The 66,564-nt window shown below is 36.8% G+C and overlaps 3 protein-coding genes across 9 annotated transcripts; 1 reads left to right on the plus strand and 2 right to left on the minus strand.

Moving 5' to 3' along the window:
• Positions 1-15,622: 15,622 nt before the first annotated feature.
• LOC110889274 (phosphatidylinositol glycan anchor biosynthesis class U protein) lies at positions 15,623-27,746 on the minus strand. 5 transcript variants are annotated; one of them, XM_022136779.2, is made up of 13 exons: positions 27,598-27,746; positions 27,072-27,292; positions 26,942-26,989; positions 26,803-26,863; positions 26,499-26,633; positions 26,330-26,406; positions 26,027-26,231; positions 25,864-25,920; positions 17,865-18,033; positions 17,721-17,778; positions 17,099-17,184; positions 16,963-17,019; positions 15,623-16,045 (listed from the first exon to the last, which is right to left on the minus strand). In XM_022136779.2, exons 5-13 carry the CDS (start codon positions 26,591-26,593, stop codon positions 15,953-15,955), a joined length of 897 nt encoding a protein of 298 aa, XP_021992471.1. In that variant the 5' UTR covers positions 26,594-26,633; positions 26,803-26,863; positions 26,942-26,989; positions 27,072-27,292; positions 27,598-27,746; the 3' UTR covers positions 15,623-15,952. The 5 variants fall into 5 exon arrangements, with proteins under 5 accessions (XP_021992471.1, XP_021992469.1, XP_021992472.1 ...); XM_022136777.2 differs by having other exon boundaries at positions 26,027-26,235; XM_022136780.2 differs by having other exon boundaries at positions 26,499-26,662.
• Positions 27,747-32,642: 4,896 nt separating this feature from the next.
• On the plus strand, positions 32,643-38,773 carry LOC110889273 (alpha-taxilin). Of its 3 annotated transcripts, none has more exons than XM_022136776.2 (12): positions 32,643-32,751; positions 34,472-34,894; positions 34,980-35,059; positions 35,779-35,887; positions 36,028-36,095; positions 36,230-36,307; positions 36,444-36,508; positions 37,251-37,317; positions 37,406-37,588; positions 38,119-38,175; positions 38,248-38,343; positions 38,425-38,773. In XM_022136776.2, the coding sequence occupies exons 2-12, from the start codon at positions 34,477-34,479 to the stop codon at positions 38,560-38,562; spliced, it is 1,359 nt and encodes a 452-aa protein (XP_021992468.1). In that variant the 5' UTR covers positions 32,643-32,751; positions 34,472-34,476; the 3' UTR covers positions 38,563-38,773. The 3 variants fall into 3 exon arrangements, with proteins under 3 accessions (XP_021992468.1, XP_035831081.1, XP_035831080.1); XM_035975188.1 differs by lacking the exon at positions 32,643-32,751 and adding an exon at positions 32,934-32,957; XM_035975187.1 differs by lacking the exon at positions 32,643-32,751 and adding an exon at positions 32,980-32,998.
• Positions 38,774-40,381: 1,608 nt separating this feature from the next.
• Positions 40,382-46,480, minus strand: LOC110889272. The gene is made up of 4 exons (XM_022136775.2): positions 46,027-46,480; positions 44,983-45,615; positions 43,394-44,173; positions 40,382-42,793 (listed from the first exon to the last, which is right to left on the minus strand). The coding sequence occupies exons 1-4, from the start codon at positions 46,196-46,198 to the stop codon at positions 40,668-40,670; spliced, it is 3,711 nt and encodes a 1,236-aa protein (XP_021992467.1). The 5' UTR covers positions 46,199-46,480; the 3' UTR covers positions 40,382-40,667.
• Between the last annotated feature and the right edge of the window lie 20,084 nt (positions 46,481-66,564).

Raw genomic sequence — 66,564 nt, forward strand, 5'->3', positions numbered from 1 at the left:
AATACAAAAGAGAAAATCAATTAAAGAATAAAAAATTAAAAGATTAATATGGAGAGAAACTCACGTTCACTTGTCTTGCCATGTAGAATCTGTACATCAACCGTAACACCAATAATTGCCTGTCAAATATTGAAATTTTTATTAGAGGTATTATAATATTAAATTCAACTATAATAAGTAATCACAAGTCCACATCCAAGCAAATGTATTAAGAATATATGTTGTTCTCACCTGAGTAAGTGAAGCTAATATTCAAAACCATTTTCTTGGACAACCATAGCAATTCAGTTACCTAACAACTATAGGTGTGAATATGTCATCAACACTTATTTGATCATCCGAAGTTCTTTTTTTTTTAGGCATAATTTAGCACAATATTTTTTAATATCACAATAGAATAGAAAAAAAATGTATGCATGTTCTCTTTGGCATAACATCAAACAGTTGGTATGCATAAACAACCACATAAATGCTCAACAAAGCCCCTGTATCCATAAAGCCCTCAACTTAAAACCCTTGAATTTTTTTTAAGACAGAACCAACAAAGAACACACATTTTCAAGAATAACATTTGTAAGAACAAAAGGAGGAAATAAGCTTATAACTTGTTAAAACACTCAACCATAAGTAACCTGAAGATTAACGGTGGAACCTAGCCGACTTCGTCTGAGCACCGATTCATGTCACTGAGGTTGTGGTTGTTCAAGATCACCTTCAAGTCTCTCATTCTATCTCTAGATTGTCCGATGAGAGTCATCGGCACACTCGTCGGAACCCTAGAACCCGGCAATCGTCACTGCCGCCTTTATCGACGACCGGTAACATTATCTCCGGCAAACTATGACTGTGGAAGGCGCATCAACCACTGCCTTCTACAATCGTCACCCATGTCAAAACCACCACAGCATCACCGCCAGCCTCGTCAACCACTGCCTTCTAGCATCAATTAACGCGTCTTAACCACCACAACCCACCACCGGTCTGACCGAAGGCCAGAGGGTGGCCGACGGGAGACGATGGCCGGTTCCTCCATCTTCACCACTCCTCTCTCTCTCTCTCTCTCTCTCTCTCTCTCTCTCCCTCCCTCCCTCCCTCCCTCTCTCTCTCTCTCTCTGCCGTGTTGTAGGTGCGCTCTCTCTCTCTATCTATCCATCTCTTTAATCTGGACTTTTTTGAAGTGGGAGCGGTGGAGGGCGAGGTGTCCAAGTACGTGTAAAGGGTCAAAGTGTAAAATCCCCATAATACCCTCAATAACTGTTCATTCACTTCTTCTATTATCATATAGTAATAATTATTTTATGGTATATGTTGGGGCTGGATTTTACTATAAATGATCCTTATACGTGATCCTGACCAGTGATCCTTGTTTCTTTGGCAGATAGTGATCCTCAGCCAGACTTCAGGATCAGGATCATGGGACGATATGGTGATCCTTACACTAACGGTCACTTCCACTTATTACAAAATTGTTTTGCAGGAACATCTAGCAGGATATGCCCTACACATCATGATCCAGGGACGCGTTTTCACAAATATGGCAAGAGCTAAATTGGAGATAGACGTTGTACCGGATATGGAAACTTAGCTTGATTAATGGGCAGCAATTTAGGCTAGATTATCTTTATTTCTAAAGGGGGTAATGAGCTGATATTTAGTCATTTTTACCTAAAATAGGTCACCCACACACGTATAAATACCCATCTTCCTCATTCGGAAGAAGACACACAACATACGACACAACTCTCAACACTTAGACACTCGGTGATCCTTGTACTCAGCTCATTATCATCCGAAGTTGTAACTACATTTTTATTATATTGAAGTTGGTGATCGGTAGTTGCCATCACCCGAGGTTTTTTATGCCGGAGATCATACATTGATCAAGGGCTTTTTCCTCGTATAAATCATTGTGTCTTTGCATATTCATCACAGAAGTGATCCTTTACTTTTATAATTAACCAAGCATCATACCCCGATTACATAAAGTTTGGTTACATTATCCTTGTGTGATTTTTGACCAAAACAGTTTGGCGCCCACCGTGGGGCAATTGGTGCTTCATTCATAAGAAATTCTTTTGTTCGAAATATTCTCAAAGAACTACATGGCTTCATCATTGAAGAACACCTCCACGGCGATGTCTGCAGTCACCTCAGCACAAACCACTCTACCTCCTCCACCGGCAGGATCCCAGAGAAATGCTGAGAAGAGACCAACCCCTTCCTTCTCTAAACCTCCATCTTCTTCTGCTATGAATTCTTCTATTCCCAGTACTAGTGATGTGTTTGCTTTAATTTTGCAGATGAAGGATCGTATGCAGCGGCAGGATGAAACTAATGACAGGATCCTCAGGGAGATTGGAGATCTCAAAAGACAAAAGAAAGCGGCAGAGGATCATTCCCCACTGATGCCAAAATCCTTGAGTTTTGAGACTCCAATGGTCACCTCTCAGCCATCAGGGATCCCAGACGTACAGATCACAGGGGAGTCAAGAGGATCACATCTCAACTCGGCAGCAATGACTCAGACATCAGATTCACATTTTCAGCCAATAGGATCCTATCCTCAGTACATGGGATCCTTCATGAATCCGGGAGCCTATCCGGGGGCACAGCAGTTTCAAGGATCCTACTTTATTCCAGGATCATTCCAGGGCCAAGGATCCTCCTTTGTTCCAGGATCATCCCAGGTTCAAGGATCCTCCTTCGTTCCAGGATCATCCCAGATACCAGGATCCTTACAGATGCCAGGATCCCTAAAAAGTTTGCAAACAGGGAGTCTAGATGTCCATCAAGGGGACTTCATTCCAATGCAGACCATTGCTTCCACTGGTCCCTCCGTTGTTCCAGAATCCCAGCAATATGGATTCCCTAACTTAAACCCAATGGGAGGTAACACTTTAAATAATTATCCTACCACTAACCATGGATTCATGCAGGATACAGGTACCAATCACGCTATGGCCAGAGAATTACAGAAACTAAAGGACATGATCTCAAGTGTTCCAGGGGTAGTCAAGCCTATCCCAGAGATTGCAGATGGAAGCCACAAGGTATCACGCTTTGCACCACCAATTTGTGATGCAGAGGTGCCCAAAAGGTTCCATATCCCTACCATGAAGCTGTATGATGGCACAACGGATCCAGAGGAGCATATAGCACAATACAGGGAAAGGATGGAAATCAATCCTATTCCAGAAAAGTTGAAGGAAGCATGCCTATGTAAAGGATTTGGATCCACTCTAACTGGATCAGCTCTTAAGTGGCTGCTAAGTCTTCCCCCTTACTCTATTACTTCATTTGCTAATTTAGTTAATTTATTCAATAACCAATTCTCTTGTAGTAGAAAATTTGAAAAATTAACTAGTGATTTGTACAGGATAACTCAAAATAATAATGAATCATTAAGGGATTATATAACTAAATTTAGTAAAGAATCCTTGGATATTCCCAACTTGGATATGGCTACGGCTGTTGAAGCCTTCAAAATGGGACTTCTTAAGGATTCATTATTCTATGATGATCTTGTTATGACACCTTGCAGGAATTTAGATGAAGTAAGAACTCGAGCACTCAGGTTTATCCGGCTAGAGGATGACAAGAGGATCCAGGAGAGACAAGTAGGATCCTCAAAACCGGAGAAGCAAGGATCCTCCTTCAAGAGCAACAAATTCAAATCCTACCATAGGAATGAGAACAAGAATGTGCATGCTGTAGACCAGGAAGAGGATGATGAAGATTATCCTCCAATCTCAGAATATTGTTTCTCCGTTGATAATCATGAACTGATCCTTGCAATGCAGAACCTAGGTGAAAAAGCTAGATGGCCCAGGAAGAATGATAAACCATCTGGGACCAAGGATAAGTCCAAATGGTGTGCATACCATGAGGATTTCGGGCATCTAACTGAAGATTGCATAGCCTTAAGAAAAGAAATTGGATACCTGCTAAGCAAGGGGCATCTAAAAGAATTATTGGGGAGAAAAAAGCAAAGGACCCAGGATCCTGAAAGGATCCCTGAAAAGGCTCCAGCACCTCCGGCAGACGCACAAGTGATTAACTTTATATCCGGAGGATCAGACATTTGTGGTACATCCTTTTCAGCGGCCAAAAGACATGCAAAAGAATCAAAAATGGATAATGGAGAAAGGCCTATTAGAACCTCAAGTGTCTCGGAAGGGAAGATGATAACATTTGATGAGGATGATCGCATTAACATTCAGGATCCTCACCATGATAGTTTAGTTATCACTCTCTTTATCTCTAACCATTTTGTCCGCAGGATCCTTATTGACGGAGGGAGCTCAGTGAACATAATCCAGCTTGATGTCTTGAAGAAGATGGGAATCCCAGAATCAGACATCACACCAAGATCCTCCGTGCTTGTAGGATTCAGTGGAGAAACGAAGAAAACTCTGGGGACATCAAACTCCCAATCTACGTGGAAGGATTACATAATTACCAAAAATTTTGTGTTATTGACTGTTTATCTTGTTGCAACGTTATCCTTGGCAGGCCTTGGATACATGACATGAAAGCAGTTCCATCTACCTACCACCAATGTGTGAAGCTCCCTAGCCCATGGGGGATAATCAAGATCGACAGTGATCAGCAAGAGGCTAAGGATTGCTATACCTCATCCATGAAGCCAACCTCGAAGCCAAGGGAGCAATAGCAATTACAGTATCCTCCGAGGAATGTCTTGGAGGCAAGGGAACAAGATGTAGATGAAATCCTCTTGGATCCTAGTGATCCCGAATCAAAAATCTATATCGGATCAGGGATCCTTGGCAAGATGAAAGAAGACATGATATCCTTCCTCAAAAGAAGGAAATCTACCTTTGCTTGGAAACATGAAGATATGACAGGTATATCTAAGGATATTATTACTCACAAACTTGGCATTAACAGGTCTATCAAGCCAATCCATCAAAAAAGGAGGAAGTTTGCACCAGAAAGGAATGCCATTATCCAAGAAGAAGTAGAGAGACTACTTCGAGCAGGTATGATCAGAGAGGTAAAGTATCCAAAATGGTTAGCCAATGTGGTTGTTGTCCAAAAGAAAAACGGAAAGTGGAGGGTATGTGTCGATTTCACTGATTTGAATAAGGCATGTCCCAAGGATCCTTTCCCATTACCCCACATTGACTCCATGGTGGATGCAACAGCGGGGCATGAACTGTTAACTTTTATGGATGCATCATCTGGATTCCAACAAATCCAGATGGAACCATCTGACCAAGAGGATACAGCCTTTATGACCCCAACCGGTTTATATTGTTATATTGCCATGCCTTTTGGACTAAGAAATGCAGGTGCAACATACCAAAGGCTGGTGAATATGATGTTCAAAGAACAAATTGGAAAAACTATGGAGGTATACATAGATGATATGGTGGTCAAATCAAAGAAAGCTGAGGATCACCTAAGGAACTTGGAAGAAGCGTTCGATATCCTTGATAAATACAACATGAAACTCAACCCTTCAAAATGCCATTTTGGTGTTAAGGCAGGAAAATTCTTAGGATATATGGTGACTCAGAGGGGAATTGAAGCAAGTCCGGAGCAAATCAAAGCATTAATAAATATCAAGTCACCAGCCAATGCAAAGGATGTCCAAAGACTGACAGGCAGGATAGCAGCATTGAACAGGTTCATATCGAAATCCTCAGAGAAATGTAAAGAATTCTACGATATCCTAAGGAAGAATAAGAAGTTTGAATGGACTGAGAAACATGAGAACGCTCTACAAGCCCTCAAAGAGTATATGTCCTCAGCACCAGCATTAGCAAAACCGGAGAAAGGAGATGTGTTATCCTTATATCTAGCGGTATCCTCAACCGCTGTAAGTGCTGTCCTTGTTAAGGATCACGAAGGTACACAATATCCTATCTACTATGTAAGTAAAAGTCTGCTTGATGCCGAATCCAGGTACTCACACCTCGAAAAACTTATCCTTGCATTAATCATGGCATCCACTAAGTTAAGGCATTATTTTGAAACCCATACTATTGTTGTTAAAACTAATTTTCCAATTAAGAATGTCCTCAGGAAACCGGATATGTCAGGGAGAATGGCTAAGTGGGCAGTGAAGCTTAGTGCCCATGATATAAGATACGAACCAAGAACAGCCATTAAATCTCAAGCACTAGCTGACTTTGTGGCTGATTTCAGTAGTGATCTACAAAAGGAAGCAGAATTGGAGGTCCAGCAGCTGGATGAGACCAAGGATCCTTGGATCCTACACACTGACGGATCCTCAAATATCAAAGGCACAGGGCTAGGGATCCTACTAAAATCGCCACAGGGGGACATAATACCCCACTCCATAGCCTGTGAATTCCAAGCAACTAACAATGAGGCTGAGTATGAAGCCTTAATTGCTGGCTTACAAATTGCTAAGGATATGGGGGTAAAGTATCTCAAAGTATATGTAGATTCATTATTGATCACTAATCACTTTAACGGATCCTATGCTGTTAAAGGTGAAAAACTAACAAAATATTTAGAGATAGTCAAAGAATTGGCACTCTCTTTTGTTTCTTTTAGCTTAACACAGGTACCAAGGGAGGATAACACGGAAGCTGATGCATTGGCCAACCTAGGATCATCCTTGAAGATTCCAGAAGATATAAGTATCCCTATCATCCATATCCTGGCTCCTGCTATTGAAAATCAGGTGGCCATGGAAATAGAAGAGGATACTGCAATGATCCCTAGTGAAGAAGCCCAATCTTATTCAGGATCATGGATCTCACCAATCATGAGATACTTGCAACATGGGGAGATTCCAACGGGAGAAAATCCTAGAGCTTTCAGGATTAAGGTATCTCAATTTGCAATCTTAAATAATGTGCTATATAAACGATCCCTTGCAGGACCATATTTAAGATGTATTGAAGATCCTGAAATTGAAGAAGTGTTGAGAGACTTCCACGAAGGAGATTGTGGAAACCACACTGGGGGCAGGGCATTATTCTCAAGGATCCTTAGAACAGGATACTACTGGCCAACCATGAAAAGGGATGCTATAGAGTATGCTAAGAAATGTGATCCTTGCCAAAGACATAGCAATATCCTTCACCAACCAGCTGAATTACTACACCCCATACCATCCTCTTGGCCATTCATGAGATGGGGAATGGATATAGTTGGCAAGCTTCCTAAAGCACCTGGTGGAAAAGTATTTATGCTTGCCATGACTGACTATTTTTCCAAGTGGATAGAAGCTGAAGCCTTTGCTCAAGTCAGAGAGAAGGAAGTTATATCCTTTATCAAAAGAAACATTATAACCAGATTTGGCATTCCCTCTGAAATTATATGTGATAATGGTTCTCAATTCATTGGAAGGAGAACCACTAACTTTTGTGACAGTTGGGGAATCAAGATGATAACATCAACACCAGTTCATCCACAAGCCAATGGTCAAGCAGAATCATCCAATAAGATCATCATCAACAATCTGAAGAAAAAGCTAGGATCCAAGAAAGGGAAATGGGCAGAAGAATTGCCTTATGTGCTATGGGCTGATAGGACAACTCCCAAGAATGCCACTGGCCAAACACCTTTCTCTTTAGTATTTGGGGCAGAAGCAGTGATCCCAACAGAGATGGTGATCCCAACTGCTAGAACAATTGCTCGTGATCCTGAAGAAAATGCTGCAATCCTAGCTCAGGATTTGGATACTATTGAGGAAAACAGGAATCTAGCTAGGGTAAGGATGGCAAGCTACCAACAAAGAATGGCTGGTGCCTACAACAAAAATGTCAGGATAAGGAAGTTCCAAGTTGGAGACATGGTATTAAGAAAAGCATTTCAAAATACTATTAATCCTGCTAACGGGAAGCTAGCACCAAAATGGGAAGGTCCCTACTTAATTGAAGCCGAAGCAGGAAAGGGGGCATACAGGCTGCTAACCATGGAAGGGAACTTATTGCCAAGAGCATGGAATGCTGTTCACTTAAAGAAATATTTCATGTGAACATGATCCTTCATGCATGTGATCCTTACATTGGAGTATCCTTGAAGGATCCCGGTGCCATTGATGATCCTCATTCTGGTAATATGCTTATCCTAAAACTATTGCATTTTCTTACTTTTTGCCTAAGGATAAGGATCATGTATCCTTCATCCTCTACTCACAAACCATTTGAGTTATGATAGTTCAGGTATCTTCAGCAAATCGTCAAAGATCTCCAAAAGCACCACAGATCCTTGGGTACAACCCCAGTTATCCTTGGGATTATCCCCAGTTTCCGCCAGCAGCGCACGATGATCCTGATATAGTTCATGTCTTTGGGATCAGTACCCATTTTCGGGGCTGGCGACCTCATCGTACTGGCTATACTTGGGATCCTACGTATAATGGTGGACGCACCATACATCCGTTCCTAAGGTTTCTAACGTTTTCACGTTAGCTAAGGTTTTGACATTTTCATGTCACTAAGTTTGGATAGTTGCCAGAAAGGGCCATACTCCAGTTTACATACGATCCTTTGGGCTTGTCCCCAGTTATCCTATGGGCTTGTCCCCAGTGATCTTCCGGGATCATTCTCAGTTATCCTATGGGCTTGTCCCCAGTGATCTTCCGGGATCATTCTCAGTTATCCTTTGGGCTTGTCCCTAGTTACTAACTTATCTTTTATATTGGCTTAGTCCCAAGTTATACTCCATTTTTCAGGTTTTCGAAGTTAAACAATTAAGGATCCTTAATCCTTATTATTTTTACTTATGGTTATCCTGATTAAAGGTTAGGATCCTAACTTGGATCCTCAGGTATGATCCTTAACTACTTTTAATTTCATTATTCATTTGAATCACCTTTAGACCTTGACAACTGAACCTATGATCCTTAAAATAAACTATCTTGAAAACTTTCGATTATAGGATATTTGATCCAGGATCATATCCTAAATTTCTTAAACATAATTTGCTCAACTTTTCAAACAAACATGTGTCAAAACAATTGAAAATCATAAAGGATAATAACACAAGATAAGCGACAAAAGTTTAAGATTTTATTTATTAAACAAAAGGATCTTTAACCCTTTCAAAAAAGTTGTCAAAATTACCTACCCAAAGCATCTACCAGCAATACGTGGCCCATCCGCTGGGGTAGGTAAAGGGTGTCCATGATAATAGGTTCAAAAGTATTGCAGGGAAATTAAAAGGCGGCAGGATCACAACGGCTTCATCCCCCAAACAGAGGATCCCTCCACCATGTGTAATCCTACCTATTGTTCAAAGGATCCAGGATCCTTAACCCTAAGAAACTATTGTTCAGAGATTACAGACCATAATTGTTTCAAACATCAACAACCACAAAAAACCACTACCAATCCTAAAAAATTGGGCTCCGGCCTAGTCTCGAAATATCCATCATCGCCCAATCATGCAGCTTACTTCTTCGCTGCTCCATCACCACCAGCTTCTCCACCCTGATCCTTGTCAGCATCACCTCCCTCCAACATTGGGATGTCCTCAGCATCATCATCATCTTCCAATTCTGCTAGCCTTGCCTTCCAACCCTCAACATCCCATGTGCTCCTGTCAAAGGAAGGATCCTGAGCCTCCGTAGCCATCTGCAGTTGTATCTTGTACATGGTTACCGCGGCAGAGACCTTAGCGTCTTGGGTAATGTCATGCTTCTCATAATCAAACTTGATCAACGCTTTAACAGCCTCATCTTTGACTGCCCGGATCTCCTTCTCAAGATCGGCAATCTTAAGATCCTTCAGCCCACACGTCTGTTGAAGGTCAGCAATTTGACGATCCTGATCCTCAACCTGATTGACGTAAGTCTCCATTTCGGAGAATTTCTAAAGAAGACAACAGGAAAGCAACATCAGACACATGTGATCCTCGGACTTGTCGAAGACAATTAACAGGGGCAGTGATCCTAACCTCATCAAAATAGTCAAGGAATTGCTGACGGAGAAGAGGGAATCCTTGGAGTTCATCAGAAGCTTTCCTCTTTTTTCCCTTGCCCCGAATGGACGCTTTAGGAGCTGAGACTGAAGGGCTGGCAGCGGGAGCTTTCTTCTTTGAAGAAGTGACGTTGGCAAGGTCACTGATCCCAAACTTGGAGGAAGACTTAACGGACCTGGCAGACTTTCCGGCACCTACACAATTCAAAAACAAGATAAGTTCCCTTGTTAAATTAAATACTTTCACATAAAACTTATTTTCTATGAGGATACTTACTTGACATTGTGGCAGATGCAGAGGATACCTCTTGAGAATCTTGGATAATGATTTGGAAGCTTCTGACTTCAGGATTGAGCTTCTTGAAGGCTAACACTCTTTCTTTGGCAGCAGGGGTCAACTCTAAGTGAGCAACAGAGATAGCTGCAAAAAAAAAGAAAAGACATCAGTGATCCTCATCATATGAGACAGAACTGATAGTGATCCTTCGAGGATCCTCTATCCTACCATGAGTGGCCCATTCCTTGGGCAGATCCTTCCCATCCGGGATGGAATCCCTCTTAACAAAGAAAAACCGACGTTTCCAGTTTGTATCATTCTTGGTAACTTTGAAGATAGGGTGATCCTCTCCAGCTTTCCGCTTCAGCAGATAACGATGTGATCCAAACGTAGTAAGATCATAGAGCTCGGCCAGCTCTGCCATCCCCAGATCAATCCCTTCTTGCTCGATGATCCTTTCGAAGGTATATAGAACCCTCCAGATCATCGGCATAGCTTGGATATATGAGATGCCGGTAAGAGAAAAGAAAGATTGGGTGAACATCGGAAAAGGATATGAATACCCAATGAGGAAGGGAGTAGCAGGAAAAGCCACCCAGACATCTGAGACAAGATCGCTCAAAGCAGTAGGATCAAAGGGTTTGAAAACAACATTCGCTGGGAAACAATGGCGAATCTTGTCTATGTGGACATCAGTAAAGCAGCATCTCTCCACGGGAGAATCCTTGATAATTCCCTGGCTCTTTAAGGGACTCTCCTTCTTGGGACTCTTGTGCGGAGAATTACGGAGCAGCATATTTTGAACAAAAAACAGAGTAAAAGCACGAAAGAACAGAGCAAAGAAGAGAAAGAAGAAGATGATACCTGATCAAGAGTCTTCAATGATGGTTATAAAGGGAGATACTTCGAATTTAAATACAAAATGATCCTAACCCTATCTCCTATTTATAATGATGATTTGCAGGGATCGTCACATCAGCAACGTAAATATCACAACGGCTAGTCCATATGTAACGGCTAGTAACCCGGAGTCGCCCGTTAGAGATAAGCTCAAAACAAAATATAACTCATTTATTTACAATTAACTCCTTATATTTTGGGGGCAATTGTTGGGGCTGGATTTTACTATAAATGATCCTTATACGTGATCCTGACCAGTGATCCTTGTTTCTTTGGCAGATAGTGATCCTCAGCCAGACTTCAGGATCAGGATCATGGGACGATATGGTGATCCTTACACTAACGGTCACTTCCACTTATTACAAAATTGTTTTGCAGGAACATCTAGCAGGATATGCCCTACACATCATGATCCAGGGACGCGTTTTCACAAATATGGCAAGAGCTAAATTGGAGATAGACGTTGTACCGGATATGGAAACTTAGCTTGATTAATGGGCAGCAATTTAGGCTAGATTATCTTTATTTCTAAAGGGGGTAATGAGCTGATATTTAGTCATTTTTACCTAAAATAGGTCACCCACACACGTATAAATACCCATCTTCCTCATTCGGAAGAAGACACACAACATACGACACAACTCTCAACACTTAGACACTCGGTGATCCTTGTACTCAGCTCATTATCATCCGAAGTTGTAACTACATTTTTATTATATTGAAGTTGGTGATCGGTAGTTGCCATCACCCGAGGTTTTTTATGCCGGAGATCATACATTGATCAAGGGCTTTTTCCTCGTATAAATCATTGTGTCTTTGCATATTCATCACAGAAGTGATCCTTTACTTTTATAATTAACCAAGCATCATACCCCGATTACATAAAGTTTGGTTACATTATCCTTGTGTGATTTTTGACCAAAACAGTATAGAGTATAGAGAGAAAAACTCTTGTAACAATAGTCTTTCTTACCATTCACATTCACATTAGAGTTTTATTTATATAGGAAACATATATTGTTCTATAAAATTTGTTTATTTTTCATTTCTAACTCTTTATCCTTATCTCTATCTTATTTATAAATACTTATTTTATTGTTTTTTTTCTTATAGAGGGTTAAATACTAACCTCTAAATATAGATGTATGTATACTTTAGTTTCTATAAAAAAAATCTCTCTATCATAGAGATTCCAAGGTAACGGTATTTTTGTTGTTTCCTCTAATTTTTTCTCTATATTATATAGAATATATAATTATAGAGGCTCCATTGTGAATGATCTAACACTCTAAAACATAGAGTTTACGATATTAAAGTATTCGTTGGAAGCTCTTAACACTCCGAAGCATAGAGTTTACAAGATCAAAGTATCTGTCGAAAATCTCAGAAAAAGTGAATGTCGTTACTAATCAATTGGTAATAAATTTACTGATAGAAATTAGGTTACAATGTATCCATCTCTCTCTCTCTCTCTCTCTCTCTCTCTCTCTCTCTCTCTCTCTCTCTCTCTCTCTCTCTCTCTCATCAAAGACATTTTTTTTCATCTCAAAATGAGGGGTATCATCTTTTTTATCCCACCTGTCCTACAACCAATTATTAAAATTATTAAAAATTAGAAGAAATAGAAATGCTTAGATGACATGAGGTGAGTGGTGATATGAATAGTTGGTTTTGAACTAATAGTCGGTACCGAAATACAAGAAATGGTGTTTCGTCAGTACACAAAAGCCGTATCAAATTTCTTTCGGTGTCAATTAAAATACATTGTCATACCATGTGGCCTTATTGAAAGCTAACGATGGATTGACGTCATATACATGTCTAGTTTTGCTATTCTTTTTTTAAATAATTAAAACTTTTAAGCGAGTACTAGTAAAATGCATATATTAGTTAAACTTTAATCCATGTAATTAATTGAAGAATAATGTTAGGTAAATGAGTTTGACGTTGTTTGTCATTCTTGAATGTCCTATATGCTAAAATGAAACCAAAAAGATTTACTAAAGATGGTCGATCTATATATTTATACGTTGAAATGAATATTTGATAAACAAGTAGGTAAATTGTGGATCAAAATATGAAGACATAATATTATATGAAACAATTCAATCACTATCGTCATCACAAACCCACAATCACTATTGTCACCGTCATCCTCACAATCATTATTGTTGTCATCTCCGCCACCGCCACCACGTCATCTTCATTGCCACCATTGCCCATAATCGTTGATTCACTCGTTGTCGATGCCACTCACACCTCTCTCCCTTGTCAATGTCGTCGTTGTGCCACCATAATCACAATCCTCATCGCCTCTAACACTTCCACCCCGGGCACTTACATCAACACTGCCTCTATTACCCCGTTAATAATTTTTACGAACTAGACATTATTATTTTTTCAACTAAATGCCCTATAGATTGCGATTCTTTCAAAAAAATAAAAACAATTATAATTCCTTTTGCGCATTTTCAACTAAATGCCCTAATCGGTGAAAGCCTGTGGTTCTTTGCGCCTAATCGAAGATGGGACACCCCTCCTTTTTTCAAGGAAAGAATTGAAAGGTGAATTGTTTTGGTGTGATTAGTGTGTTTTCAAGTCATTATTAATTTGTTTTAGTTTATTAACACTTCAATTATGGCAGCGATATATGCTAAATCTTTACGGTTAATATATGTATTTAACGGTAATTTCTTTACTTAGGGGAAAATTGAACCAAAACCTTCAAACTTATTTCAAAAGGCATTGTCTTACCAAACAAGTGGTTTTATGCAGGGGCGGACCCACCCTTTGGTCAAGGTGGGCGGTCGCACCCCTTGAAATAAAAAAAAAATTAGTGTATATTTTAGGCAAAAAAACTCGACTGCACCCCTTGAAAATATGGTTGAACACCTCATCCACACCCCCAACAAATAATTCCTGGGTCTGCCACTGGTTTTATGGTATATATATGTAAAAAGAGAATAAATTCTTTCTGTACTTATTAGTGATAGACTTCGTCGCTAGAGTCTGTCCCAAATTAATTTTGTCACAAAATATTTTTTTTTGAACGGCGAAACTTTTGCATATAAAAATATAGAAACCGGACCAACAAAAGGCTAGAACCCGAACTTACAAAGTTACATCACGAATGTTAAAATCGCACCATTTAGACCAATTAATATTACAATATTTTGTCACAACATATATGATGAAGCCATTTACACAGAATTTTGAATCGCAGATGACCAATCATAATGATTTTATTCGTCATATAGCCTATCTTGTAGTAGTGCAAGTCTAAAGAAAAGGTGTGTAAATACATAATATCTATGGACTGAATATACATACCCTCATGTAACAGAGAAATTATTAGTTAATTGTGGGCCCTCTCCATGTTTTGTCAAGAAAAAAATACGATCAGCAACACATTAAAAAATAGACTTCTCAAATATAATGCGAAGTTAATATTATACAAATATTTAGATTTTAGAAGCGTGTTGATATTAATTAATATTCAAAGTCTAGTGGATCCGTACACACTTCAATTTATAAATAAAAAATTAGGTAATATATATGTCGTATAAACTTTTATTCAGTTTTTTTATGTTTTTAGTCCAAAGATTAGAATCATTTTGTGGTTGGCATATTTCCCCATTCAAGTTTCCAGTTACACACTTTTATATGTATTAACAACTCCCAAAAAAGTGTCTAAAATTTTTAAACTTAATTATGACATTACTAGACACTTTCAACTAATTAGGTGTAATCTCTATGCCTTATCAAGTAATATACATTGTTTCATAATTGTGACATTGGTTAAGCTAACTAACACTTAATTACGACAGATACGGGACGATATTCCGCACTAGTTTGGTTGGGCTGCCGGTGATAGTCTCAAGCGATTCAGATCTTAACCAAATGGTGTTCCAACAAGACCAGATAGCATGACAAAAGTACGAGGGAAACAAAATTTAGGTTCTTTACATGGGTACATGCATAAGTATCTCAAGAATATGGTGCATAATCTAGTTGGTCATGCAAGCCTTAAAAAGATGATTCTTGAAGTTGAAAGTGTGACAACAAGACATATAGACAAGTGGGGCAATCAAGAAGCTGTAGAGTTGAGAACAGCAACAGCAGATGTAAGTAGAAGATTAACTGTTTCTTTTTGTGATGAAAATTACAAATACCTAAAGTCCTTAATTGCTGTTAAACTAGTAATCAAGAAATGTAGCATATATTATATATAGTAATGTTGCTAAGTACAAATACCTAATATCGAGTTCCGGGTACGGTTTTTTTAAGCACCTCTAGTTTGACAGTTGCGGTTTTAAAACAAATCCGCAAACCAAACTATTCAGTCAACGACTGGTTTCATGGTTTAAATCAGACATGATCACCAATCCTACTACGGCATCACCACCTTCACCAGACCCGTGTCTCCAAACAGTGTGTATGATAAAGACTCTTGATGACCAAAAAAAAATTATAATGATGATAAAATGGGAAAATAAATCGATGACGAAAATAATTTAAAAAAAAAATAACTACAAATTATTTTTATTAAAAAAAAAAAAATCTTACAAGTACACCATAAAGTACGTGTGTGCGCATATGGTGCAACCTAGCTAAGCAGAAAACTGTGATTGAACCTAATATTGAAGATGAAAACAACATTACATGCCATACTGCAGAAAAATGTGATTTAACCTAACTGTGATGAAACCATTTAACTCATATGCTGCGTATTCAACTATTCGTATGTCCCAAAAGAAAAACAATCTAAAAAAAGCCTGGTCACAAGTGCAGATTGCCTCTTGAGAACAAGCTTCCTGGGATTTCGCTTAATCATGCATAGCCTCCTGTACTACTATTGTACCTTTTTTGCAACCGTTGTAGCACCTTTCTTTAGAGCTCTATCATGGTTAAGCATCGAACTTACACTCTCCACAACTAAGATAATCTGTGCAATTAGAAATACAGAGAAAAAGAATACTATAAATGTGTGTTTTTTTCCAACACAGGATATTTGGTGTTGTAATCTGTAAGGCCATCTGCAATGTATGCACCGGACACTACACCGAAATGACGTTGCACCAATTTGGTGTCTTGTTGGAGTCTAAGACCAACTTCATCATGTTTTAAATCAGTATTCTAAAAACTGGTTCAAACCGGCCGGTACTACCGGTTGAACCATCCTGTACAACCGGTTGAACCGCCCGATACACCTAGTTAAACCGTTTCTGAGCCCAACCCGGTACGGTATAAAAACCAGATTTGTTAAAGAGTAAAATGCCATTTTCGTCCCTGAGGTTTGGCCAGTTTCGCGGCTTTCGTCTAAAGGTTTGTTTTTCCGCATCTGGATCCAAAAGGTTTGAAATCTTGCCACTTTCATCCGTCTCATTAACTTCATCCATTATTCTTCTTTAAGTCAAGGGTATTTCTGTCTTTTTTTTGCTAACTTAAAGGGCAATTCGGTCTTTTTCACTTTATGTAAAAAGACTGAATACCTCTAAAAAATTCCCTTTAAGTTAACAAAAAAGACGAAAATACCCCTGACTTAACGGAAAAAATAGATGGAGTTAACGAGCCGGATGAAAATGGCAAGATATCAAACCCTTTGGATCCAGATGCGAAAAAACAAACCTTTGGACGAAAGTCACAAAACTGGCCAAACCTCATGGACGAAAATGGCATTTTACTATTTGTTAAAACTGGAGTCAATTTGTTGTTCTTCTTTTTATTCTACTCTCCCAAACCAGAAAATTGCAATGTTTAACATTTGACCTAACAAACAGTTTTCGAAAGTGCCCGGTTAAACCTCAATCCTCAACACTTGTGTCTAAAACACCCCTCAACAGCATATATAGATTGACCAACCTGAAAACAAGCATAAGCCATTGCAGTAGCAAAGTAAAAGTTTGCATTTCCTGTTCCCTGCAAATTTCATTTAGGGCAAAATACTAAGTTACATAACAACTAGTCAACTACACAAAAAATAGGGCAACAACCATACCCGCCAAATCCACAGGTTGTTCATCACAGGGCTAAGAAGTAACGTCCCCAAATACCCAGAGAAAAGAAAAAATGAGAATTGCATATCTGCCAAAAATGTAGATATAAATTAACAAAGAATAAAATGTCATTTTCGTCCCTGAGATTTGGCAAGTTTTGCGACTTTCATCCAAAGCTTTGTCTTTCCGCATCTGGATGCAAAAGGTTTGAAATTTTGCCATTTTCATACGGCGCGTTAACTCCATCCATTTTTCTCCGTTAGGTCAGGTTATTTTCATCTATTTTGTTAACTTAAAGGGCAATTTGGTCTTGTACATTATGCTAAATGCTTGTACATCAAATGAAAAAGACCGGATTGCCCTTTAAGTTAACAAAAAAGACGGAGATACCCCTGACTTAACGGAGAAAAATGGATGGACTCAACGATCCGGATGAAAATGGCAAGATTTCAAACCTTCTGGATCCAGATGCGGAGTAACAAACCTTTGGACGAAAGTCGCAAAACTGGCCAAACCTCAGGGACGAAAATGGCATTTTACTCTTTAACAAATTATAAAAGGTAGATGGATAGAAGCCTAGAAGCATAAAAAAAGTGGTGTGGTATAACTGGTTTAATCAGTTACCAGCTAATGCATTGACAAACAGGCCCAGTAAGCCCAAGTAAAGAGCGGAGTCGCCAACCTATCCATATCCATGAATGATAATATTATCAATTAAAAAAGTATCAAAATATGAAAAAGAAGATGATCACTTTCTAGAGAATATACCGAAGGATAAGACTTGAGAATAGACGAGATTGCAATGTAGACAAATGCTAGAAAGCAAGGTCGGTGATGTAGCCGTATAGCAAGCGGTAACACCATGAAAAGAATGTTTATATGGAATACTATCAGGAAGAAATCTCTAAAAAAATCAAAAACCTCTGCAAAGAAGTACCTGTATATACAATCTTAGTTAAAACAAAGGGTAAACTACTTTTTGAGTCCCTGTGTTTTATGGGTTTTAACTAGTTGAGTCCAAAAGCAAAAAGTTTAACGACCTGAGTCCCCATAAGCATTTTCTTTAACCATTTTTTTTTTTTTTTGAACGGCAACAACGAAACTTTATTCATCAAAACGAGAGACCTAACGAATAGCAAGATGCTATACGTCACATCTTTCGGCCCAAGAGTACACCCAGGATTACAATTAAAACATCACGACTATATCTAGGATCACAAAACAAAACAAGAGGCATATAACTAAAAACACTCTAGGGTGGATCGTTCCAAAATGTAAATTTACTCCATTCGTTCCATGTTATACCATTATGTCTTGATCTCAACTTGATCCAATCAAATGCTTCTTCCTTTATCTCTTCCACCAATTTACCCGGGTTAGTGAGTGAATCGTTGAAAACTTTACTATTTCTATTCTTCCATAGGTGCCAACCGGTTAAGAGGTGGATTGCGAATATTATTTTTACCTTATTTCTGGGCCATTCCGTTTTCTCTTGAAGTCTTGATTTCAGCTCTTCACCATGACTTTTGATCGGTATTTTCATCCAAGACCAGAGTAGTAACCAAACTTCTTTAGCGAACGGGCAATGTATAATAATATGGTTTGCAGTTTCGGGAGCTAAACCACAAATATTGCAATCAACTGACCCCATTTGTATTCCCCGATGGCTTAAGGCGACCAGTGTTGGAATCTTTTCTTCGGTGGCTCTCCAGTTAAATAGGTTTACCTTGGCCGTGGCGATCTAAGTAGCACTGGAACGGGTACGGGATCGGGGTACGGGGACGATACGGGAACGAGGAACGGCAAAACTCAAAATTTCAAGATACGGGTACGGCAATAAAAAATATAAAAAAATAAAAATATATTAAACAAATTCCAAAAATACTACATCTTCCAAAGGTAATTAATTATCGATAATCAAATCATTTTCAAATTCCGGTTCATCTAGTGAGAGATCGGCAATCCATAGAGAATTAGAGATGATGAGACTTGAGAGTTTAGAGATTAGAGAAGCCGGATATGATAAGTCTATTTATTTAATGGCCGGTTGTGGAATTTGAAAGGGTTAAAACCCTAAAATTAAATGGAAACGGGCTGGATACTTCTACCAGATACGTCCCCGACATTGGAAACGTTTAGGAAACGTCCCTGACGAGTACCCATGGTGTTTCCGTCCCCGACAAGTACCCGATACGGGTACGGCCACATAAATGGAGTCCCCGTGCTACATAGGTGGCGATTTTGCTCCATTCCAAGATGTTTGGTTCTGCGTTCACATCAACAATTCCAGCCAATTCCTTCCTAATCTCCTTTACCGAATATCCATTCGCTGCATTGTTTTTCCACCTCCAGGTATCCTTGTTTCGACCTATAGTTTGCTGAAGTAATAGCGCTTTCAGTTCCTCCCACTCGTTTTTTTCTTCTGTACAATTAGGAAGTCTGCACCACTTCCAGTCCCACAATAAGCCACCATGATTCCTTATGTAGTTGTGCTGCACCTTATTCCTTTTATCTTTAGCCAAGCCAAAAATAAGCGGGAATTCCTCCTTCAATGTCGATTGGATGCCCACGTATCCATCCAAAATAAAGTTTTGTCTCCTATACCCACCTTGCTCCTTAGGCTATTTTCGACTACAATGCCATCCTTTGCAAACTCCTGTTCCACTCCAATAATTGCTTTCCAAACCCCGGCTAGTGTTTTCTTTACCGGAACGCTTTTAATCGTCCTTCTGTTATGATGGAACGCTTCTACTACTTTTACCCACAACTGCTCTGGTTCTTCTTTAAATCTCCACCTCCATTTCATCAGTAACGCCATATTCATTTCTCTAATCCCCTCCACACCAAGGCCACCCATGTTTTTTGATCCAATTATTCTTTCCCATTTCATCCAGCGGATCTTGTTCACACCCCCACCTCCACCCCAAAGGAAACGTCTTCTAATTCCTTCAAGTGTTTTTATTACCTTCTTCGGGGCCCTATACAAGGATAAGAAGTAATTTGGTAAGGATCCTAAGACCGACTTGATTAGTGTAAGTCTACCCGCAAACGATAGTAGCTTTGCCTTCCAAATTGACAATCTCTTGTTAAATTTATCAATCACGTCTTTCCAGTTCCCAACCCTATTCATGTTTGACCCCACCTTTAGGCCAAGGTATGTAAAAGGCATACGGCCCATCTTGCATTTCATGGTTTGGGCCAAAGTCTCGATCTCCGTTTCGTTTGGCCCAATACCATATAGGAAGCTTTTTTTGTGGTTCACTTTTAGCCCGGACATTAAGTAGAATAATCTCAGGATTCTATGCAACGTCTTCAAATTTTTCTCGTCCCATAACCCCATAAAGATGGAGTCATCCGCAAAGAACAAATGTGATAAGCAGGGCCCGTTGTTTGGTAACGCTAAACCGGAATACATACCTGAACGAATTGCCTTTGTCATCAGGACGTGCAAACCTTCCATTGCAATTGTGAACAAGAATGGGGATAGCGGATCGCCCTGTCTTAAGCCTCTCTTGTATTGAAACTCCCCCGTCGGAGATCCGTTGACTAGAACCGATGCCTTTCCAGAAAATAGAATACCCATCATCCAAGTCTTTCACTTCGAGGGAAATCCCATGTGCGTAAGTACTGTAATTAAAAACTTCCAGTTCAATGTGTCATATGCTTTCTCTATGTCTGCTTTAAAAAGGAAAATTCGGTTCTTTTGTTTCTTTGCCCAGGATACCACTTCGTTTAATATCAAAGGACCGTCCACAATGTTACGATTTGCAACGAAAGCGGACTGTTCTTTCGATATAATACTGTCAAGCACACCTTTCAACCGATTTGCCAGAGTTTTTGAAATAATCTTGTTTATGACACCTATCAAAGATATGGGCCTGAAATCTGATAAAGTTACTGGGTCACTTACTTTCGGGATTAGTGATATGAAGGAGGCACTACAAGATTTTTTGATAGACCCGTGTGTATAGAACTGATCCATCAGCTCCAGAATATTACTTTCCAGCTCTTTCTAGAATTTCTTAACAAAAGAGAAGGTGAACCCATCGGGGCCCGGAGCCTTGTCTGAACCACATTCCCATACAGCAGCTTTAACCTCTTCTCTTGAAAACTTCTCAGATAATTGTTTTGCTTGAACCTCTGAAATCTTCGAAAACCCCTCTGGTGACATTCTGGGCCTAGTTTTCATTGGTTCTGTAAACTTTTTACTCATATTTCCTTGGATGTACTTCATAACGGTTGGCGGGTCCACAACCCATACCCCATCGATCCAAATACCAGAAAGTTTGTTTCTCGCCACGTTACAATTCATCACTGTATGAAAATATCTCGAGTTCTCATCGCCTTCCGATATCCATTTTGTTCTGGCTTTCTGTTTGTAGTCTTTTGCCTTCCTTCGAAACCACTCCCTTATCTTGCTTTTACTTTCTCTCCATTTTTCTATCTCAAAGTCCTCGAGTTCTCTCTCCTCAGCGTCTACATCCAGCTTTTTCAACTGCTCAGTTGCTTCCTTGTATTCTTTTTCTTCGGTATCTTTGTTTTCCCTTCTCCATTTTTTTATCTCCTCCTTAATGTTTTTTAATTTAGAAGCCAGCATCAAGTCTTTGAAGCTTTCTTCCACTTGTTGTTCAAGACCCTTTTCTACCACCTCTACCAAACCTGGGGACTCCATCCAGCTGTTGAAAAATCTAAACGGGATAGGCCCGTAGTTCGCCCATCCAGTCGCTAGATCCAATGGGCTGTGATCAGATAATGTTCTTTCCAGGGCTCTAAGCGAGGCATTCTGCCACTTTGACATAAAATCTTCACTAACCAGAGCTCTATCTATCTTACTTAATTTTTTCCCATCCCCCGACATGAATGTGAACTTCCTACCAGACATTGGATACTCAGTGCTAATAAAATTATTAAAGTGTTGAGCATTGTTACCGTCAAAATTGGAGTTCCATCTATCTTCTGGTACCCGAACTTCGTTAAAGTCACCAATAATCAGCCACATACCTTGAGTTGAATCCCTTAAAGCCAGTAGTTTATCCCATACTTGTCTTCTCTCTGTACCGCTATTTGAAGCATATATGTTTACCACCACTAATTCTGTGTTTTCTCCAATCAGCTCCCCTTTCACCAATATGAAGTTTTGGTCCACTATTTCCATATTTTTCTTGAATAAACTTGGATTCCAGATTGATAACAGTCCCCCAGACCTCCCTGCTGCGTCTACCTTAACATATTCCAGGGCCGAGTTATTCCAAAAACCTCGGATTTTAGAATCTGGCATATTGCTCATCTGTGTTTCTTGTAGTGAAATGAACCCCACATTGTTATCTTTTATTAGACTCCTGACCAACGATGCCTTACCCGGACCTCCTGCCCCTTTCATGTTCAAAGATGCCCAATTCATTTAGCCATGACATCCACCTGTTCATCATTGATGACCTTTGTTATTTGTTCTTTCACTCTTGTCAAATTGATACCTAGTGCCTCCCCAACTTCCTCTGTGCCTCTTATCTCCTCATTTACTGCTTTCGTGTTACATAATTCCACACTGTATTCGGGATTTGTATCCGGTGCCAATGTGAAATCCGATTCCGATTCATCTTGCCAGTCTGAGTCGTACTCGTCATCCACTGTGTGGCCCCTGTCTTCCCATTGGTCCTCCATATCACGTGACAACTTGCCCCTTGTTTTATTTCTTCTCATCTTGAACTTCATTTTAGTAGATCTCTTCCTAGGGTTTAGTCTAGATTCGTCCGACAGTTCCAAATTTATATCCGGGCCTTTGTGTTTCCTGACTTGGCTATAGGGCTTTAGGGCATTGTTCCTTACATCAGCAATCCGACTCCTCTTTCTTTTCTTATAGGCCAGTTCGTTTTGTACATTGTATTCCTCTTGGGCCGGCCCAACGGGTTCATTGGGCATATTACCCACGTGCACTTCCGGTTGACTTTCTACCTGTATATACTCACTATTGGGATTATCTCCACAGTTAATTCCTTTAAGCGGCAAGGTGTTGGGAATTGTGTCAGTTTTTTTTGAGACCAGCATTCTTTGGATTTTTCGAAATCTCCTCCTTCCTAGGTAACCCTTGGGATGACTCCACTTCCCCCGGTCTTTCGTATTCCCCAGGTGACTCTTGAGATGTCGTTCCTTCCGGTGACGGCGGGATCACCGGAATAGCCTGATTATCAGACTTCTTCTAATTTTCCGGCATATTTGCGTCGTTTTTCTCGGATGACTCTGGTGACAATTTTTCATTGGCTTTGGAAATGAAGCTTGGTGCCCAAGACTCGTTAATCTCAGAGATCCATACATCAAATCTCTGCCCCTTCCATGTGATCCCAATTTATTCTTCAACTTTTTTGCCTTGATGCACCAGGACACCAACAACATCCATGGCTAGATTTAGATCCCATGTGTCCGCTGTAGATCCACAAATCACCCTGCCATATCTTCCTGCTATCTCGTTCATTGTTGAGTTGCACCATAGTTGTAGGGGCACCCCTTTGATTGATAACCAGGCCACACGTTGATATGGTATCACTTGCCCCTCCCAAACCTGTAGGTTTTCTAAATCCTTTTCCCATACCCTTCTCGTTCCTTCAAGGAAGTCTAGCATTACCTTCTCTTCGTTAAAAGTGACAATGAAGCTTAACCCACCTGTGAATCTTAAGAAACCACCTTGACTCCTAACATGAGTCCTTAATGTTTGAGCTTTCTTCAAACCACCAAAGTCTTTGAAACATCCCACAAACGACCTTCGTATCCACTCTTTGCATGTTTCTGCATCGCTATTGAAATGTAGCACTTCGCTATTCTCCGGTTGCATGTCATTGTTCCTCCTGATGCCTAACAGAGCATCCTTCCAGTGGCTTTGGCCGCCCCCATAGCCCATTCCGTTTTGTGCCTGTCTTGGCTCCCCATGTTGTCTCTGACCTGACTGCCCCTGATTATATCCTACTGGACCTTTGCCTTTATTTTGCCAAGAGCATCCTTTATTGTTCTTCATTTTCTTGTTGACATAGTTGAACTTTGCTACATTCGCCTTTAATCTTGCATCTTTTACGTCCAACATGTTGATTGCTTTCACGAGCTTATCGGCATCCCGAACAAACGCAAACCTTAGGAAGCCAAATCTTCTGCCCAACGTGTCTTTCTTTTTTGCGATATAGGCATCGACCAACCAACTTCCTGCATTCTGTCCACAAATCTGCATCCGTCATCCATGTAGGTATGTTGGTGATGTAAAAGGTCGTGGCATCTTCTCTTCTAGGTTTCCCGTCTGCTCCCCCACCTGTTTTAGGGTTCTGTTCCTCCTGTGGTAACTCCCCCTCCTCTAACTCCCCATTATTTTTCTCCTTCGTCATGAGGGATGGATAGATGTGCTTGGATTAGAACGGTCGGAGTCTGGAATATGAAAGGGAAGAAGAACCAGCCAAACCGAACGAGCGCAAACAGCTCTGCTAACAAACTTGTTATGATCGGAGGGGTGAAGATCTGCCAATCAATCACCGGCTGTTATACAGAGCCTGGGCTAGAACGGATAGAGACTGGAAGACGAAAGGGAAGAAGAACCAGTCCAAAACGAACGAGCGCAAACAGCTCTGCTAACAAAACTCGTTATGATCGGAGGGATGAGGATCCTCCGATCAATCACCGGCTGTTATACAGTGCCTGGGAGTCCAAATTTCTAACACTGTTAGAATTATTTTGTTAAAATTTGTTAAATGACCAAATTACCCCTACCTAATATCTCTTTCTCTTCCTTATCTTTCTGACTTTCTCTCGTATCAGACTATCCCCACCGCACCGCACCGCACCGCCACCACCATCATCATCACCACCACCATCCGCACCATCACCACCCTCCCCAGTCCCCACAACACAGAAGAAGCAAAGCTTTCTCATCCACCCACCCAAAGAAAAGAAAAGAAAAAGAAAAAGAAAAAAAGTTCCGTCTGTCCGTCAGCCATCTGCATTATTCCGATCTGCAATTAACATGGGCGGAGGAGTAGCAGAGCAGCAGTACGCGAAGGCGAAGATATCCGTGTGGTGGGACATCGAGAACTGTCAGGTACCAAAAGGGTGCGAGCCTCACTCGATCGCGCATAATATAAGTTCTGCTTTGGTCAGCATGAACTACTGTGGGCCTGTATCCATTTCTGCTTACGGCGACACCAATCGGATCCCTGCCTCCGTCCAGCAAGGTCTCAACAGTACTGGCATCGCCTTGAATCACGTGCCTGCCGGTACAACCTCTACCTTATCTATTTTCACCTCACCCTAACACCACGTATCCCTAGATCTCTCTTCACACATGCTTCCTATCCAGATTGAAAGGCGGATCTGTTAATTTCTATTCTTTATTAATTTCATAAGTTAGGCTTCAGGTCATATCTTTGATTTGTCATAGTTGGGCTTAATTTCTGTATAAGATGGTGTAAGTGGTATTATATATATAATTTAATTCTATATAATATTAAAACCATGCATTAAAGACTTGTTTCTTATACTCTTGTGCATATAAGACTTGTACTTTGTGTGTAAATGACCAAATTACCCTTGTAGTTAACAAACTTGGTGGATGGAGTTAGAAATTTGGACTCAAATGGTTAAAGAAAATGCTTATAGGGACTCAGGTCGTTAAACTTTTTGCTTTTGGACTCAACTAGTTAAAACCCATAAAACACAGGGACTCAAAAAGTAATTTAACCTAAAACAAATGTAGTACATAAACAACCACGGTATGTGTATCAGTGTATGTACTCACCACAAGACACCAATGTTTGGAGATAAATCTTCTACGCTGAGAATAAACCCATACGTTCTGCAAGTATCAATCCGTATGATTAGATAATTATGTTAACAAAAGGATGGTAAGTTTTTTAAACTAGTAAAATATTTAAATATGAATATATGATAATAGACTGTACCTTTTAAACATTTCTCCGAGGCCACTGTACTCTTTTAGAGAAATACCGCACAGAAGTAGAACATATAGTGCCCAAGCAGAAGCCCACAAAAAGAACAAAACAACTCGTCTCCATGAAAAACTAGTTTTCTTGTAACCATCGCTATGTTTCGGTTGCAGAAACAGTTTTCTTGGTGGTGTATCTAGACCAGAACCTATTAATAGAACTAACTAAAACAGAAAAACGGAAAAAAAAAGTCAAAAACGTTGAAAATTGATGTAGCAAAAGAAGATGAAAGATGTAAGTATAACGGTATAACCGTACCGGTATGATTAGAATAACGGGATAGAGGGACAAATGAGATGCCATCACCCATCCAAAAGCAGCTAGACGAACTAGTCCTGTTGCAGTAAGAATTGGATAATTAATTAATTATTAACAATAATATACAACACATTAATCATGCATGAGAAAAGGGGTATCAAGTTCTTACTCCTGCATGCGCCGTATAGAGACAAAACAATCATGAGATTTTCGATCGGTGATGTTGAATACCCCAAACACGTGATGATGGTCAAAGGATTCCATAGGTACACAAGAGCGGCTATATCACCAGCAGGAAAATTTTCTACATAATTTACTGTTCATCAGCTTTTTCTAAGAATTAAACAACATAAAAGGCATCAATCAATCGTTATAATAACCACTTTATATCACAAATACAGAATTGATCCCATTAAAGATATTTGAGTGCAAAATGATAAAACTAAAATGCCATCAATCAATCGTTTATATACCTATCATCAGTGAGAGGCCCAAGGATCGATAATAGAAGAGGAGATCCATGGTACATTGAACCTGTAACAACGAATTAAACTCATTGAGTTATCAATATACACATAACAGAACCTTGTAAACAAACATCAAAATACAAACCAGCATACAGCGACATCGATGATTGCTTTAACCAATAACCTTCCGCCACTGAAACATCATTCATTCAACATAAAAACCTTGATCGATCAATCAATCAATAAACAAAAGCAATTGAAGTTTGTGAGATTACGGCGACGAAGGCTTGTGATGGGGGTGGAGACTTCGGGGCGAGAGGAGAAGTTGAGGAGAGTGTTTGGGAAGTAGACTATGAGTACTAGTCTTAGCACCATGGAAGCTACAGCGGAACTCCAAAACCATGGATGCTTCTTCGTTGTCTTCCCCGATGATTCCTCAATCATCGTGGAGGTTGTTTCCGATCAGAGGATGAGGTTTGGTTACTTTCTGCCCGCCCTGTCAAAATAATAAAACTGTACAAGGCTATCTAGCTATATCAAACTATTAATTAAATTAAATTAAATCAATATCAAATGTCATCAATCATAACAGTTAATATTTAACATTTCATCAACAAATGAAACTGATAAACCTCCTTCCACTTATAACCTCAATTTACTCAACCTAAATCAAATCACATAATTCGCCGGTCATGGCACGATTTACGTTTTGGTTCGTCCGATCCAATTCCGAAAAAAAAACAATTCAAATGTAATAGAGAAGAAATGGTGGCTAATCGAAGTTGCTGAATCGAAGCTTACCTGCTGGCTGGCTGGCTGGCTGGCTGGCTGATTGAACCTTACCTTCCCTCCCTGCTGAATCGTAGAATCAAAGAAGGTCTAGGTTTAGAAGATGGAGCCAACAGGGGAGATAGACAAGACAAGAGGACAGGGTTATTTTTGTTTTATTTTTATTTTGTTTCTAATTTTAAGAGTTAAATGTCATTTTAGTCCATTCATTTGGTTTGGGTCATTTTTTCTGTTTAATCCAAAGGTTTCATTTTTTTTCTGTGGGTTCAAAAAGGTTTCACAGTTGTCATTTTAGTCCATTGGGTTAACTTCGTCCATTTTTTTTGTTAATCAGAAGGGCAATTCAGTCATTTTTATATGTAATTCTCTTAACTAGAAGGGCAATATATAAAATGATAGAATTGTCCTTTTGGTTAACAGAAAAAAATGGATAAAGTTAACCCAGTGGACTAAAATGGCAACGGTGAAACCTTTTTGGACCCACAAGAGAAAAATGAAACATTTGGACTAAACTAGCAAAACGGACCAAACCACGAGGACTAAAATGACAGTTAACTCTAATTTTAATTTTAACTAGTTTTTTTACGTCGCGCGTTGCGGCAAAACCGAGGAAATGATAATGTAAAACAAACGTGATTTGAAAAGAATGCATGTTGTTTAGAAAGCCAAACTGTTAGAACGGTTTAATTTATCATCATATCGTTTTGTAATACCAAATAAATACTTTATTTTGAGTACAACTTCGTTTTTAACAAAACCTATAACGGAATGTCAGAGAAAAAAATCAAGCACAGCTACGTACTTAAGTTTTAGAAAAAATTAAACACAGCTACGTACTTAAGTTTTAGAAAAGAAAAAATTATAAACAAAAATTATTAAAGAAGTATCAAATTAATCGATAAATTAATATATATCGTTTTATGATACCAAATAAATATTTTATTTAAAGTACAACTTCGTTTTTAACCAAACTTATAAGGAATGTCAGGGAAAAAATCAAACACAACTACGTACTTAAGTGTAACAACACCTAAAAACACCTTAGAACGAACCCTAACCGGAACCCTAAACACGTACGACGAAAACCGAAACGAAAAATCAAAAATTTTAATTCTGGTGTCCCTTGCGTGGCGCGACAGGCCCTTGTTGGCCGGCAGACACGTGTCGACCACGTGGCAGACCTACCCCCTGACTCATGCCACATATGCCCTAGCTAGGGGCTCTCGCGGGCCGCAAGAATGTTGCAGAGGGACGGTCGCGGGACGCGAGAGAGGCACGAATCAGCCTATATATTGAGTTTTCACTACTCAGTTTATCTTCGTTCAAAATTTCTTTCCCTCTCAAATCGCTGGTATAATATCGCTATTAAGCTCGGTGTTCTGCAACTCTGCCCCGTTATCAGGGTAATAACTCTAATCTCTGGCACGGTACTATATCCGATCGATTGAAACCGATCCAATGGATGTTTAAGTGTTGTCGGTATCCAGCTATACTTTGTCATTCATTGTGGGTTTTGATTTCGTGATTATCGTAAAAGTTGAATTGAGTTAATACACTAATACACGTGCATCGTATATTTATTAGGGAGTTAGTTGCCAAAATCGTCCCTGAGGTTTGGGCACGTTTGCCATTTTCGTCCAAAATGACATTTTTGTACCAAATTGCCCCCAACGTTTGTAACTTTTTGCCATTTTCATCTAAACCACTAACTTAGTTTATTTTTTCTGTTAAGTTGAGGATATTTGGATGAAATTGGCAAATATAAAACCACAGGGACGACTTTGGCAATTTATTCAAACCCTTTTTAATTTCTTTTATTTAATTATTTTTGTTACATATATAATAAAAAAGAATATACATGGCGTTTTTACAAAAAAAAATAAGTTTTCACATAATTTTTATAAATTTTCATCCAAATCACTAACTCAATTTATTTTTTCTATTAAGGTGAAGGATGTTTTAAATTTTATAAATTAAGACAGAAATTAATTTACAGCTTCTTTAAATAAATCAGTTTTATAAAAAGAAAACGTTATTGATGTGCAACACATAACAATCGATTACAGCTTTTAGTATTTATCACTTGTATAAATAGAAAAAAAATTATAAAACGTTACATATTTTTTAAATGTGTTGAACACCTAGGAAATATGTTGGTAGAAATAAAGTATTTATTTAATTAAGATTATCAGGGTAACTAACTAATACTTATTCTGAGTGCATTGAGTAAAGAAACTTTTGGTTAATAGCAGTATAATTACAATTTGGTGGGTAATTTTAAGGTTTGGTAACGATACGTTGTTTGATTGGGGGGGGGGGGGCTCTGGCTTCTGTTTTTTCTTAGGAGCGAATTTAAAAGAGTAGAAGATGAATTACAAACTTGGTACATATGATAAGATTTTTTTATTTGACCTTTTTTAAACAAGGTCACCAGCATTTTAGTTTTATAAAATTTAGAGGTTTAAGTAGATTTTATTTTTATAAAACTGATCTATATAAAAAATTAGAATTTAATTTCTATCTTAGTTTATAAGCATGCTTCGCCTTAATAGAAAAATTAACTTAGTTAGTGGTTGGATAAAAATTAATAAAAATTATGTGACAAAGCTATTATTTTTTTCATATAAATATTGCATGTATATTCTTTTTTATTATATACGTAACAAAATTAATTAAATAAAAGAAATTTAAAAGAATTTGAGTAAATTGCCAAAATCGTCCATGTGGTTTTATATTTATCAGTTTCATTCAAATATCCTCAACTTAACAGAAAAAATAAACTAGGTTAGTGGTTTGGATGAAAATGGCAAAAAGTTACAAACGTTAGGGGCAATTTGGTACAAAAGTGTCACTTTGGACGAAAATGGCAAACCTGCCCAAACCTCAGGGACGATTTTGACAATTAACTCTTTATTAGGTTTACCAAGCTTTAAACCGGTAGGCAAGATCTAAACCTGCCATGTGAGTCATTCTCTTTTTTCTCAAATGCTTTTGCAAAACCCTAAATGTTTTACGACTTGTATTTACAGTGATTAAATCTTTGTATTCTAAAATTACAGCCGGTATGTGGGGTTTTATATGCATTACTTGATAATCTTTACTATTGGACAACGGGTTAGCCAATAGTAATATGACCACCATCACCGATCTGAGTGAGTGACAAGTATTGTGGGTAATGGAAAGATATAAACAAATATAAAAACTTTTAATGCTGTAAATTACAATGCTGTGTTTTCATAAAATAGAATGAACTCATCAGTATTTTTACCTGACCAAATGTTTTCAAAACGCGTTTCAGGTGATTTACTGTGAAGTGAAGGAAAAAATGCTGAGAGGCACTCAAGCTTAAATAAGTAGCTATGAACATCTGAATATGGGGTGTATTCCTATGAAAATCCTTTATGTAAATACGGGTTTCATCCCACATTGTATAATATGAAAACTGAGGTGTTTTGAAACTCTGATATTTTCATGATATCCAGTCCTGATGAAAGTTTTCCGCTGCAAAATTTAATAAACACCGGTACCACTGTATCTGCTCGCGGCTCCCACCCGGGTGGGGTTGGGGGTCGTGACATTAAGTTTTTAGAAAAAAAGTTATAATATAAGTTATTAAAGAAGTATTAAATTAATCGATAAATTAATACATGTTTAAAAAAGGAAAAAGAATTATTAAAATAATGGTAAAGGAAATATATGGTTTAAAAAAATATATGTTATTAAAAGTAAATATAATAATAAACTGTTATAATATATTAAATAAAAAGTTAATAAAAAGCTATATGTTATTATAAAAATAAAGTTACTATTCATCGGCATTCGTCAACAACATATACTAGTTTTTTTTATATCGCCCGTTGCGGCAAAATCGAGCAAATGATAATGTAAAACAAATGTGATTTGAAAATAAAGCACGTTATTTAGAAAGTCAAACCATTAGAACGATTTAGTTTATCATCGTACCGTTTTATGATACCAAATAAATGCTTTTTTTAAGCATAACCTCGTTTTAACAAAACTTATAACGGAATGTCAGGGAAAGAAATCAAGAACAACTAAGTACTTAAGTTTTTAGAAAAAAGTTATAAACGCAATTTATTAAAGAAGTATCAAAGTAATCGATAAATTAATATATGTTAAAATAAGAAAAAAACATTTATTAAAAAAAAGTTAAAGGAAATAGATGTTTAAAAAAAGAAAAATATTTTATTAAAAGTAAATTTAATAATAAACTATTATAATATATTAAATAATAAAATAATAAAATAATAAAAAGATATATATTATTATAAAAATAAAGTTACTATTCATCGTCTCTCGAAATCAATATATATATATAATATATGTTAAAAAAAGAAAAAAACAATTATTAAAAAAAGGTAAAGGAAATAGATGTTTAAAAAAGAAAAATATGTTATCAAAAATAAATTTAATAATAAACTATTATAATATATTAAATAATAAAATAATACAAAACTATATATTATTATAAAAATAAAGTTAGTATTTATCGTCTCTCGAAATCAATATATATACAATAATATATATAATTTTAATTTTAACTATATATTATTAGCCATGGCTGATGAATAGTGTTATAGTAAAAAAAATAATCTGTTTTTTACCTAGTATAGTTAAATTATTTTGAGTTTTTTTTTTATTTACTTTTTTTTGTTGTTAACATGATTTTCATTTTTACCCTATTTTTTCTAATGTACATGTTTTGTCCTCAACTTTTCTAATATTTATGTTTGGTCTATTTACTTTAATAAAGTTTTTCTTCGTATTAGTTAACTTTGTTTATATACATGTATTGTCACTCTACTTTAACTTTAGTAATATACATCTCTCATCCTTCTGTTTTTATTTGTTCTAGTATTTTTTTTCTTGCTAATGTGACGAACAAACTCGGTGCAACGCACGAGATAAAATTAGCTTTATGCTTGCATTTGCCGCTACCATAACAACCCGATACATTAATTGAATTTTCGTCACATCCATGCAACAACGCGCGGGTTGATTCTCACTACTTAATTTTATAATAATCCACATGGACAAGGTTTGAAAAGAAGAATCGGGTCGGGTCGCAAGCCCTTGATTGTCGTTGAAACTACGGTCATTCGCTCGGACCCTCATTCAGTTATTCCTTCTCTATCGAGTTTTCCGGTACGTAAAACCCCCAATTTGATTAGCTTTATGCTTCTTTTCCAACAATTTATCATTATATATGATATATACCTTGCTTAATTTACATATTAGGGCTCAAATCTGCACCCTATGCTTAGCTGACAACCCCAAGATTGTGCTTTGTTTGCCCTCTAGCCTTTTCTGAATGTTATTTCGTACCCATTGCCTGTTATTTTGAGAATTAGGTTAGGAAAAATGGAGACTTTGATTGTGTTTGTGAGTTGATGTATGTAACTTATTGTTTGTTTAAACTGAACTCTTAGTTAACCTAAAAGATATTATTGTAAATTGTAATTGTTCTGTAAGAAAGTTATTTTGGGATATGATTGGTGGTTTTTTCTATATATGTTGTTGTTGGGATGAGTAAGGGTACTCGGGTGGTGCATTCTGTTAGTGCGGGTAGTTTGGCAACATCACCGCAAGGGTTTGGGTAGTGGAATCGGTTTGCTTGATTGGGTAGTGTATGCCGATTTGGGTATGTGGGGGAAACCAAACGAATATGGGGGTGGCGAGGAGGTGGTTGTCGCTCGTTCATAGTTGTCAATAGCTGCTATAGCGCTCACTATGGCGCGCTACGTAGCGTATAGGTCACATGTCACATTTTTATCTTATTTTTTATTGTTTTTATTTATTAACTTTTCATTTTTTTTTCTTATCTCCATTGCTCGATACCCTTGGTTCTGCGCCTTGTGTGATATAAGGCGAGCTCTGTACAAAAAACGCACAAAAAGCAAGCTTTTTTTGAAAAAAAAAAATCCCACTGAGGTGCATGCTTCTTGTACAAAAGGTGTTTTTGTGCTTTAAAGTGTTATACATGTAGCTAAAATGATTGTACATTTAACTATTTAAGTGATTTATACATTAAATCATATATAAACCTTATTTGTAACCATATTTTGCGTAAGGGATGCTAAATCCTATAGGATATATAAAAATATATACTTCGTACGAAAAGCCCTCCGCTTTTGCGATTTGCGCTTTGATTTTAGACCTTGTCGCTTTTGTGCGCTTTGCGCTTTTTAAACCAAGTCTATACCTCAGGCTTACATGTATTTTTCTGTATTTTCCTCATCTCCACTGCTCGATAACATATAATTTTTCTGTTTCTCTACTTTATTGCTAAACATGAAATAGCAAGCGCTATCGCTACGGAGCATATTGGTAGCTTGTCACTGTTGACCGCTATCTGCTATTGACAACTATGCCTTCATTTGTTGGTACCATTAGGGTACTTTTTTATGGATTTGGTTAAAAATGAGGTGGATGTCCCTCATTGGTTGGTGCCTCTCTATTACCCTAAGGGGCTGTTTGGCAACATCTGAATGGTTAAGTGCTGAATCAGTAAGAGGTCTGAACCATTAAGTGTTGAACCAGTAAGAGGTCTGAACCATTAAGAGCCTGTATAATGCTTAACCGTTCAGAGACAAATGTCTGACAAATTCAGATTAGAGGTCTTAACCATTCAGACTCTGTATAAATCTTAACCATTCAGAGGCAAATGTCTGAACCATTCAGACATATGCTCGTGAAACAAACACTCTGAACCATTAAGTGCTGAACCAGTAAGAGGTCTGAACCATTAAGAGTCTCATTAAGAGGTAAACAAACAACCTCTAAGTAAATGAAATAGAAAAAAGGTTGTAAATTTAGATTTATTTTATCTCTATAAATTGTCGAGATTGACATTCCGAAGTTGCAGGTGAAATGGAGAACCCTACAGCAAATCAACTACCAGAAGCGGATTCATTGCCTGACGGATTCGTTGATAGCTCTGCAGATCCTCTAACCTCTTCACCCCCATCACCGGATCAAGAAGATCAAGCAACTGATTATAAAGATGAGAAACTAATAGAAGTTGAATCCAGGCCTGATTCGGTAGCGGACGACTTTCAATCGTGTGATGGTGATGACATTAGTGCTGAACAAGCAAGAGCGTTAACTGTAGAACTATCTGAATGTGTCGGTTGCGATACACAAAAGTTGGTAAAAACGCCTGATGAGAGTGATGTTGGATCACCGAATTTGGTTTCTGAAAATGTGGTTGGAAAATCGGAACCGGAATTGGCTCCGTTAACTGATGGAAACAAGAGTGCCGGAGAAACATGTCAAAATTCAGGAAAATGTAATATTGTTTTTCTTAATATTATGATTTATTGTAACATGACTTCGCTTTGAAGACGGTAACTTTAACTACATTTATGTTTTAGCAAATGCACAAGGAGTGGAAATGCAAGCAGCCCATGCACAAGGAACGTTATCAACAGAGAACACTGGAACAAGCAGAAAAGTATTTAGTAATAACTTTATACTTTTAATTATATAAATTGCTTGATTTTTTTCTAATTATATAAAAGTACCCTCTACAATAATACAAGTGATTCTTATTTCTAGGGGTGCAAACGAGCTGAGCCCGGGCTCGATTAACTTATGAGAGCTCGGCTTGGTTCGAGTTGTTTTTCAAAGCTCAAGCTCGGCTCATTCATTATCTATAAATTAATATATTAAATAAAAATAATATAAATAGTAGACTCGTTTAGGCTCGCGAGCTCGATAAGTGAAGCTCGGGCTCGTCCACTAAACAAGCTTATTTTTAGGTTCGGGTTCGGCTCGTAAACAGGTTTAAACAAGCTCGGCTCAGCTCGTTTACTAGACAACTTTAAATAAGGGATAAATGTTACTAAATATTAATGAAAACTAATATTACACTAAGGCTCGACGAGTCTGACGAGCTTCACATGCTAGGCTCGAGTTCGATAAATAAACGAGCTTTATTTTAGGCTCAAGCTCATCTCGGGATCGATAAGGCTCGGTTCCTTTCGAGCTTTTTCTCAAGCCGATCTCGAGCAACTTGCGAGCCGCTCGGCTCGTTTGCACCCCTAATTGTCATTAGAGACTTACTGTGCTTGGAAAGATTGATTAGTATTTTTTGTTGGCCCAAGGAGACATTAAATTGGAGTATCAGAAGCCCTTAATAGTTTTAAATCTATAACGCGTATTACATTTCAGGATACATCTGAAGTAAAACGTAAAAGTGCGAAGCGTACATTTAAGTCGGAAAAGGAATTTTTGGAATTCACTTTGAGTTATCAGAAAGTTCTTTCTGAAAGAGATGCAGGTGTGTTATTTGCGTATTTTCGCTAGAACATGTGATTGGATGCGTTTATTGACGTTACATATTCTTTCTTGGTTTGTTTTCGAGTTTAAATACGTCTTGCAAGTTTTTACGTTAATGTGATTATTCTCTCTTTTTTTCAGCAATTTCTATGCGCGATAAACTCGAGTCATTGTGTAGGGAGCTGCAACGTCAAAACAAGATGTTAATGGTATGTTTTAGTTATACATATCCATCAAGTTCATGAGTTATCAAATATAGTAGTTTTAATTTGACATTTATAATTTATTCCAATGATAAATTAATAATATTGAGTTATTTACAAGTTTTTTTGTTGTTTGACAGGACGAGTGCAAAAGGGTATCATCCGAAAGTCAAAACTTAAGGCTAGAGCTATCGAACAAGTTTCAGGAAGCAATAAAGGTTTCAATATATGTGATATTATAATAATATATAGAGAAAATACCATTTGTGTGACACCCCAACATTGCATGTTGTTTGTCTTGACATATGTATTTATGTTGCATCTAATTAATTTTTTTTTCTTGTTGTGTTATAGGACGTTACCAATAAGCTAGAGGAGCAAAGGGACGACAGTCTGACTCAGCTGAAGGAGAATGAAATGTGATTATTTCATATTTCATGCGAATGATTTTAAATTCTAATAAGTATTGCATGTAGTACTTGTGACTGAAGTCAAATGGAACAAAAAACTGAATTATCTCAATGGATTCATCATCCTCTTCACTTATCTGCATATTAACAAGATTTTTTATTGTAAAACCCATAAAAAGTGGAAATTGCAAAAATACAAAAGAAAAAACAAGAGTAAAATGCCATTCTCGTCCCTTAGGTTTGGCCAGTTTTGTGACTTTCTTCCAGAGGTTTGTTTTTCCACATATCCAAAAGGTTTGAAATCTTGCCATTTTCATTCGTCTTGTTAACTCCATCCGTTTTTCTCCGTTAAGTCAGGGGTATTTTGGTTTTTTTATGTTAAGTCAAGGGTATTTTCGTCTTTTTATTACTTGTATGTTATGCTAAATGATTGTACATAAAGCAAAAAAAGACCGAATTGCCCTTTAAGTTAACAAAAAGACGAAAATACCCCTGCTTAACAGAGAAAAATGGATGGAGTTAACGAGGCATGAAAATGGCAAAGATTTCAAACCTTTCGGATCCAGATGCGGAAAAAACAAACCTTTGGACGAAAGTCGCAAAACTGGTCAAACCTCAGGGACAGAAATGGCGTTCTACTCTTTTAAAAACTAATAGCATAATTGCCTTGTAGGCTTGTTTACTTCCCATCTGTATGTTGACATACAAGTTTTGTTTCTTTGTGTTTATTAACTTAGAAAATCTTTTTCAGGTTAAGAAACCAACTGAAGCAAAAGGAAGATCAGATTGTGCTTATGGAGCAACAACACGCTCATCAGGTACGTCGGTTGCACGTTTGGACGAATGCCGTAAACTTGTTTGGAAATGTGCATTTACCATTTTTTATAACGAATATATTAATTGCAGTTGAAGCAGAAAACGCTAGAACTCCAAATCGCAGATTTGAAGATCCAGCAACACGAAGAAAATTTAGTCAAGGAACAGTCGCAGATGAAAATGTATGCAGAGCAAGTGTCGCAGTTGTTGGCAACGGAAAAGAACTTACGGTTACAATTAACAGCTGATGGTGAAAAGTTTCAACAATTTCAGGTTTACTTTATTCAGTCATGTCTAGTCTACCATTGTTGATACTTAACAAATCGAGTAAAATGCCATTTTCGTCCCTGGGTTTTGGCCAGTTTTGCAACTTTCGTCCAAAGGTTTGTTTTTCCGCATTTGGATCCAAAAGGTTTGAAATCTTGCCATTTTCATCCGGCTTGTTAACTCCATCCATTCTTCTCCGTTAAGTCAGGGGTATTTCCGTCTTTACCTTCTTTGTTTTGTTTTGTTTTGTTTTGAATACTTGTACATTATGCTAAATGCTTGTACATAGAGTGAAAAAGACCGAATTGCCCTTTAAGTTAACAAAAAAGACGAAAATATCCCTGACTTAATGGAGAAAAATGGATGGATTTAACGAGCCGGATGAAAATGGCAAGATTTCAAGATCCAGATGCGGAAAAACAAACCTTTGGACGAAAGTCGCAGAACTGGCCAAACCCCTCAGGGACGAAAATGACATTTTACTCTAACAAATCGTTAGTGAAGTATGGCACTCAAAACATCGTAACTTTTCTCAGGATGCATTGGTGAAGAGCAATGAGGTATTTGAGACGTTTAAGCAAGAAATTGAAAAGGTATACAAATTAATACAATGTCATGTTGTTTTGTGTCGTATTTCTTATGGGTATTTATATATGTGGATGTAGATGACAAAATCAATTAAGGAACTCAAAAAGGAAAATACCTTTTTAAAGGGCAAGACCGAAAAGTCAGACATCACTCTTATACAACTTGTGGAGGAGGTGAGTATTGATCATAAAGGCAAAACAAATAAACCGATCATTGGCTATGTAACAAATCATTCTTGTAATTTTTATGAACAGCGTGAACGCATGAAGAAACAACTGGAGAAAACCAAGAACCAGAAAGAAAAGCTTGAATCGTTATGCAGATCACTTCAAGCAGAAAGGAAGCAGAATCCAGCTGGCCAAAGCAATAATGCCGATTCTGTACCTGTTTGAATCTGAAAACAAACCTTCCGAGACATTTAAGGTTTCAATTTCTCAGTCTTATGTGTTGTGTATGGAGCTTAGTCATGGGCTTCTTGTACTGTCTGTGTAATTACGCGTGTGGGATCAGAAACCGCTATGATTGAGCTCAAGCTTTTTGGCTTAGTAATGATCTTGAAATATTGATTCTAATTGTTGATCATATGTGTTTTGGAAGTTCCAATCTGCTTGTTTACATGATTTTTTGTGTGTTTTACTGAGCCGGGGGTCTTACTGGAAGCAGCCTCTCTATTCCTACGAGGTAGAGGTAAGGCTGTCTACATCTTACCCTCTTGAGACCCTACCATAGCTTTGCTATTGGTGGGATATACTGAGTATGATGATGATGATGTTTCATTGAAAGAACTTAAGCAAATGATAAGACAGCATAGAAATTTTTTTTTTTTTTTTTTTTTTTTTTGAGTTGTTTCTTCTATGAAATGACAAATTGCATTAGAATAAAAACTCAAAACATATAAAAAAACCATGTAACTTCAATGTTGGTTTAACAAATACTGCAATTATAGCAAATAATTTCACGCGTAATTAATTTATAAAAAAAAAAAAAAAAACATGTAACTTCTACTTCTAGCTTTTTATTGTTGGGTTATTGGATTTGAATAATCTTAAGTTTCACTTGTTGGCCGATAATAATCTCAACTTTAAAAATTCTCTCCAACAATCCCAACTTGTAAGAATTTGGCCTCCGTTGATCCTTTTCCAGCATAGGTGCACTTAAATCATTTAAGGAGTCTGTAGGTGCACTTAAATCATTTAAGGATGCCAAATTCTTATATGTTAGAAAATGATTAATAGGGGCCAAATTCTTACAAGTTGGGATCGTTGGGGGAATTTTTAAAGTTGGGATTATTATCAACCAATAGATGAAACTTAGGATTATTAAAATCCAATAACCCTTTATTGTTTGTCTAAAACTAACTTTCACACCAACATACAAACAAGTACCTCCGAATCCCCTAAACTACCCTTCCGTTGAAGCACGCCTATGCAAGGTAAGGTTTCATGGTACCATTGACTGATTGAGGTATCTCCTCAGACTAACAAGTATGAACATGTGTGTAGAATCGCCAAACGCATCATAAACCCATGTGTAGTAACTTGTTATGGGTATTGCAATCATAAACCGTATCTATGTTATGATAAAGTATTAAGCTAAAATACAAAAACTAGGTTAATTACTACTGTGGTAGAAGGGGAGTCTATAGTTTCAACCGTTGACCTAAGGCTCGAGTATTGTATGCAAGTAGAACCACTAAGCAAAGACCCCAATCTTGTTTAAAATGGACTTATATTTTATATATGTTTATTAGGAACACTATTAAGCAAAGAGAAGATCAAAGGCGTGAGTTCAAACCCCTCACCACCTCCCTTATGGTCGTGCGGACACCTAACCAGCTAAGCGGTGTTGTTTTCAGCAGGGGACGACGGCAAATGCCTGAAACCACAACTTTTCACATGTTGCTAATTGCTAGTAAGAGTAATATACTAGACAAAAATTGTCATATGTGAGTATATTCTCTTATTTTCTAGAGGACATATAGAAGGCACCAGGAAGCTGTTAGGAAGCTGTTATGAAGCTGAAACCTACCCACTAGTACCCCTTTTGACTAATAATCTCTCTTTATCCTAAAGTCCAAATATCATATATCACAATCACACAACAGTGTGACCCCACTTGCCACTTATTGTCTACCTAATTTACAACTACCATATATTATCAATCAACTCTTTATCACCATCACTTTCACTGCTTACATCACAAGTCAACAAAGAGCACACAAAATGATTTCAAGTTGAAAAAACATAAATTAACATAAACATTTAATATCTAGCCTGGCTTTCCTAAACTTAACAGAATTATTTTGTGCATTTGACAAAATACAACAAAAAAAAAAAGAAAAAAAAAACTTCAAACATTACAAAACAACCTAAAATTAACCAAAACAGACGGCGGCAACAGTATCCGAGCGCGCCATCATAACCTATCCACTTCTCAACTCCTTACAGCAAAACATATTTTACACAGAAGCAACAAAAGAAAAGGTGAAGTTCAGCCTTCATCTGCTACCTATATCACTAACATTGCTACTCCATGACTCGCATCCACCCGTCTTGTATTGTTCAGTTTTTGCAAAGTGCATTCTAATGGCTGCCACGGGGTCCGAAACTCCATTGCGCATCTCGGGTAACAACTTATCTACTGAAAAAGACTGACCGTAAGCATGGTAACTTGGACCCCGATTGTTGGTTAGTTTTCTAGTCGGATAACCAGGTAGGACGTTTAAGTTATTACATTGTTCGTTACCAGTTTCTAACGAAGAAATGTTGCTAAAAGCAGCGGGATATTTAGCAAGAAACATAGCGGAATCCGGCAACGTTGAAAACCCGGTTTGTATTCTGTTCCCGTCCCAAAACCCGTAACTTGTTTTCAAGTTAGAAGATGTTACAGCATCTAGTTTTGTTTCACTCTCGTGTGCGTCACTACCGTTGGCTTTTGGCAACGAATGGTTAGTTATTATCTTACCGAAAAGTTTCAAATCACCACCACTTGTATTCGGCTTTTCGACGTCTAAAGATGAACTCCGTCTCTGTTGTTGAGCATCAGACGTTAAATCGGTGCCCATCTGTAAACAGCCGTCTCTTGGCAGTAACAGATTCTCATCCAAGCTTTGTGGGTCGTTGTGACTTTGAGAGCGTTTGTGAAGATGCAATTGGTAACCATAACCGTCTATGCTTGAAGATCTTTGACTGCTTTTTCGGAAAGTGAGTCTTGACGATACATCATCACGGGTAAGAGTCTTCCTCGCGGGTTCTTGCGGAAACAAATTTGACATCATGAAACCGTTATTTGTCGTTTCCAGACAAGTGAAATTTTCTGTAGCTGTATTCAAGTCCAGACCGTTTCCATGAGACGGCACCTTGGTAACTGTGTCGGATTCTTCAACTTTAGCACCCGATGCGGAATCCGAACACGTATTCTGTGGGGATTCCACTTCCGCAATGTCAGCAGTGTCACTGTCAGCAGCTCCTTCCAAATTACCGCGTGAACCGTTCTCATCAACCTTACGTTTCGCTTCACAATCACGTGCTACGGGATTCTCCGACAAAAGCTCAGATTCCCTGCTGCAGTCGTTTACGACATTCATATCGGATTCAACATTATCATGAGAAATACCGGACCCACTGTCCACCATGCACGTATCGTCTTGATCACTCCCGCCACCACCGCCCCGTTCGTTAGCACCCGTTGTACCTTCACTGCCGGTCCCGAAATCAATCGCATCCAACCCGAGACATTTACGAGCCTTGCTAAAGAACAACTTGCACTGGTTAGTCGATCGGGTTCTCATGCACCGAGAGATCATCGAAAAATCCTTACCGTACGATCTGAACGCTTTTACAAAACTAGATCTCTCTTCATCCGTCCAAACAGAAGAGTTTATTTCTTCACCACAACTGTCATCTGAACACGTCTCCTCATCAACGTCGATTAACGACCGTCGATTTGACGAACCACCGACTTTCTGGTGGTCGACTGAACTCGTGACGCAAGAACCCAAAGCTTCCGACGATACCGACCCGCAAATCCCAGCTAAAACATCGGCTGCAGCCGTTTCTTGCTCGTTACAATAATTAGAGAAATCATTCGACTGTGGTTCTACGATACCGCCATCAACATTAGCGACCATTGCTGAAGCGGCACCGAGCATGTCAAGTGAAGTGGCTCCGGTCTCTCGATTCGGTCTTTTCCCAGATGTGACCAAATACGTACTGTTAGTGTTACATGACTTCCCTTTTGCAAACTGTGATTTCTTCTTTGTTTTCTGAAAAACGTCGGACTTGTGATACTTGTAATAGAACTCAACACAATCAGCAACCGTTTTGTGTTGGAAAAAAGATGCGATCTTTCTAAAGTTTTTACCGAACAAAGAGTATTTATCCAAGAAGGTCTCGGTGTCTACTACTGTCCAAAGATTGACGATCGATCGTTCTTTCTCGACGTCAATAGGGTTCTCGACTAATCCGTTATCAGAAATAAACCTAGTGCTCGTTCGTTCCTTCTTGTCTAATATAAAGGTCGGCATCTTCGCCTCATTCCGGTATGTCTTGACCCGTGAATCCGAAAGCAACGCGTTTGCGTATTCAACTACTTCTTTAGTTGGAACAAGGCTCAAACTCCCACCTACAAAAAAATAAATAAATAAATAAATGTAAATTAAGGTTATGCAACTTCACGTCTCCATATAAATGAAAAGCTAAAGAGTAAAGTACATGGATGCTCCCTGTGGTTAACCGAAATTTTGGATTTAGTCCCTAGCTTTCCAAAAGTACACGGATGGTCCCTATGGTTTGTACTTTGTAATGCATTTAGTTCCCAACTTTTGCCAAAAGTACATGGATGGTCCTTGTGGTTTGCACTTTGTAAGTTTGTAACGCATTTAGTCCTTTTAGTGACTAAATGAAATGCGTTACAAAGGCGAACCATAAGGACCACCTGTGTAATTTCGGCAAAACTTGAGGACTAAATGCGTTATAAAGTTCAAAACATGGGGACCATCGGTGTACTTGTGAAAAGCTAGGGACTAATCCAAAATTTAGGCCAACCACAAAGACCATGTATGTACCTTAACTTTAATCTACCATAACAAATGTACTTTAACTTCAATCTACCATAACAAATAGAATCCATTGTCCACCTAAAACTGGTCCTATTATGCCAGTTAAAGCAAAAAACACCAAAAAAATGGCTAAAACGTGATCAATATATTTAACGTTTATTTACCAGAAGAAGATAAACGATAATGATTGGAAGCACGGTGCTTCTGATGGTCAGAATACCCCATACGAGAACTCGATTCAAACTTCTTCTGTGACTTCGCACCAGATCGTATAGAAATCAACCGAAGATTCTCCTTCCAAGAGTACTGAAACGTCCTAAACTTAAGAATGGTGACCCGTTCCTTAAATTTTAGAAAACGTTTCCTCATCGCCACCTTTTTCTTGATCTCTGAATCTTCATCAGAAGCTCTCGAAACACCAGTACGTAAATGTGTCTTTGGCAATAACTTACCAAGCTCGTCAGAGGCTCTACAAGATGCAACTTTGTTTGAATCATATATCAAAACGTAAGACTTATCTTCCCTATGATTATATACATCACCACCAACAAAAACTGTACAGCTAGCGTCTGTTGAAACGTCAGTATTCTTATTGTTGCACTGTTTTAAGAGAGAACTAGAAGCAGCCGTAAAAGGGGATGAATCTATGTCAGACTTCAATTCATGCTCAAGGGAGTCGATTTCGGATTCAGTGATTTCAAGTGTTCTTGAAATATCCGCTTTCCATACCTGTAACTTGTCCATTGCAAAACCGGACCCGTGAGCACTAGTATCATCAGACTGCAGTAGTTCATCGAGTAGTAAGCTCACGTTAAAGCCTTCAGTAAGATCCAAATTTTCCAAACTAAATGGCGATCTCTGGTTTTGGTTTTGAGAAACGACAGTAGGGCTACATGTATTGTTAACAACTGTAGTTGATGTTATAGATGTCTTCTCTTCTAGACCTGGCATGCCAAAGTAGCAAACGAAAGTTTAAACTCAACCTTACATTACAAAACTTTCAGAGTTCATCTTTATTAATAGCAAGAATCAGCCATATAAGTTAAAGTTAAAGCTTTAATGAGATGAGTCTAATCAGCCATATAAGCATAAGTTAATAACAAACAAAAGAAATTTTCTTAGAACATAATCCCAAACCTTTATACCCAAATTTCACTTCTAACTGAGCATAAATAGCTTTTCTTGAAAGGAACATGCACATTAAGTCTTAACCTATGCAGTTAATATCAGTGGTATATATTGGTTATCGGTCCCCTGATGAAATATTTGTGCAAAATATCGGTACTGATACTATCGGTGATATTGACCAATATATATCACCGATTTTCCCAATATAAGTACCTTTCTTCTTAGTTCTACGATTCGTCTTTCTTCTTATCGCTGCTATAAACGTTTTAAGTCTTAACTGTTAATTGTTAGTGTTTTAAGTCTTAATCAGTTCCTACTTGCTACAATTGTTGGTGTTTTGCAAGTTGCAAAAGGTTAATTTGTTAATGATAGGAGTGTATACTGAATTGTTAGTGTTAGATTGCTATATATATAAATTCAGCACAATATTAAAATTACCGATATCCCTCCGCGATTACTGATATCTACCGCATTAACTGCTTAGGTCTTAACAAAATGCGAAATTAAAAACAGGTCATTCACCATGAACCTTGGTAACAAAGGTAAACTGATAAGAAAGATATGTCATAGGATGTTAGGAGAAAAAAATGCAACTAGAAAGTATAAGTTAAAGCATTTTAATTACCTGGAGACAAACTGCAAGCGAACGAACAAGGTGTAGTAGGAGACGCACTTTCTGAGTTACCAGTAAGACTCGGGCTTTTACAAGGCAAACTAGAAGGACTCGGAAGCAGAGACTCCGAGCTGCTTACACCATCAGCAGTTCCATTGCTGGATACATTTTCTTTATCATCGGGGTCAACCTTCTTTTTCTCATACTTAGCCAGCCCCTCACCCCAACCAAGACGAGGTTTTTTACGAGAGTTAGCCTCATCAGGAGTCTTCGGTGTCACACACATAGCTGCATCCCCAGAAGGTGATCGAAGAAGCGTTATATTAACATTCCCCTGTTGAGCATCCATCTTAGTATCAGAAGAGTCCACCCCAACGACTTTACAACTACTTAAAAGGCTAAAACCGGAACCTCTTGAAGACAAACTCCCAGAACGAATCCACTTAATCGGCTTCCAATCAAGCGAAGATCCCAACGAAACATCTTTCTCAAGTCTCCCGTTCGTAGCACCGACTCCATCGTCATTATCTTTCGACCGTTGGTCCCAAGAGGTCACAAAGTCAGATTGAAGATGCATATTACTACTTATTAATCCACTAGTCTCCCTACAGGTTTCTCCTTTCTGGTCCCTCTGAATACCATGACCTAACAAAAAGAAAAAGTAAAAAGAAAAGAAAAGAAATCAACAATCAATTAGCACAAGTAAAGAATAACTAGCAATATCTTGAACACAAGCAACCCTAGATCCCATCCCATCCCATCCTATTAGATATAATAAACAACATCAGATCTATACAATCACTAAATAGTCTCATAGTCATCTTTCTTCTAAAAAACACAAATAAAATTATTATAACAAACAGAGTACATGACTGTCAATAAATTCATTATTCACCCTCTCAGATCTGGTCCTAAACCTAAATAAACAAATTCTAACCGGTGCAATTAATCTAAAAGCTACCAAATTTCTAATTGTCAAACCCTAAAACTCACCAAAACATTAAAAAAAAAACTAAAAATAAAATAAAATAAATTTTAAAAACCTCAAAAACTAACCAGTAACAGGACGGAGAAAATCAAACGGTCCACAACCACCGTCACTGCTCCAACGGCAAGAAGACGGAGTTGCAGGCGAGTGCCTCCACCGATTATTCCCAATTTCCACAGGTTCCGACGAATACGACGTCGTATCCTTCAAAAACTCACCTGGCAACGGCTCCGAAGACATCAAAACCACACTCACAACCAATTAAATGAATTCCAGTTCTCCAAACGCAAAAACAACGCATCCGGTGCGAAAAAAGAGCAATTAAGCCAGCGAGATGACGTAATTTGACGATTTATTGTAACAATTGTGTAGAAAACGGATCAGAATGATGTAATTTGATGAATTATTCAACGGTTGTTGAAGATTGGGGAAGTTAGGGTTTGAATTGACGTGAAACGGCGGATGGAGGGAGAAGAAGGTGAGTTTTAGAGAGAGAGAGAGAGAGTTGAGTTGATAAGCTCAGAGAAATAATAATAATAATAATAAATAATAATAATAATAATAATAATAATAATAATAATAATAATAATAATAATAATAATAATAATATTAGTAATAATAAAAATATTGGTGAAATAATATTATTATTTTTGGGGGTTAGAGTGACGGATGGGTGAGGGTTGATGGATGTGAATGGCGTTTCCATTAAATTAGAGTTTGTTCCAGTTTTTACGTCCGGATTTAGAGATAACAGGACAGGTGTATATGGTAGTGCGTGTTTTGTAGTTCCTAGGGTTAGCTTGTGTCATTGTTTTTTTTTTTGTTTGTGAAATTAGATATTTTTAGAAGTTACGTCACTTTTTTTTTTGAACGGCAGAAGTTACATCACTTAACTGATGTAAATATACTTTTAAATTTTAATTTGATAAATACAAATTACTAGAGATATGCAATAATTGAACCGTTAATTGAACCGAAACAAAAACAAATGAGACCAAAGTGAAATTAACCGAAACCGAATTAACCGAGAGTCAGTTATCAGTTATTTTGTGTACCATTGGTTAACCGAAATTAACTGAACCAACCATTTATATTTTCATATATTTCTAACTTTTATACTTTCATTTCATGTATTTATAGCTCCATTTCATGTATTTATAGTTTTATACATTCATTTCATGTATCTATGCATCTATTTCATGTATGTATACCTCTATTACTAAGCAAAATTTTTAGCCCATGTTTGATTCGGTTATTAACTGAACCGAAAACCGACAAATTAATTGAACCGATTAACCGATGAATTCGGTTACAGTTAATGCTAAACTGAATCAAACCGAACCGTACACACCCTTACAGTAATCAAGTGAATTGGTCATATACTTAAACTTTCATCCTAGATTTTTAAGTTACGAATCTATTAACACTCTCGTATGTTAAAAATATGTAAAAGAAACATTTTAACTAAAAAAACTAAACTGATATTAAAGAAATAAACACATAACCTCAACCCTGTCTGATTTTATTTAAAAGTATGTAAAAGAAACATTTTAACTAAAAAAAAAACTAAACCGATCTAAAAGAGTTAAACACATAACCTCAACCACCTCTGATTTTATGTTGTACGTTCTTGCTCCTTTCAAGTATAAATGGTATACGCCACCGTTAGACGTTCCCCTTTTGACTGGTTTCACATCCAACAAGGAGATAAATCACGTGTTTCATAGTAAATTGGGTAATTTCAGGGTTTAATTGTGACAACCCGAACTTTCTAGGTTAGTGTCGTCTAGCCTCGTAATTTTTGTTAATCTTGTGTCATTCCTTTCACACTACGTTTTTATCATATGTTGCGGTGGGTGCTTGTTACTTCTTACTTGTTAAATCAGTTAAGCACGGTTAATTGTTATAATATATATGTATGGGCCGATATTGTCTTACACTTTGACTGGAAACACATTCAACACACTTTATTAGCTTTTGGGCCCGGTGGATATCTCACCTCAACTCTCGGCCCAGCATGTACCGAAGCCCAAGCTGCCAGTTCTGCTTAGTGAGGCGGCAACCCACTTCGGTTAAGTTTTAATCGCCCCACAACTTCTATAATTTAGTGAACGTATTATTATTATGTTGTGACTGAACACAAAACTCAAACAAAAGAAACCCTACTTCTCTTTGGGTCGATGGCAGGCGATACCCCCCCCTCTCAATACATCCTCTTGTTCGATCAAGGTTAGTGGTTAGTAAACTCATATCTATGCTAATTATTAATTGATCATTGTGTTTTTGTATGATCTTGATTTAATAAGGTATTGGTATGTTTATATATGTGAGGAACTTGTGTCATATTAATCATGTGCTGATATGATAGTTTATGTTAGGGCCACGTATATTAGAAACCTTGATGAACATCCCTTAGACCATTAATAAATCTGCTATAATAGCTAGTTGATGCTGTGAATTGATCTAGCCGTGCAGGAAGTATGAATGAGTATGATGTGTGAGTCAATTAAATATTGGTTGCAAATGTTAGAGTTTATTGACGTTCGTTATTAATGTATGATTGATGTTGCTTGGTTTTTCCTGTTTACGTCTAATGTATGGCTGTGAAACATGAATTCTATGTAATGATAACAATATGAAGTGAATTAATGGTTATGTTGTTAGATGATTAAAAAAAATAGTAGTTAAGGAATGGGAATGGGTTTTGTAACAAAGTGAAACCGGCTGGGCCGAAGATCTATGGGCCGAATGAGACTATTGCAGCAGTAGGCCGCACATGTTATAATTTGGCTGGACCTCGAGTGATTTGGACCTGTTAATAGTCGTGATACACATACATGTTTTACCTTTAGGTCGAGCACAATTAGGAAACCAAACCATCAGTTGTACGCTGTTAATTGGGCCGGGGTGACTGGGCCGCAGATTGGCAGCAGGGTCACAAGCCCATTGATACCGGGCCAACAGTTTCCGGGCTAGACGTTATGGGCTTTGGCTGGGTCACCCACCCACACACCCACACACACATCAACTGGGCCACACAACACTTGTAACGAACTCGTTTAAACCATTGGGCCATACACGTTTGATAACTGGGCTTGAAGTGTGTGCTAGTGGATTATGTATGTATGTGTATGGTATGTTTGAGCGGTTACATTTTAAGCGATTGTTCGATGGCTCTAGATGAATGAATAAAATGTCATGATCTGAATTACATGTGTGTGTTACGTGAGCAATAAGTGTGCTTGATGTGAACAATGAATACGTGAACTATTTGTACGAGAAAGGTGCGGTACATGTGCATGTAGAACTGACTGTTATCGGTAACCCTTTTAGGACGTGTTTGACCAACTGATAAACAAGTACTTAATCTTACCGAGCAAACAACATGTGAGTTCATCTCTCTTGAGCATGCGTCCCGGTGGTTAGGACAATCATTGGGTATCCCCTAGAGGGATAGGTTTTTGGGTAAATCATGGGTATTCCCGAGAGGAATATGTCTTGTGGCTAAAATCTGGAATGTTGGATAATATACTCGTCCTATCACCATTAAAGTCCCTCCTTGTTGTTTGTTACCGGAGCGGTAACAGGGTATTAGTTGGTAGCGCTACTTAGGTTTGACACCCTCACCCCGAACCGGAGAGGACGGGTGTGAACTAATGACCTAGTCATGACCAATGCTTTGATAGGAGCATTGGGGAAAGGGCAAAATAAATCTGGAGCCGTCTTGTATCCGAGGTATTATCAACATTGTAATCAACGAACGAAATTAAACACTTGGTAACTAACGTTTTTGTAAAACTATGAACTCATCAACTTTGTCTGATACACTTGTTGCATGCTCGCAGGTCGTTAGATGTTTTGGACTGGAACTTGCTGTCTGGTGTAGCTGGAGTGGTCATGGGTCGATCGGGATGGATACATGTGATGGAATTATTGATACTATATATTGGCTTTGAAACAGTTAAACTATGATTCCTTTTATTTGCTTCCGCTGAACATGTTGGTTTTCATTTAAATTTATTGATAGTACTCTTCATTATTAATTGGCAATTTCATTTTTAAACTTGTGATTGGTTCAACATGATTAGTGGCTCGTTATTGGTTTGTCACACGTCCAGCAGGATTTTCCATGAGTGGTATTTTGGGGGTGTGACATTAATCCTCAGACCTTCACAACAAATTCTTACCTCCTTATCACTTGAACACTATTATGGGGATTTTAAACTCTAAGATTGAATTTGACCGTCTTGGTAAAGGTCAAGCAATAAGAATTATTTGGTAAGTTTGCATTAAAAGAATTATGGACGTTAGTCATGATTGGTAGAAAAGACCAAAACTTGTTTAGCTAACCATGTTAACAATATTTAGTTTTGTCCCCTTTTCCATTTATAATAACACACTTTCATGTGTTTAAAGCATATCCTTTTGACTTAATTTGATTTGAATTATATTAGTTTGGATAGGTTCCTTCCATAGTTTTGACCAAGCTAGAATGTTTATAAAATTTCTTGTTTGCTTTACAAAAACATTTGGAGTCGTATTTCTTTTTTGTAGACGTTTTGGTTTTTTTTTAGAAAATGCTCAAGGCCTTAAATATAATTTGTAAATGTTTGTTTCATAACATTCTACTTAAGTTTGTAAGACTTTATTTTATTAACACTTTATTTAACTTATTATAACCGTTTTAGAGTGCTATTTGCATCATTTAACCATGTGCTTTTTTATATTAAATTTCATCAATTGATACTGGTCGAACTATGGTTCAACTGTTCTATCAACAATGGCTCTTCTATCGTTTTGATCAACAATTGACCACGTTTTTTATCCGCCTTAATCGATGCATGGTTCAACCCATACATCGACCTTGATGGTCATGTCTAGTTTTTTTTCTTTTATTGATTTGCTCAATTAGTTGATTATTTCGACATAATTTATTGTTACAATGTTATCAATTTAAAGGGACGTTTAATGTTTTAAACTAGTAAATATTCTCGCGCGTTGCGGCGACGTCGAAATATAAAGTAACTCGAATTCATACTATTTAATAAAAACGTATTATATTTGACCCGAATACATTCCGAACAAATTCACATCAAAACGTAGACCAACTAAAAACGTATATAAAAATAAGCACAAAAATGTATTATGTTTGACCCGACTTATTTGCAAAAGAAATTTACGTCGAAACGTCAACAAACTTGAATTTATACCTACACGTACACAAAAATAAACACGTAAGAAAATAATGTTTTTAAGTTAAAGAATGGTATGGCGTGTTGTGGCGATGTCAAAACCTATAGTAACTCGAATTTATATCGTCTAATGAAAGCGTATTATATTTGACCCGACTTACTTTCGAACAAAATTTATTTCAAAACGTAGATCAACTGAAAACGTACACAAAAATAAGCACGAAAACGTATTATATTTGACTTGACTTATTTCCAAAGAAAAATTTATATCAAAATGTAAATGGACTTGAATCTATACTGACACATACATAAAAATAAGCACGTAAAATTTCACAAAAAAAGTCTTTAGAAAGTTAAAAAGTTGTAAGTGTTAATGCTAAAATTTGAGGAATAAAATAAAAGAATGAAAAGACGCAAAAGTAAAAAAAAAAAAAAAAACAATCAATCGAAAACACTGTAGACGAAACTTATGTTTTTATGTATATAGAATAGAATAGAATAAAATGGTTTGTAAACGTTATATCATTTAGTTATGGTAGATGAAAACTGTTGGGCTCGTATTCTTGTTAATGTGGAGCCATTGATTTTGGTCCAAGAAACATAGTCAATCATCCCTTAGAGGATATTTAGGCAAATAATCATTGTCCCACCAATACAAAGTTAAAATCGTTTTGTGACAAATTGGTCAAGAAGATCAATGTGGGACATAAGCACTTTGAAATAAATTCATTATTGTGTCTTTGTGGGGCTGAACATTAAAGGAATTAAGAAGAGCCTTGATATAATTGTGAATTTGTTTGATCCTCTTATCCTTTCCTTTATAACTTTTAAATAGGGATGAGCTTGGTATCGATCGGTACTGACCTGAACCGAAAGTACCGGTACCGAAAATCCTCAAAAGTAGGTACTGGTACCGGTATTGTATATACCCGGTACGGTACAGTTCGGTACCAGTATCGGTATTTGAGGTTAAAAACCGGTAAATACCGGTACTGAACCGGTACTGAAAATGTCAAAAGTCGGTACCGAAAATATACCCGGTTCGGTAAATTCAGTACCAGTACTGGATACCATTTGCTCATCCCTACTTTTAAATGGTATATCTAAAGACATTGTTGAGTGTTGAAAAATTGATCCTTGATGGTTTCTTCTGTTGAATTTCGTCATTTTCATCCATTTCAATATTATCTTCCATGCTATTGAATCTCATTGATGTCATGGTTTGTGCCTTCGTGATTTTACAAGCTATGAGATGTTGAATGAAGGGCACTAACCTTAATGATCGAGTTACTAGTTGTCTTGAGGAAATAAATGGAGGCGATGTATGAGTAAGAGGGAGACTTTTAAATGTTTTTGTAAACAATATGAAACATGAAGTGGTGGATTTGGATGTTAAGTAGCATTAATCATGGTATGAGCAACAAAGCGAAGCTACCATCAGTGACAGATCTAAGAATTTTTTCATTGAATTCCTTTTAGTAGATTATTACTCATTCTCACTACCTATGAATCTGAGAAAAACCCTCTTATGAGAATTAAACCCCAGACCTAATAATCTATAAGTCTTATCTCACTTCTAAGATACCACTAAGCTATAAGACTACACGGTATGGGGGTCGTCCCCCCTCCGTCCCGGTCCGGCGCCGCTGGAACACCATTTCAACCCCCCCCCCCGGTTCGGCGTCCTCGTCGTCCTCTCCCGAACGTTGGCGACGTTTACAAAATGACAAAAAACAACCCTCCCCTCTCTCACACACCTATACATACAATATATATACATATACATTTTAGGTCCATTCCTCCATTTTCATACCTCCATCCTCACACCCATCCTATATAGCGCGTACGTGACGGATCATCCTCCAAAGAATGAATGAGCATCACCATACCACATAACCTAATTGAATAGGTTGAAGAGGTGTTCTTAGTTCTTACTTCTTTGGGCACGTGGCATTACTCTATTTTATTATAAACATCTCTAACTACTATGTACCATAAAACTCCAAATTCAGAAATAAAAAAGTTATATTTTCATATTAGATAGTGACACCCACGTGGATCCTTCTGTGTCATCAACAAAAAAATATATGTATTTCATATTTTAACAATTATTTTATATTTGTTGACTTTATCAATTAATGTATTTCATATTTTAATGATTATTTTATATTTGTTGACTTTATGAATATGAATTGCTTTCTTTTTCACTTTTTAATTTAATTTTTAATGTTGTATTTTTTCTAAATGATCACTTTAGCTTATTTACATTTTCTGATTTTCATATTCCTTTTCATTTTTACTATAGGAAAGAAAACAATATTTGTAAAAAAGAAAAGATATATCAACTTTATTAAATTAATATATATATATATATAGGGAGCTGCTAGAATGAGAACCACCCCGAGTTGTAAGAACCGCGAGAACTACACCCCACGGAGCGCCGTTCGCCATGATTTTTTTTTACAAGTAGATGTGTGTATTATAGACACAGCCGTAAAAAATCATGGCGAACGGCGCTTCGTGGGGTGTAGTTTTTTACACCACAAGTTTGGTGTTTTTTAATTTTTTTTTTCTTTTTTTTTCACCAAACTTGTGGTGTAAAAAACTACACCCCACGGAGCGCCGTTCGCCATGATTTTTTACGGCTGTGTTTATAATATACACATCTACTTGTAAAAAAAAATCATGGCGAATGGCGCTCCGTGGGGTGTAGTTCTCGCGGTTCTTACAACTCGAGGTGGTTCTCATTCTAGCGGCTCCCTATATATATATATATAGGGTTAGGTTAAGTACAAATGCCCTTATCGTACAATATGTACGCACTAACCTCAGCCGTCAGATCTTCATCCCATGTTAAAATCACATGTTGTTTTTTTTAACAATTTCGCATGTTGTTTTTTTAACATGCGATTTCATCAATTAACACATGCGCAATTGATACAAAAAACCAACATGCGATTTCATCAAAATTATCACATGCGAAATTGTTATAAAAAACCAACATGCGATTTTATCAAAATTATCACATGCGATGTCACACCCTGACTTTTGCGGAAGCGTATGTTGTGTGACTGGTTTAATATCATTGCATTCAATCATAATAAACAACTATATGATCAAAACGATGTTCATCCATTCATTAAGTAAAAGTATTACAAATACCAGTTATTTAAGTTTCAAACAACACAACCTTCGACTAAGATACACTTCAACAAAAGTGGATGACATCTAAACTTGGAATTTACTTCTAGGAACAACACCCGCGCCCAAGATCCAACTTGTTACCTGAAATACATGTAATTTTGGAAAACATCAACAAAAGTTGAGCGAGTTCATGCGTTTTGTGTGAGTACTGACAAACTTGTAAACCTTTGAGAGACTCCTTTGAAAACATGTATGAAAAACATTTATGAACATATCAATAAAAGTTTTACAAGGACATTAAAGCATGTGAGGACATAGGGAGCACTCGAAATGAGTAGGCTTATACCCTCGTCGATTTCCCTCGACTATGTCGAATTCCCCTTTGACTATGTCAATTCACCTTGACTATGTCAATTTACCTTGACTATTGTCGATTCACCTCGACTAATGTCGATTCACCTCGACTGGGACACCGAAGCACTCAAGTGGTCGCAAGTACCATGAGTGGGGTTCGGCCGTACCCGTTAGATCTAACCTTCGTCCCTAATTAAGAGTTAATGGCATTTCAAATTTAATCTATGCTCACATGATTTAATAGTTCATTTCATACCGTTTAAACATCCGTAACATGTATTTCACCCCCGAGAGTTATAAAACCAAAAACAGTTAAGAGAAAATGGGGACATGAACTCACTGTTTTGCGTTCTTCAATCCGACGAAACTCAAGCTGCTATTAGTGTGCACGACCACCTACAATGTACTGCTGTCTATTAGGCGAGCGGGTCGTGCCTTGACTTTGTATTAGTTAGTGCTTTTGAGTTATTTATATTCCATATTTATATGAGAAAAAATATCTTTAATTCCAATAACATTGTATTTTAAGTTTGTTGAGAAAATATATTTCCTTCAAGATAATATATCTTCTAAAAATCTCAAGAAAAATATATATTTATACTTGCCAAAATAATATATTTTTCCCTTGTCAAAATATGATATATCCTTGTAGTAATTGTAAAAATCGCATTTTTGTTTCCTTGGTTGTCCAAAATATTATTTACCAAAATATACACACGAATATCATTCCGGAGTATTTTGTAAGTCATATCTTACAGTTCGGTTTCACCAATATTTTGTGTATATCTTGTATGTTTATTTCTTGGAATTTTGGTAATATTTTGGATTGTAATTCTTGGTGTTTTGGGGTGTTACATTATTTCATAGTATGACTAATACACAAAATATACAAATAATCACACACATGGTGTTATCTAAATATATATTTTCTAAATACATATTTAGTCACTTTTATTTATAAAAACCAACCTCCAATAATTATAGTTTTTGTAATAAAAATTATGGCAATGTTTATGTAAGAAATTCATGGTTTAAATTATACTTATAAATATTTATTTGGAAATATTCTTCTAAGTGTTAAATTTTTAGAAAAATTTTGCCATAGTTTCCCCTTGAAAATGGAGGTTTCCTTGCTTTCAAAGCATATCATTTTCTTTTAAAATCAACACAATCAATCATCAACAATCATGTAACACTTACCATGTGCCAAAAATATGAAATTTACACTATGTCATGAACTTGAAACTTCACAAAAATTTGTAGTAATTTACTAGAGTATTTAGTAAGCTTAGTTACCCTTTAAAGTGTGGTTATTTATTTAAAAATATCATTCATGAAAGATTTAGATCTTCACAACTTGTAAAGTGATTTTTTTAAAATCATTTCTTCTTGAACTTTTCTTGTTGGATATCTATTTCTACACTTGATTAACCACTAAAAATGAGGTTTATTTATTTAAGAACCAAGGTTGAGTAAAACTTGTATTCTTAACTTGGTTTCTTGGAAAATCATTCTTAAAATCTTAGATCTACAAGACTTACATCTTACTTTAATCATCATTCAACAAGAAAACAATTTATTCCTTCAAGTTCATGACTTTGGTGAGGATGATCCATTAGTCTTTAACATTTTCATCCTCTCATCTTGCTAGATTATGTTTTTAATCATCATCTAGCAAGATCATACGATGATCTACATCACTAACATAACCAATCAACCATCAAGTAGCATATTCAACATTAAACAACATGATTTCTTTAGATATTAAGCTTATGTTTCATCTTCTTGATTCTTAGTGTTCTTTAAGATTAACATCATGTATCCTCTTTTAACCACTTAAATAAGATGTAAAAAGGAGTGTATGATGTTCTTACCACTAGCTCAAGGCTAGGGATGATCAAGAGAAGAAATGAGGTGGATAAAAGCACTAGAGAGAGGTCCTTCCAATTCCGTTGTTTCCCACCTTCTTAGATGTGCTTCTTACACCTTAGAGAGTGTTTAGATTGCGTTGGAGGATTGAAGAAAAATGGAAGTGAGGTTAGGGGGTGTTGGCCGAGAGCATGTAGAGGGAGAAAGGAGTGTTGGTGTTTGAAGTTTGGAATGAGATTATGTGGTGATACTTGTGGTTTTTAATACTAACCTTCCAACATCTTATAACCCTTTGTGTATTATATCTCATGGACCACCAACAATATCTAATTATTCTAATAAATAATCTAAAGAAATCAAGGGTGGGTCCCTCATATCTAGAACCGGTTTAGGGGGGGGGGTGTAGTTGAAATGTAATGGTAAGTTATGTTAACTAGTTATATTTCAAGTGTGTAATTAGTGTTTCTAGTTTATATGACGTGTTATGATGTTCGATGACCATAACTAGCTTTGTAACACTAAAACAATGCTTCTAGTAAGAATTTGATGTTTCGGGTAATGTCCGGTTGTTCGGTTCGTTACTGTTCGTTAAAGTGCTAAATTGCGCAGTTTAGTGTGCTTTATGTAGGCTTTTATGACAGTTTTGATTCCCGACACTTAGGAAAGTATTCTAGACTATTAAACCACTTTTCTGCATTATAATGAGGTGTTAAATTGCTGAAAATTGCTGAATTTATTTATTTTATGCAGAATTTTGCAGTTTTAGTGTGTTTATTGGCACTTTCCGGCACCTATGTCATTACTAGGAAGACAGTTTTGTAATCCCTACTTTCCTACACACTAACCTAGTGTATCACTTGGTTCTGGGGCTCATTCTGTGTCTTAACATCATGTCTGTCTAAGTACTGAACTCCCGTCAGTGCTTTTAGTTTGTCTGTTAATGGTGTCAATTCTGTTCTGTGCATTAATAGAACTATATCGTGTTGCATGTAGTAGTGATAAAAGTCTTGCAACATGAAATGCCATTGTATGTATATATCAGTAATCAGAATTCATTCGTCTTGTAAACTATACCATGCACAGTTCTTAAAACACAGATTACTGTTCAATTATTGTACGAAATGTACGGAAAAGTGACAGTTATCACATGCGATTTCATCAATGCTATTTTATAACATGCGATTTCCCTATATCGTACGTAATGTACGTTAAGGATATTGTATTTTACACTTTCCCTATATATATATATATATATATATATATATATATATATATATAGAGAGAGAGAGAGAGAGAGAGAGAGAGAGGGAGAGAATATATTACTTATTTTAGCAAGTTGGGTGAGAATTTAAACTCAAAAAGCATACTCATTAACATGCATTAGGGGAGGAGGGGCGGTGCGTTATAGCCCCGTGATGAGCAAAAAAAACGCGTGGAACACCGCCGCCGATACCAAAGATAACGCGTTGATCTTTAAACGCGTTGAACTTATCACGCGTTGATGATTAAAGAATTTGAACGTTGGGGTGCAATTTTCGACCGTTGAATATTAAAGAATTTGACCGTTGAAGATTAAAAAAAAACCTTTAAACTTTTATATATATCACCATTTTAAATCATTTTACACACATCAAAAACATAAACCCATTTCACACAATCTACATCTTTCTCAAATGGATTTTCCTACGGATTCGACGTTTCCGATTTCTAGCAATAGCGATATCGAGTCGTCTTCCGACAATAAGACGCTAAAATATTTTGTGTCGGTGTATAATGAGCTTGATGCCGAGCCGTCCCGCCCAAAGAAGAAGATGGTCGACCGTGATCGTATACGTGCCAACGAAGTTTTGATGAACGATTATTTTGTGGAAAATCCCCTCTACAATGCCGAAACGTTTAGAGATCGGTTTCGTTTACCCAAAGAATTATTTTTAAAGATTGTTGGAGATATCGAAGCAAGCGAGGAATGGTTTCAAGAACGTTACGATGCGAGGGGCAAACCAAGTTTCACGCCGATACAAAAATGCACGTCCGCCATTCGCCAACTAGCGACAGGTAACCCTCCCGATCAATATGATGAATACCTAGCTATGTCGGCCAGAACTTCACGTGAATGTTTGCAATTTTTTTGCAACGCGGTCATTAAGTTGTATGCTAACGAGTTTTTACGTAAACCGACGAGCCACGACATCTCACGTATTTACGCCGCACACGAGGCTAGATGGCATTTTCCCGGGATGCTCGGTAGCATCGATTGTACACATATCGAGTGGAAAAATTGTCCAAGAGAGTTGTGAGGGGCGTATGTTAGGGGAGACATCAAAAGACCAACCATCATACTAGAAGCGGTGGCGTGAATGATTTATGGATTTGGCATTCGTACTTCGGTGTTCCAGGTTCAAACAACGACATCAATGTGTTACACACGTCGCCGTTGTTCCAAAGCGTAACGGATGGTACCGCACCTTCCTCTCCTTTCTATGTCAACGGTCGACATTACAGACGAGGCTTTTATCTTGTGGATAGTATCTACCCGTCTTGGTCTGTTTTTGTGAAAGCTCCCTCATTTCCTGTCGAGCATAAAGAAATCATGTTCAAAAAATTGCAAGAATCGGCAAGAAAAAATGTTGAGAGGGCATTTGGTGTTTTAAAGGGTAGATGGGGTACACTACACCGACCGGTTCGTGTGACGACAAAGAAATCAATACATAGCATAGTGTATGCATGTATCATATTGCACAATATGCTGATCAAAGAAGACGAACGTGCAATATCTCCGGATTGGGTGCCGGATCCTCCTACACAAGTTCAAGTTCCACAAGATATCCATCTACAATTGCGTAACGAAGAAACTCACTTTCGGTTGAGATACGATTTGATCGAACTAGTAGGTTCTCTAGGTTTGGAGTTTCATGATTCGGACGAGGAGTAGGGTTTTTTTTTTTTTTTTTTTTTTTTTTTTTTTTTTTTAAATTGTATGTTTGTAGTATGTTAAATTGAAGTAGTATGTTTTAAATTTAATGAATTTTTTAATTTTAGTGTTTTATTGTTAATTTCTAATTTAAAATAAAAAATTAAAAAAAATAGTGAAATTTAATTTTAATATGAAAATTAAAAAATTTAGTGAAATTTAATTTTAAAATGAAAATTAAAAAAATTTGGGAGTGATAGAATTCTATCACTAGTGATAGCACCCCCCTACATTTCTATCACTAGTGATACAATTTTGGTTGATGACATGACATGATTTGATTGGATAGTGGGAGTGGTAGAAATCTATCACTAGTGACCACCCCTCCTCCCCTTGGTGCATTACATACATGTGTGTGTGCCTATATACATGTATAGTGCATTACTTATGTTAAACAAATTTCCTATGTATATGTTGTAATTCTAGCCTTTGCCCGTTTGGATCGGGGTTTATGTTTTGTATTGGCCTTTTGCCCGTTTGAGTCGAAGGTTTGTTTTAATGAAGTTTTAGTTTTAAAAAAAAAAAAACTTATGATAAACAAATTCTTTAAAGTTGGAAAACAATCGAGTGTGAGTCAACTCATCGATCATACTCAATTTAATACGCATTTCCTATATTACATTTGCAATGGCCGGTAATAGTAAACCAACGTTATTGGTGAAAAAAGACGGCACATTTTTTTTATTTATCAATAAAGGCGGCAACCGATCAGTAAATGCCATGTGGCATCATTATTATTATTTTTTTTGGCTGTTTCGGTTTTAATGTCAATATATATCTATTTGAAAGTGAAACCCATAATAGAAATGATGTATGGTGGAGTGGTTCACGCATGCTTCTTGTAATCAGGTAACCCGGGTTCGAAACTTGAGAATTGGAAAGTTTAACTAATTTTCCCTGAAATTTATATTTATTATCCCTCGACTTTACCCACTTTTTTTTTCTTAACTCAGCTTACACGCTACTACTCGATTTTAATAAAGTTATTTTATAGTTTCTAAAGTTTATAAATACTTTTTCTTTGACAATGGTGTTTTTATCTACGTCCCCATGTTATTTTATTATAATCGTGTTATGAGTAGTATATACAAGTACCTGAAATAAAAGTGTACATGTTATCAAACTGAAAAATATTTGTTTTAACGGCGCCGCAACGCGGGCCGGGCATAACACTAGTTATATACAAGTGTGCCTATATGAAATCATTGCCTAACCCACGTGTCTTTTTATTTGCAAATAAAAAAAACAAAAAACAAAAAACTACTTAATACTCATATTATGTTCTTGAAACTTAAAGTGTTTCTTAATTGAGAAAATCTTATTTAGTAAATCTATTTAGTTTTATAGACAATAAAGAATAATATAAACGGTAAGCAAACAAAACCAAATCGAAGAGAATTTGTTTTGCCTCATAGAGTTCTTAAAATCCTAAAAGCTAATATTTATAGCTTCATATACGTCTCTAATCGAACTAAAACTTACACTCTCGACTTTTTTTTGAATGACAAATTTGAATCACTGACGGACCATTGGAGTATCAATGTGCCACCAAGCGGAACCACCCGATAATGTCCGTCTCCATTAGGCAATAATGCCGATACACCATTTCAGAAGAATCTCATGGTCTTTAAACCTTATCCCACCTTTAAGATGCCAGTAGGCTATGATTCCATGGGCTTACACTCTCGATTGTCTTTTGGCACTTTAAAAAAATTATATGTATCTTATATATCTTTACAAGTTTTATTTTCCTCGACGGGCTTTGTTTTCCATAAAACATGGGCCAAGAGTCTTAGCATTTTGGACATTGCGGCCCAATGGTCTAAATTGGGGCCTCTAAATTCCCTTTTTTTGCATATTTGACCATTTTGTACCTTCACTCTCAGATTTTTCGTGGGTGCATACGATTGATATTTTGATATAGGAGCAGGATTAAATACAAACCACATTTCGTATGTAAACTGTAAAAATTATTTAAAAAGTGTTACGTGACATCCAACCAATTATGGAGAAATTGTAAAATAATATCCTAAATAATATCAATTATATTGAATTCCGTATAAATATGCTAACGAGCAATTAATTCTTTATTTGGATATTTCTTTCGTTTTCATTTTTTCAATGTGCTGATTAAGAAAAGTGTTGATATAATTCAAATATGTGCTAAAATCAATTATTTTGATTAATTTTCATGTGCTAATATAATTCAAAAGTACTACTTTTATGTATGTATTGTTTTGTTATGTGCTAATTTAACCTTTTTTAAGTGGTAGGATCTGTTCTTACGGTTTGTAGAATAAATATGGTTTGTACCGTAACCAACCCCCTTTGATATAAACTAGGTCAGTAAATCATTTTAGTCCCTGAGCTTTCTCTCAAATTGTCATTTTAATTTAAATAGTTTTTTTTCTCCTCTAAGTCCCTGAGTTTTTCATTTTTTGCGATTTTTTGATCACATTGCCTAACTACGTCTAAAAACCCCAGTTTTAACCAGGGGTATTTTTGGCATTTTCGTTATAAACTTTTCAACTTGCCATTTTAATCGAAAACTTATTTTACATTAAAAAAAAGAAAAAAATTAATGTTATAAAAACGCACACATAAATTTATATATATATATATATATAATATATATATATATATATATATATATATATATATATATATATATAGGGGAGGGTTATCTTGAGAACGCTAAATATTGCGAGAACCGTGAGAACGAATGAAAAAACCAATCAAAACCAATTTTTTTTTATACAAACCTCATTGTAATTAAGATACAACATCAAAACAAGAATTTATAACATCAAATAATTCATTTCTCATTTCAAAATCATTCTTTTTAGATTTTTTACACATGTGTAAATATAACAGATTTACACATGTGTAAATGGCAAACTTACACATGTGTAAATTTTCTTTATTTATGAATTCACGTAAATTTAAACGTGTACATTGAATTTCTAACATTGTATTCGAATAATAATGATAAGTGTAGAAAATTTTTTTGAATTTGAATTGTTTTTGACCAAGTTCTCATGGTTTTTTCATTTGTTCTCACGGTTCTCACAAATATTTAGCGTTCTCATTTAAACCCTCCCCTATATATATATATATATATATATATATATATATATATATAGGGGACCGCTAGAATGAGAACCACCCCGAGTTGTAAGAACCACGAGAACCGCGACCCGCGGGTGGCCGTTGACCACGAAATTTTTTTTACACCTAGATCCGTATATTTTAAGACCGGGTGTAAATTTTGGGTTCAAACGGCGCGCCCGAGGGGGTAGTTTTTTACGCCCAAAGTTTGGGTTTTTTTAATTTTTTTAATTTTTCTTTTTTTTTTAACCAAACTTTGGGCGTAAAAAACTACCCCCTCGGGTGCGCCGTTTGAACCCAAAATTTACACCCGGTCTTAAAATATACGGATCTAGGTGTAAAAAAAATTTCGTGGTCAACGGCCACCCGCGGGTCGCGGTTCTCGTGGTTCTTACAACTCGTGGTGGTTCTCATTCTAGCGGTCCCCTATATATATATATATATATATATATATATATATATATATATATATATATATATATATATATATATATATATATATATATATATATAGGGTAGGGATCCTAAGAGAAGTCCACCCTATATGAGAAACTTGAGAAGCATTCTGGACCACACATTTTTCTAAGCCTTTCGTAATATACACATATGTATAGTTTAAAATTGACTATATACATATGTGTATAACTCAATATACATATATGTATATAGACAATTTTAAACTATACATATGTGTATATTACGAAAGGCTTAGAAAAATGTGTGGTCCAGAATGCTTCTCAAGTTTCTCAACTAGCCTATCACTTCTCACATGATCCTTATCCTATATATATATATATATAGGGGACCCCTAAAATGAAAACCAGCTCTAGTTGTAAGAACCATGAGAACTTTTTGATCCGGGGCGAGTTGGACAAAATTTTTTTTTCATAAACGTAGATGCGTGTATTATAAACACATTTGTTAAAAAAAAATTCAAAAAAAAAAAAAATGTCGTGTGTGTAGTTTTGAGCACCACAAGTTTGTGTTTACGGGTACCGTAAATTTTAAATAAAATTTACGGTATCCGTAAACACAAACTTGTGGTGCTCAAAACTACACACACAACATTTTTTTTTTGATTTTTTTTTACAAATGTGTTTATAATACAGGCATCTACGTTTTATGAAAAAAATTTTTGGTCCAACTCGCCTCGTACGGTGTAGTTCTCATGGTTCTTACAACTAGAGTTGGTTTTCATTTTAGCGGTCCCTATATATATACAGGTTAACGTACAATGGCTCTTATCGTACAAAATGTACGCGATCATCCCAGCCGTACAATCTGGTGCGAATTCACTCTTGAACATGCGATTCTGCTGAAAAAACCAACATGCGAAATTGCTTTATATACCAATATGCGATTTATCATCTTTACCAACATGTGAAATTGCTACAAAAAAAACCAACATGCGATTTCATCAAAAATCCAACATGCGATTTCCAACATGCTTTTTTATAACAAGCGATTTCACAATCGCGTATGATAAGCCATATTGTATGTTACACTTTATATATATATATATATATATATATATATATATATATATATATATATATATATATATATATATATATATATATATATATATATATAGGGAGCCGCTAGAATGAAAACCACCCCGAGTTGTAAGAACCGCGAGAACTACACCCCACGGGTGGGCGTTCACCATGATTTTTTTTACAACTAGATGTGTGTATTATAAACATAGCCGTAAAAAAAAAATTTTAAACGCCGCGGCCGAGGGGGTAGTTTTTTACACCACAAGTTTGGTGAAAAAAAAAAAGTAAAAAGAAAAAAAATTAAAAACACCAAACTTGTGGTATAAAAAACTACCCCCTCGGCCGCGACGTTTAATTTTTTTTTTTACGGCTGTGTTTATAATACACACATCTAGTTGTAAAAAAAAAATCATGGTGAACGCCCACCCGTGGGGTGTAGTTCTCGCGGTTCTTACAACTCGAGGTGGTTCTCATTCTAGCAGCCCCCTATATATATATATATATATATATATATATATATATATATATAGGGGAAGGTTCTATGCAAAACACAAAATATTGCGAGAACACGCAGAACACAATGAATCACCTATTTTTTCAATCCTAAAAACCTAAAAAGTAAATGAAAATGTTGCAAAGCAAATGTAAGATTTATTGTTTCTTACACTAGAATTCAAAACAATATATGAAAAATTTTCACTTTTTCTATAACCTACACATATGTAGGTTATGTGTATGTTAAATTACCAACATGTATGTAAGTTACGTGTAGGTAAAAAAAATATGGTTTTTTATGTATATATAATACACATATGAATGTAAGAAACATAAAATTTAGAAAAACATGAAACGTAAATCCCAAAATTTAGTGTTTTAGAGTTGTTCTTTTTGTTCTCGCAATAGTTAATGTTCTGTAATGATCCTTATCCTATATATATATATATATATATATATATATATATATATATATATATATATATATATATATATACACACTAACACATATATAGAAAACTCTCACACTGCCACAAAACCCACCGTCCACTGCCACCATTAACCCATCACCATAACCACCCTTCACCGCCACCACAAACCCACCGCCACTAACCACCCCCACAGCGACCACAAACCCACCGTCATAACCACCCCTCACCATCACCACGAACCCACTGCTGCCACGAGCTCACTGGCACAACCACCCCCACTTGCACCATGACGACGAGCACCACAATCATTGATCGACGACTATAGATCGAGATGGCTGATCTGGTAGATCGGCGAGTATAGAGACCAGATATGGTAAATTTAGTTCATTCTTTTAATTCCGGCCAAAAGGTATACTTTTCGGTTGTTGTTACCCCACGATCTGGTAGTTAATTCTGGCCAAACATTTAACTCATGAGCTAGTTGTTGGGTGTTGTTTATCAGTGATAGTAGAGAGAGGATGTTGTAAAACATTTGACCACGGCGGTTCATGTCCGTTCTACGAGATTTTGACGATGGCCAGAGTAGTTGCGGTGGTGGTTGAGGTGGAGGTGGCCCGCGAGTTGTGGTGGAGGTTGTCGGAGATTTTTGTTAGCGGCGGCCGGAGTAGTTGTGGAGGTGGTGATGCAAGGAAATAGAGAGAGAGAGAGAGAAAGAGAAGGGGTTGGGGGTGATTGGGGAAGAGTTATATACGTATGTGTATATATTAATCAACTAGGTTATTCCATGTGAACTTCACGGAGTTGAACCATTTAAATTATGTATACAACAAATGTAAAATAAAAAGACTACATATACTTCCCGTGCAACAAAAATGAATTTATATTAATCTAATTATGTCGCTAGATAAAATAAAAAAGAAATGTTTTCAAACGTTATATTATTTTATAATTGTTTTGTAGTAACAGTTGTAATTGAGATAATTTTAACTTAATTGACAAAATTTGAAAAAAAACCATATATTAAACAATATTTATTGACATAGTAAACGACTCCATAAAAATACTTCAAATTAAGTCATAACTATTTACTATAAATACGACACATTATAAATGTTAGGTTTAACTATTAACATAAATCTATTTACACATTTGTATAAATAATCCTAAAAGCAAATATGACCAATAAACACATAACCCAAATTATAACAAACATTTTACTATGTTAAAAAACATCATAAATCAACTAAAACATTCAAATGAACCACAATGTGAAACAAATAACACCAACATCTCTTTAAAAACACTTCATCAAAAATGAAATATGAAACAGATAACACCAACATCTCTTTAAAAACACTTCATCAAAAATGAAATATAACGAAACACACCACTTCTCCATCTTCGGAGTCCAAAGTTTGCCAAGTCCATCAGCCCCGGCTTCATCTTTTTCATCCCCAATACGGCGTTCTGTTGAAGAACAATTTAGTGAGTCGTCTACCTCATAGACTTCACGAAGGTTATGTTTAATTTCCCCAAAGGATGA

This window comes from Helianthus annuus, chromosome 7, assembly GCF_002127325.2.
Source record: "Helianthus annuus cultivar XRQ/B chromosome 7, HanXRQr2.0-SUNRISE, whole genome shotgun sequence".
Lineage (NCBI taxonomy): Eukaryota > Viridiplantae > Streptophyta > Magnoliopsida > Asterales > Asteraceae > Helianthus > Helianthus annuus.

Bases quoted from the DNA above. Each gene is read 5' to 3' on its own strand.
- LOC110889272 (XM_022136775.2), bottom strand. From the start codon at position 46,198: ATGTCTTCGGAGCCGTTGCCAGGTGAGTTTTTGAAGGATACGACGTCG. The intron at 45,616-46,026 runs GTTAGTTTTTGA...TCTTTTTGTTAG, and splicing joins TTTTCTCCGTCCTGTTACTG to GTCATGGTATTCAGAGGGAC. The intron at 42,794-43,393 runs GTAAATAAACGT...ATTTTTTTGTAG, and splicing joins TTATCGTTTATCTTCTTCTG to GTGGGAGTTTGAGCCTTGTT.
- LOC110889273 (XM_022136776.2), top strand. From the start codon at position 34,477: ATGGAGAACCCTACAGCAAATCAACTACCAGAAGCGGATTCATTGCCT. The intron at 34,895-34,979 runs GTAATATTGTTT...TTTATGTTTTAG, and splicing joins ATGTCAAAATTCAGGAAAAT to CAAATGCACAAGGAGTGGAA. The intron at 38,176-38,247 runs GTATACAAATTA...ATGTGGATGTAG, and splicing joins TTAAGCAAGAAATTGAAAAG to ATGACAAAATCAATTAAGGA.
- LOC110889274 (XM_022136777.2), bottom strand. The intron at 26,407-26,498 runs GTAAGAACTTGA...TTACTGCAACAG, and splicing joins TCTATACGGCGCATGCAGGA to GACTAGTTCGTCTAGCTGCT. The intron at 16,046-16,962 runs GTTGGTCAATCT...CTAATTGCACAG, and splicing joins TGGCTTATGCTTGTTTTCAG to ATTATCTTAGTTGTGGAGAG.